A 72,089-nucleotide genomic window follows, 5' to 3' on the forward strand; every position below is an offset into this window, starting at 1 on the left:
AAGTCTCACAAAGAAGAATTATGTTTGAAATGGCTCAGGAACAAAGCTCCAGTATTGCTACATACAGAGATTACCAAGCAATGACTATTTGCGCAGTCTGGGGTGATATACAGATGGATTTGCTGGGAGAACCTCCCCTTAAAGGTAAAGGTGAGTGAAAAAAACAAACATGCACAACCAATTATGACACTACTCCACATGGCTGGAATACCCTGAGTGTGATGTTTCCAACCAGCAGTGGGTAGAGGAAGTGGTAGGGGCTGCACATACCGGAGTCTGGTGCTTCCCCATGAATAAGACTGTAGGTATGCCGCAAGGGAATCACCTCGGTTGGTGAAGTTAAATATATGTGAGTACCTTTTTATTTAGGGGTAAATTTATCAAGCTCCGTACAGAGCTTGATGCCCTGTGTTTCCGGGGAGCCTTCAGGCTTGCCGGAACAGAAGTTATGAAGCAGCAGTCTAAAGACTGCTGCTCCATACGCTGTCTGTCTGCTCTGAGGCGGCAGACAGAAATCAACCCGATCGGATACGGTCAGGTTTATTGACACCCCCTGCTAGCAGCCGATTGGCCGCGAATCTGCAGGGGGCGGGATTGCACCAGCAGTTCACAAGGACTGCTGGTGCAATGATAAAGCTGTCGGCATTTATCGATGTGCCGCGGACATGATACGCTACATCTTATCATGTCCGCTCGCACATTAGTAAATTGACTCCCTAGAGTGGAATGTGATCTCGTATTGAACTGTGCATTTACAGATTGCTATTTTTTTATTTGACTTTGAATATTCTACAGTGAAACATTAACATAGTGCAAAGTAATTTAAAAAGAATTAAAAAGAATATTTTTCTAATGGATTGGAACAGCAGTGTAGCTATAATATAACTAACTATCCAATACTACAATTCAGACCATAATATTTTGCCTAGGAATTAGTGCACTCCATTTAGCAGGGCACAACATGAGATATATATTTTTTCACTTGCATTTGCTGTATGTTGAATAAGACTGATGACTGGACCATAAAGTAAAGATTTTTATGCTGCAAGGTGAGTTTATGGATTGCAGACTGAATTGTTTCTGTGTGTGCTTACTTGAGCATGTTAAGTTTGCAGTGGATAACAGGTGGGCATGTCTCTAGACTGACAGATAAATACTCACAATAAGCACTACACACCATGACAGAGAGTTATAGAATTAATATAGTAATCATCTCAACATGAATTAATTAATGCACTTCAGCAAATTGCAGGTGTTTTTATGATCTTATATTTATTTATAATCCATAATGAATGTAAAGGGAATTAAATAAATATCCACGTGTTGTTTATTAAACAAAACATATTTATATTGTCATTTTTAAAAAAAAATTTTTTATTACAATTAAAAAAAATTGAAAAAAATAAACAAGCAATCAATATATAAGCTTTGGTAGAACACATAAAGGGCAACAAATATTAATGTAAATTAACCTAGTGGTTGTCTGACAATTGGACTAATATGGATCAATAATTGCTGAACTAGAACATGCAGACAGGATCATCCCACTTAACGGACCCAATATTTCCTGGAGTCTAACACATTTTGTACCTTTATAACCCTTATCAACGTGTTTGCTAAAGCATTATGTATGAAGCGCTTTAGAAAATTGCATTTAGACGCGTCAATGATTCTGTAAATAGAATGTGAAGTGTCATTTCTTGCAAAAATTTAAAGGTTTTTGAAATAAATAAAATGAATAATTCAGTTCCAGCTGTTTCTGGTACACAGGAGAATATTTCCTGCATGTCAGTGTTAAAGCATGGATAACAGCACACATTATATAAGAAGCAATGTGGGATTTGTGAGAGAGGTAAAAACAAACGTGAAACTGAGAACAATAAGGGTTAAGGTGTGATTTCTAAAAATAGATTAATATTAGCCTGAACAAAAAATTTTTAAGATTCAATCCATGAATGTCCAAAACATAAGACAAATGCATAGTCTCCCTTTTTTCAAGTTGAGTCTGTTTAGTTCAGTCAATTTAATGTCTTTTCAAGCAGACAGAACTTTAGACCAAGACCTGTTTTAAATCCCTCAAGGTTGTAGATAGGCACACCTGGGAGAGAGGTTAAAGAGAGGGCAAACAAAGGGATAGCTAAATGTATAACAGACTAATGAAAGGAATAAAGATTTAAGTACAGACAGGTCAAGACTGGAAGTAAGTGGAGAACCATAACTGCTTAAGGATTCAGTTGACATTAACTAATATTATGTATATATATAGTTTTAGAAGCTCAACACTGACGGTCAGCTTATCACAATTGAATATTAATACAAAATAGTTCAGAAAAGTATTCACTGGTCTTCTTAAACAGCCATTTATTATTTATGAATATTAATATTTATCTGTTTATATATAATCTGGTGCTAACAAATAATGGGCTAGACTACGAGTGGAGCACAAATTAGCACTCCCACTTGCGCGTTAACTTCGCTAGACAAAGGGTTTTTTGAGTGCGTTAGAACTTAGAATATAGTGACCACGTTAACGTATTCCCCCATAGGCTTCACAGGAGCATGAAAGGTGGGAAAAAGAAACATAATCACGGGCAAACCTGTTCGCATTCAACCAAGTGCACTAACCCAACATGAAATATGAATATTTCACATTTCAAAGTCCTCTCACAAAGCAGAATATATTCTATTTATTCCTAAATAAATATTTCTATATAGCTGATGTTTATATATATATATATATATATATATATATTTATATATATACATACAGTATCTCACAAAAGTGAGTACACCCCTCACATTTTTGTAAATATTTTTTTATATCTTTTCATGTGACAACACTGAAAAAAATTACACTTTGCTACAATAAAAAGTAGTGAGTGTACAGCCTGTATAACGGTTTATATTTGCTGTCCCTTCAAAATCACTCAACACACAGCCATTAATGCCTAAACCGTTGGCAACAAAAGTGAGTACACCCCTAAGTGGAAATGTCCAAATTGGGCCCGATTAGCCATTTTCCCTCCCCAGTGTCATGTGACTCTTTAGTTTTACAAGTTCTCAGGTGTGATTGGGAAGCTGGTGTGTTAAATTTGGTGTTATCGCTCTCACACTCTCTCATACTGGTCACTGGAAGGTCAACATGGCACCTCATGGCAAAGAACTCTCTGAGCATCTGAAAAAAAGAATTGTTGCCCTACATAAAGATGGCCTAGGCTATAAGAAGATTGCCAAGACCCTGAAACTGAGCTGCAGCACAGTGGGCAAGACCATACAGCGGTTCACAGGACAGGTTCCATTCAGAACAGGTCTCACCATGGTCGACCAAAGAAGTTGAGTGCACAAGCTCAGCGTCATATACAGAGGTTGTCTTTGGGAAATAGACGTATGAGTGCTGCCAGCATTGGTGCAGAGGTTAAAGGGGTGGGGGGTCAGCCTGTCAGTTCTCAGACCACAAACTGCATCAAATTGGTCTGCATGGCTGTCGTCCCAAAAGGAAGCCTCTTCTAAAGATGATGCACAAGACAAGCAGACTAAGGACATGGATTACAGGAACCATGTCCTATGGCCTGATGAGACCAAGATAAGCTTATTTGGTTCAAATGGTGTCAAGTGTGCGTGGCGGCAACCAGGTGAGGAGTACAAAGACAATTGTGTCTTGCCTACAGTCAAGCATGGTGGTGGGAGTGTCATGGTCTGGGCCTGCATGAATGCTGCCGGCACTGGGGAGATACAGTTCATTGAGGGAAACATGAATGACAACATGTACTGTGACATACTGAAGCAGAGCATGATCCCCTCCCTTTGTTGACTGGGCTGCAGGGCAGTATTCCAACATGATAACGACCCCAAACACACCTCCAAGATGACCACTGCCTTGCTAAAGAAGCTGAGGGTAAAGGTGATGGACTGGCCAAGCATGTCTCCTGACCTAAACCTTATTGAGCATGAGCATCTGTGGGGCATCCTCAAACGGAAGGTGGGGGAGCGCAAGGTCTCTAACCTCCACCAGCTCTGTGATGTCATCATGTAGGAGTGGAAGAGGACTCCAGTGGCAACCTGTGAAGCACTGGTGAACTCCATGCCTAAGAGGGTTAAGGCAGTGCTGGAAAATAATGGTGGCCCAAAAAATATTGACACTTTTGGCCCAATTTGGACATTTCCACTTACGGGGTGTACTCACTTTTGTTGCCAACGGTTTAGACATTAAAGGCTGTGTGTTGAGTTATTTTGAGGGGACAGGAAATTTACACTGTTATACAGTATATTGTCACTACTTTACAATGTAGCAAAGTGTCATTTCTTCAGTGTTGTCACATGAAAAGATATAATAAAATATTTACAAAAAATGTGAGGGGTCTACTCACTTTTGTGAGATACTATATATATATATATATATATATATATATATATATATATATATATATATATAGATAGATAGATAGATAGATAGATAGATAGATAGATAGATAGACAGACAGACAGACAGACAGACAGATAGATAGATAGATAGATAGATAGATAGAGAGAGAGGGGTATAGATATAGATATATATATATCGGAATAACTATTTAAAAATACACAATGGAATGGGAAATAATTACAGTACATACACAGTTAAATGCTTGAGTATGTATGAATATTGCATACATTTGATTGTAAAGGGCTCTTCTGCACTTATATGTGTCTTTATATGTATAAATATGTATTTATGTTTTTATATGTGTATATATGTCTGTAACTACATATATATATATATATATATATATATACACTTATAAATACTGTACATAGACACATATGTACACACATATGTACACGCATGCAAATCTCTCTCTCTCTCTCTATATATATATATATATATCCAAAATATATCCAAAAAAGGGGTAAAAAGAGTCCATAATCCAAAGCCTTAAGTATAAAAAATGTTTTACTTTATTAACGTCATGTTAAAAAGGAGGTAAGGAAATAAATCCAAACATACAGAGCCAGTGCAAAGTCTGACCGGTTTCGGTCGAAAGACCATAATCATAGACATAGTTAAAAACAGCTATTCATACCTTAAAAAGGAAGCAGAACATTTTCATTGGTTAAAACACAAACAAATCAATGGCTAAGTATTTACCAAAAAGTAGGAGAGGACACATAGATTAACTATTCATATGCTAGGGAAATAGAGAGTAGTATAATGGGATGTAGAGTTAACTAGCATAAATTAGTACGGTGGAACAAATAATTAAAGTAACATACAGTATGTACAGCTATGAAATTAAGTAAAAACCATATATCAAAAGTGTCCAATGCATTATACACTATAAGAAATAAAAGACACATGAGAAAAAGAAGGGTTTACATATCAATTCAGCTATGTATACACGTAATAACTCATAATACAGAATATACAGAATATGCTTGAGTGATAAAGCCTTAAAGGCATACACCATCATGTGTTATTTTAAAAATAAGTTAAGCTAGACTATGCTATAAATATTCAATGTACTCATATGCTAACAAGGTGCGATATACACTGGTAGAATCCACTAGCATCTAAATAGGCAAAAATAGTTATATTAATATAGATTGAAGATAATAAATCTAATAACATATTCCAATAGGCACAGTTGCCTATCTTCTAATCCATGTAATGGACATACATAACACCTGTAGTGGCGGTTAGAGGTAACCTTTTTGCTTAAATTGAATATTATATTGAAAAAAACTACAGATAGCTTAGGAGTACCATAGCTAGTGTCAAAAAAATTAATACTAATAAATATCAAAACCACACAACCTATGAGAGGTCCTAAAATCATAAATGTTAGACCATAGACCTAATATATGAATAGCCAGTTCATAATGAGCCATATCCACACTAAATCAAACACAGCCATACTTGTTATAATAAACAGACTGGCTATAATTCAACTATGCCAGTATTTAATGATGTCATTCTCAAAATTGAAACCCACTGGAATCAAACTGTTAAGTTTGAAAATCCAGTAGGTCTCTTGTCTACTTAAGACAGAAAGTCTATCTCCTTTTTTTAGGGATCTGTTCAATGGCTTGCCATTTAAAGATAGTCACGTCTTGGTCATGGACATCTAAAAAATGCAGTGATAGCGCAGAGCATGGTCTGTTTCCTGATATATAAGACAGGTGCTCTCTAACCCGAGTACCCACGTCTCTTGTAGTTCTACCGACATAGGAAGTAGAACACATGGTACACTCAATTAAGTAGAAGACATATGTACTCTTACAGTTGATGCACCCTTTTGTCTCAAATACCTCACCAGTACTCTGATATTTGAAAGTACTGCTTATTCTGATGTGATCACAGGAGGTACATGTCCGTTTACCACATTTGAATGTTCCATTATGGTATAGCCATGAGCTAGATCTCTCATCCCTGAGCATACTCGGACATAGTATATTGCCCAGGGATGCCGCTCGTCTAGCTATGAACATGCATCCTCCTTCTATTCTCTCCCTCAGATTAACATCCCCCATAAGTATGGGTAGATTTTTTGTTCACTATCTTACAAATCTCTTTGTACTGATTGGAATAAGAAGTGATAAACTTGGGTTTAGGCTGGTTAACGGATGATCTATCCATCGTTTTACTCTTATCAACAAGCAGCATTGATCTATCCATCTTGCTCAAATTTTTGTGGGCTTTTGTCACCATCCCACTTGGGTAACCCCTTTCCTTGAACCTGTTTCTCAAGTCTGTGCTTTCTTTCTGAAATGTGTCATCCTCTGTACAGTTTTGCCGCACCCTCATAAACTGACCTTTTGTAATACCCCTAAATACATGTCTGGGGTGGTTACTGCTGGCATGCAGCAAGTTGTTGCCCAAGATCGGCTTCATGTACAGAGATGAGACAACTCTCTTTTGCTGTATTAAACCATTCAGGGTTATATCCAAAAAGGATATTTCGTCTTTGCTCCACTCATGAGTAAACTGAACACCAATTTCATTTACATTCAGCTGCTGTACAAATTCTTTGGCCTTTTCCTGGTCCGCCGCCCAGATCAAAAGCAGGTCATCTATAAAACGGACGTATTTAACAATATGTTCTGTTTGGAAAGTGCCACTACGTCAATAGATGTGGGTCCTCGCCCACCACCCCATAAAGAGGTTGGCATAGGAGGGGGCAAATTTTGCCCCCATAGCGGTCCCACACCTCTGGAGGTAGTAGCGACCCTGGAACAAAAAGAAATTGTGTTCCAAAAGGAATTTCACAGCATATACGATCAACTCCTTCATGCCTGAAGTGAGATCAGTGTAAAGGTCCAAATAGAATTCAACTGCTCTTAAAACATAGACATGCGGTATAGAGGAGTAAAGCGAGACAATGTCGATAGTTAGCCAGCTGTAATCCTCCTTCCATACCACTTTCTCCATAACTTGTAGGGCCTGGGTAGTGTCCCTTATATAACTAGGCAGTCTGGGGACTAGTGGTTGCAGGAAGTGGTCCACCCATTGTGACAATGGTTCTAACATAGAACCAATCCCTGCAACTATAGGTCTGCCCTTCCCTAGCATATGAATAGTTAATCTATGTGTCCTCTCCTACTTTTTGTTAAATACTTAGCCATTGATTCGTTTGTGTTTTAACCAATGAAAATGTTCTGCTTCCTTTTTAAGGTATGAACAGCTGTTTTTAACTATGTCTATGATTACTGTCTTTGACCGATACAGCTCAGACTTTGCACTGGCTCTGTATGTTTGGATTTATTTCCTTACCTCCTTTTTAACTTGACGTTAATAAACTAAAAAAATTTTTATACTTAAGGCATTGGATTATGGACTCTTTTTACCCCTTTTTTGGATACTTTATTATTGCAGATTTGCAGGGGTCCGCTAAACAAAAGGAGTTTCTACAATCACAATCATCCATTGCATGATAATCAGCTTTAGCACTTCCACCAATAGCATACGTAAGTTACTGTGACACCAACCGCAAGTCTCTGCGATATCATCTGGTTTCTTCTTCCGGTCACCTGGTTTCAAGCGCACAGGATGAACGGCGTCTAACAGAGAGCTGCTCTTGGACGTTGCTACAGAGAAGTTGCGCCTTATTAATACCGGGACTGATGGGACCGCTGCATCCAGGCATCGCTTTGTTGGGGTGAGTGAAGAGTACACGCTACAGCTACAGGTTGTTAGCCAAACACTTTCTTGCCTGTTCGACTACTGGTGCTTAAGTCACAGGTTGTTCTGCTGGTGTTTCTTTCTCTCACACTTAGCCTGTGCAAGGTACAGGAATGTGTAGAAGTATATATATGTCAGCTTGGAATAAGTGTATATGGTATCTGTTAGCTTTGTTCATATACGTTAATAAGTCTCACCCACACAGTGGAACAAAAGCCTGATAAGGATATTGGATTTGTGGATTTTTCCTTGTTTAATTACAGTGGAGCCAATTTCTTGCATAACTACTGCTCATTCACTTTTTTATATTCATCCTTTTTTGATGGATATATATATATATATATATACACATACAAATACATATTTAGACCCGTGTATCTATGTATCTCTTTGTTAAAGCCCTTTGCATGCCTTTTTTTCCAAAGAGCAGGGATTAACCTCCTATCATTCGCATGCAACAGTTAGCCCTCAACTCCTAATCTATCTTAATATGAGCAAAGAACTAGATAGCACTTACAGGATTTATGAATTAAAAAAACAACTATTTTTATATTTTAAAACTGATATAGTTCATGTTTACATTCATTCAACAAGCTTAGTTGTTTCTAGTATTTGGGCAGGTGTCTTTTACTTCTAAATGTCTCACGATTGGCCACATACTGTATATTTGATCTGAGGAAGGGTTGGTGTGTAAGAAATGGATAGAGCATTGTTTTTTTTATTTTAATTGTATGATTCAAGATGTCTGAATTGCTGGTTCAAATAGACAATATATACTGTATATATCCCAAAATGTACAAAACTACATAATGCTAAATTAGTTGCATTACCAAAAACACAGATATGTTTTTTATTCTGTGACTCACAAAGAAAGGTCCCATCAGTTCAAGCTTTATGCTCAAAGAGTGAACTATTAAAATGGATTTAAATTAGAATGAATTATTTAGTGACTCTCTTGGCCTCTGTCATAATAATATAGACATGAATATGCTGTTCTTTGAGGCAGATAAATTAAACAGAATAGATATCTGACTTGAGTAGGACAATATGTTTTTACAAGAGTATCTGAAAGTGTTGAGAATTTCTATAGGTCTGGGAATAATTCATTTCACAGCAGAGGATAATAATTAACCAAACTTTAAAAAAAATAATTTAGACACAATATTAAAGGGACACTAAAGTCAAAATTAAACTTAAAGGGATACTAAACCCACATTTTTTTCTTTCATGATTTAGATAGAGCATGCAATTTTAAGCAACTTTCTAATTTACTCTTATGATCAATTTTTCTTCATTCTCTTGCTATCTTTATTTAAAAAGCAGGAATGTTAAGCATAGAAGCCAGCCCATTTTAGGTTCAGCACCCTGGATAGCAATTGCTTATTGGTGGCTACATTTAGCAAACCAATAAACAAGCATAACCAGGTTCTAAACCAAAAATGGGCTGGCTCCTAATCTTAAAATTCCTGTTTTTTAAATAAAGATAGCAAGAGAACAAAGAAAATTGATAATAGGAGTAAATTAGAAAGTTGATTAAAATGTCATGCTCTATCTGCATCATTAAAGACAAAATGTGGGTTTAGTATCCCTTTAAAGTTATAGGACAGAGCATGATGTTTTAAACAACTAAACAATTTATTTGTATTGTCAATTTTACTTACTTATCTTTATATCTCCTCTTAAAGGGTAATCCTAGATGAGTTCAGGAGTGTGCATATGTCTTAGCCATTTGGTAGCAGTGTTTGCACCATTGTTTATAGCAATATTATACAAAGTTCCAAATACTGTTGCCATACACTGTTGGAGACACCTGCCCCGCCCCTGAGTTCCTATCAGCCTACCTAGATTTACTCTTCAACAAAGGATACCAAAAGAACAAAACACATTTGATAGTAGAAGAATTTTGGAAAGTTGTTTAAAATTGCATGTTCTGTCTGAATTATTAAAGTTTCATTTTGATTTTAATGTCCTTTAAATGAACAAAATGAAAAAAAAAAAAACAATTAGGCCAGAATTAATTATGCTGCAAAATTAAAGGAGACCTCTTTTAAAATCATTCAGAATTCAAAGATTTTGACAATCAGTTTAAAAATAACATTGGTTCTTTAAAGTCACAAACAATAAACAGAAACAAAATACATTTTTTGACATGGCCAGGACTAGTTTATCATTGGAAAACGTATGGTTACTAAAATAACAAAAGTATTAGAAAATACAGAATTAAAATAATTGATGTTGAATCATCTGACCCAGAATATGCTTTCAATAATGATTCAACCTTGGAAAGAGCATGATTTATTGCTTATCTTGCAGGATCTAATTCTAGTAGAACAATGTTTCCCAAATGATGGGTGAGCTGTGCTCTAGTCAAGATATAATGAATATTTGGCCTATTAAGGGCCCTGAGGACTGGAGTTGGGAAACACTGTTTTAGGCGGCACTATACAAATAAATGATAATAATAATAATAATAATAGACATGGGTCATGATCAATCAGTCAATTAAAAAAAAAAAATAACCTCCAGCCAACCAGTCTTTAAAGTGAATGTCAATTTTCAGCAATGAGTGCCCATTTTTTAAAAATACTTTTAAAAACAGGGGCACTTTCATTGATGAAAATTTACATTGCACCGGATTTGTAGAAATACTTCCCTTTTACTTCTGCAAAGCTGGATCGCTGATCCCAACCTCAGTTCCTCTGTACTGACGTCAGAAATGACAAAACCGGCTTCCTCCAATCATGGCTTGCACCCCAGAGCGTCTATCTCATGATGCCCGGCTGTGATTGGAGGAAGCCAGTTTCCTCATTGCTGTGGTTGTACAGCAGGAAGAAGAAGGTGGGGGATCATCGATCCGGATTTGCAGAAGTAAAAGGTAAGTATTTCTACAAATCCAGTGCAATGTAAACTTTCATCAATGAAAGTGCCCCTGTTTCTAAAAGTATTTTTAAAAAACGGGCACTCATTGCTGAAAATTGACATTCACTATAAAGGGCCATAATACCCAAATGTTTAAACACTTGAAAGTGATGCAGCATAGCTGTAAAAAGCTGACTAGAAAATATCTCCTGAACATCTCTATGTAAAAAAGAAAGATATTTTACCTCAAAAGTTCCTCAGTAGCCACCTCCCATTGTAAAGAATTTCTAAGCAACATTTTAGTGTGTCTGTCCTAGGACAGCTGAAAGGATGAGCCTCGTGAACTCTCATATTATTTCACCAATCAGGTAAAGGAAGCTTACTATGAAATCTCATGAGAGTTAAGTCAAATCTCATGAGATCACAGTAAGAGTTCATGACCTCAGCACTGCTGATGCTGATTGGCTGCTGTTCATTTCTTCATTTTTTTTTTATTTTTACCTGCAGCTGGGCAACATCTGAGTATAACTTTTTACATAGAACTTACTCTGCTGAGCTGAGGAGATTGTGAGGTAAAATATCTTCCTTTTTTACATAGAGATGCTCAGGTGATATTTTCCTGTCAGCTTTTTACAGTTATACTGCATCAGTTTCAAGTGATTTAGCATATGAGTATTATGTCCCTTTAAGAAAAACAGAATTTATGCTTACCTGATAAATTACTTTCTCCAACGGTGTGTCCGGTCCACGGCGTCATCCTTACTTGTGAGATATTCTCTTCCCCAACAGGAAATGGCAAAGAGCCCAGCAAAGCTGGTCATATGATCCCTCCTAGGCTCCGCCTACCCCAGTCATTCGACCGACGTACAGGAGGAAATATGCATAGGAGAAACCATATGATACCGTGGTGACTGTAGTTAGAGAAAATAATTCATCAGACCTGATTAAAAAAACCAGGGTGGGCCGTGGACCGGACACACCGTTGGAGAAAGTAATTTATCAGGTAAGCATAAATTCTGTTTTCTCCAACATAGGTGTGTCCGGTCCACGGCGTCATCCTTACTTGTGGGAACCAATACCAAAGCTTTAGGACACGGATGAAGGGAGGGAGCAAATCAGGTCACCTAAATGGAAGGCACCACGGCTTGCAAAACCTTTCTCCCAAAAATAGCCTCCGAAGAAGCAAAAGTATCAAATTTGTAAAATTTGGCAAAAGTGTGCAGTGAAGACCAAGTCGCTGCCTTACATATCTGGTCAACAGAAGCCTCGTTCTTGAAGGCCCATGTGGAAGCCACAGCCCTAGTGGAATGAGCTGTGATTCTTTCAGGAGGCTGCCGTCCGGCAGTCTCATAAGCCAATCGGATAATGCTTTTAAGCCAAAAAGAAAGAGAGGTAGAAGTTGCTTTTTGACCTCTCCTTTTACCAGAATAAACAACAAACAAAGAAGATGTTTGTCTGAAATCTTTAGTGGCCTCTAAATAGAATTTTAGAGCACGGACTACGTCCAAATTGTGTAACAACCGTTCCTTCTTTGAAACTGGATTCGGACACAAAGAAGGTACAACTATCTCCTGGTTAATATTCTTGTTGGAAACAACTTTCGGAAGAAAACCAGGTTTAGTACGCAAAACCACCTTATCTGCATGGAACACCAGATAGGGTGGAGAACACTGCAGAGCAGATAACTCAGAAACTCTTCTAGCAGAAGAAATTGCAACCAAAAACAAAACTTTCCAAGATAATAACTTAATATCTACGGAATGTAAGGGTTCAAACGGAACCCCTTGAAGAACTGAAATAACTAGATTAAGACTCCAGGGAGGAGTCAAAGGTCTGTAAACAGGCTTGATTCTAACCAGAGCCTGAACAAACGCTTGAACGTCTGGCACAGCTGCCAGCCTTTTGTGAAGTAAAACAGATAACGCAGAGATCTGTCCCTTCAGAGAACTTGCAGATAATCCTTTCTCCAAACCTTCTTGTAGAAAGGATAGAATCTTAGGAATTTTTATCTTGTTCCATGGGAATCCTTTAGATTCACACCAACAGATATATTTTTTCCATATCTTATGGTAAATTTTTCTAGTTACAGGCTTTCTAGCCTGAATCAGAGTATCTATTACAGAATCTGAAAACCCACGCTTTGATAAAATCAAGCGTTCAATCTCCAAGCAGTCAGTTGGAGGGAAACCAGATTCGGATGTTCGAATGGACCTTGAACAAGAAGGTCCTGTCTCAAAGGTAGCTTCCATGGTGGAGCCGATGACATATTCACCAGGTCTGCATACCAAGTCCTGCGTGGCCACGCAGGAGCTATCAAGATCACCAAAGCCCTCTCCTGGTTGATCCTGGCTACCAGCCTGGGAATGAGAGGAAACGGTGGGAATACATAAGCTAGGTTGAAGGTCCAAGGTGCTACTAGTGCATCTACTAGAGTCGCCTTGGGATCCCTGGATCTGGACCCGTAACAAGGAACCTTGAAGTTCTGACGAGAGGCCATCAGATCCATGTCTGGAATGCCCCATAATTGAATTATTTGGGCAAAGATTTCCGGGTGGAGTTCCCACTCCCCCGGATGGAATGTCTGACGACTCAGAAAATCTGCTTCCCAATTTTCCACTCCTGGGATGTGGATTGCAGACAAGTGGCAGTAGTGATCCTCCAACCATTGAATTATCTTGGTCACTTCCTCCATCGCCAGGGAACTCCTTGTTCCCCCCTGATGGTTGATATATGCAACTGTCGTCATGTTGTCTGATTGAAACCTTATGAATTTGGCCTTTGCTAGATGAGGCCAAGCTTTGAGAGCATTGAATATCGCTCTCAGTTCCAGAATGTTTATCGGGAGAAGAGATTCTTCCCGAGACCATAGACCCTGAGCTTTCAGGGGTTCCCAGACCGCGCCCCAGCCCACCAGACTGGCGTCGGTCGTGACAATGACCCACTCTGGTCTGCGGAAGCTCATTCCCTGTGACAGGTTGTCCAGGATCAGCCACCAACGGAGTGAATCCCTGGTCCTTTGATCTACTTGAATTGTCGGAGACAAGTCTGTATAATCCCCATTCCACTGTCTGAGCATGCACAGTTGTAATGGTCTTAGATGAATTCGTGCAAAAGGAACTATGTCCATTGCTGCAACCATCAATCCTATTACTTCCATGCACTGCGCTATGGAAGGACGAAGAACAAAATGAAGAACTTGACAAGAGCTTAGAAGTTTTGATTTTCTGACCTCTGTCAGAAAAATCCTCATTTCTAAGGAGTCTAATATTGTTCCCAAGAAGGGAACTCTTGTTGACGGGGAAAGAGAACTTTTTTCTATGTTCACTTTCCATCCGTGAGATCTGAGAAAGGCGAGGACGATGTCCGTATGAGCCTTTGCTTTTGACAGAGACGACGCTTGAATCAGGATGTCGTCCAAGTACGGTACTACTGCAATGCCCCTTGGTCTTAGAACCGCTAGAAGGGACCCTAGTACCTTTGTGAAAATTCTCGGAGCAGTGGCTAATCCGAATGGAAGTGCCACAAACTGGTAATGCTTGTCCAGAAAAGCGAACCTTAGGAACTGATGATGTTCTTTGTGGATAGGAATATGTAGGTACGCATCCTTTAAATCCACCGTGGTCATAAATTGACCTTCCTGGATGGTAGGAAGGATCGTTCGAATGGTTTCCATTTTGAACGATGGAACCCTGAGAAATTTGTTTAGGATCTTGAGATCTAAAATTGGTCTGAATGTTCCCTCTTTTTTGGGAACTATGAACAGGTTGGAGTAAAACCCCATCCCTTGTTCTCTTATTGGAACTGGATGAATTACTCCCATCTTTAACAGGTCTTCTACACAATGTAAGAATGCCTGTCTTTTTATTTGGTTTGAAGATAATTGAGACCTGTGGAACCTTCCCCTTGGGGGTAGTTCCTTGAATTCCAGGAGATAACCTTGAGAAACTATTTCTAGTGCCCAAGGATCCTGAACATCTCTTGCCCAGGCCTGAGCAAAGAGAGAAAGTCTGCCCCCCACCAGATCCGGTCCCGGATCGGGGGCCATCCCTTCATGCTGTTTTGGTAGCAGTGGCAGGCTTCTTGGCCTGCTTACCCTTGTTCCAGCCTTGCATCGGTCTCCAGGCTGGTTTGGGTTGAGAAGTATTACCCTCTTGCTTAGAGGATGTAGAAGTAGAGGCTGGTCCGTTTCTGCGAAAGGGACGAAAATTAGGCTTATTTCTAGCCTTAAAAGACCTATCCTGAGGAAGGGCGTGGCCCTTTCCTCCGGTGATGTCTGAAATAATCTCTTTCAAATCAGGACCAAACAGTGTTTTGCCCTTGAAAGGGATGTTAAGCAATTTTGTCTTGGAAGACACATCTGCTGACCAAGACTTTAGCCAGAGCGCTCTGCGCGCCACGATAGCAAACCCTGAATTTTTCGCCGCTAATCTCGCTAATTGCAAAGCGGCATCTAGAATAAAAGAGTTAGCCAATTTAAGTGCATGAACTCTGTCCATAACCTCCTCATACGAAGATTCTTTATTGAGCGACTTTTCTAGTTCTTCGAACCAGAAACACGCTGCTGTAGTGACAGGAACAATGCATGAAATTGGTTGTAGAAGGTAACCTTGCTGAACAAACATCTTTTTAAGCAAACCCTCTAATTTTTTTATCCATAGGATCTTTGAAAGCACAACTATCTTCTATGGGAATAGTAGTGCGTTTGTTTAGAGTAGAGACCGCCCCCTCGACCTTAGGGACTGTCTGCCATAAGTCCTTTCTGGGGTCGACTATAGGAAATAATTTCTTAAATATAGGGGGAGGAACAAAAGGTATGCCGGGCCTTTCCCATTCCTTGTTTACTATGTCCGCCACCCGCTTGGGTATAGGAAAAACATCGGGGGGCACCGGAACCTCTAGGAACTTGTCCATCTTACATAATTTCTCTGGAATGAACAAATTGTCACAGTCATCCAGAGTAGATAATACCTCCTTAAGCAGTGCGCGGAGATGTTCTAATTTAAATTTAAATGTTACAACATCAGGTTCAGCTTGTTGAGAAATTTTTCCTGAATCTGAAATTTCTCCCTCAGACAAAACCTCCCTCCTGGCCCCTTCAGATTGGTGTGAGGGTATGTCAGAAACGTTATCATCAGCGTCCTCTTGCTCTTCAGTGTTTAAAACAGAGCAATCGCGCTTTCTTTGATAAGTAGGCATTTTAGATAAAATATTTGCAATAGAATTATCCATAACAGCCGTTAATTGTTGCATAGTAATAAGTATTGGCGCACTAGATGTACTAGGGGCCTCTTGTGTGGGCAAAACTGGTGTAGACACAGAAGGGGGTGATGCAGTACCATGCTTACTCCCCTCATCTGAAGAATCATCTTGGGCACTATTATTATCTGTGGCATCATTGTCCCTACTTTGTTTGGACACTATGTCACAATTATCACATATATTTAAATGGGGAGACACATTGGCTTTCATACATATAGAACATCGTTTATCTGATGGTTCAGACATGTTAAACAGGCTTAAACTTGTCAACAAAGCACAAAAAACGTTTTAAAATAAAACCGTTACTGTCACTTTAAATTTTAAACAGAACACACTTTATTACTGAATATGCGAAAAAGCATGAAGCAATTGTTCAAAGTTCACCAAAATTTCACCACAGTGTCTTAAAGCCATAAAAGTATTGCACACCAAATTTGAAAGCTTTAACCCTTAAAATAACGGAACCGGAGCCGTTTTTACATTTAACCCCTATACAGTCCCAGGAATCTGCTTTGCTGAGACCCAACCAAGCCCAGAGGGGAATACGATACCAAATGACGCCTTCTATAAGCTTTTTCAGTGGTTCTTAGCTCCTCACACATGCATCTGCATGCCTTGCCTTCCAAAAACAACTGCGTATTAGTGGCGCGAAAATGAGGCTCTGCCTATGACTAGAGAAGGCCCCCATCTGAAAAAGGTGTCCATACAGTGCCTGCCGTTTTTTAACAACAATCCCCAAGATTATAATAACTATAAAGAGCTATAATCTGTCAAATATGCTTAGCAAAGTAATCGTTTTAGCCCAGAAAAATGTCTACCAGTTTTTTAAGCCCTTATAAAGCCTTTATTCTTTTACTTAATCTAAGAAAATGGCTTACCGGTCCCCATAGGGAAAATGACAGCCTTCCAGCATTACAAAGTCTTGTTAGAAATGTGGCCAGTCATACCTCAGGCAGAAAAGTCTGCCAACTGCTTCCCCCAACTGAAGTTACTTCATCTCAACAGTCCTGTGTGGAAACAGCAATCGATTTTAGTAACGTTTGCTAAAATCATCTTCCTCTTACAAACAGAAATCTTCTTCTCTTTTCTGTTTCAGAGTAAATAGTACATACCAGCACTATTTTAAAATAACAAACACTTGATTGAAGAATAAAAACTACATTTAAACACCAAAAAACTCTTAGCCATCTCTGTGGAGATGTTGCCTGTGCAACGGCAAAGAGAATGACTGGGGTAGGCGGAGCCTAGGAGGGATCATATGACCAGCTTTGCTGGGCTCTTTGCCATTTCCTGTTGGGGAAGAGAATATCCCACAAGTAAGGATGACACCGTGGACCGGACACACCTATGTTGGAGAAAATACCCAGCAAAGAAGCAGGAATGAAATGTGTAGTCTCAATTAAAGAGAAAAGGACCAAACTAATATTTCTAAAGAACATTTTCAATGTATCTAAATTTTATATAACAGAGGCTCAACTGAGGATACATACAAATATTATTTTCACATTAAACTTTTGATCAAGAAGAGAAGGTAGAACAAATTCATACATTTATATCAGTGAATCTGGTGTATCATAAATGTAGGATTGTTGCTACATATAATGCAGTAGATCAAACAATAATTCTTTGTTATGACTAGTTTAGGAAAGAAATGTAATTAAAAAAAAAATCAGTCTTAAAATTCAACTGTAGATGTTTTCTAAAGGATAGTGGAGAATAAACTTAAAAATTTACTTAAAACTTAGCACCCTAATAGAATATTTAAAGAAAGTGGTAAAGAACATTGACTTCAGGAACAAAATATGTATATGTAACTAAACCACATCCTACTATATAATTTCAAATTAAGTTGCCACAGATGCCACAGAATCGGGAAGCATTAACCAAAAGGTATTTGCATAAAAGTAAGTCATATAGTAATACTTTTATTTCAAAACTTTTAAAGGTGGAAAAAAAAGTAGAAAAAAACAACAATCTACCGAGGCAGCTTATAACGATTATGATGGCAAATAGGTCCCCTTTGTTGATTTGTATCTGCAACTCTCGGTAAGACTGCATGTCCTTAATTGGCATTATACATAGAAGCAGATTTCTTTTGTGCTGTAGGTTTGACAGCCATAAAATGTGTTTCAATATTTTTTTTATAGGGGCATAATTTGCACACTCTTATGCCAACCAGGTTTTAGGTGGTGGGAGCTTTACTACATTTATTTAAAAAATAATGCAATTTGGTCAATTTGAACCACTTAAAGTCAAATTCTTACTTAAAATGAGTCTACTGAATTTAATAATTGTATATTGTAGTTTTCTACACTAAGGAATAAAAGATAAACATGCATTATGTTTATTTATTAAATGTATAAATAGTTTTTGTTTAGATTAGGGATTATTAATATTTTATGTTATTTCTATATGTTGAGTGCATCTAATATTGCCTGTTAATTCTTTGTGCTTTGGATTTACTCTTTTCAAAATATAGATGATTAAGACTATTGGCCCCATTTATAAAACAGCAAGTGTAGTTTCAGAGCCAAGCTAAGATGAGAGCAATGGGCAGGATTGCACATAAACATTCTTGCGTAATGTTCCATTGCTGGTGTTGAATTCTGCCGGACAGGTTCCCTGTCTTTGAACATTGTCTGCCTGCAGTTTCATAAATTCAGGCCTATATTTTCTCAGATCCAGTATATGTTATCTTAGCTATGTCTGATGAAAATTGTTCTGTTACTATAGCTGTGTTTTGGTGATGTTTTGAACTTGTTAAAAGAGACTTAAAAATCTGCAGTCAAACACATAAAACTGTCTTTAGCAATAATGAATCAATTCCTCGATAACCTTTTGGCTTATTATTTCGTTTGGATAAAAATCATCTTACATATAGATGTTCACATATTTAACAAGTATGAACTTAGGAAATCCAAAAGTTCTTGAAATATTTATGGTGTCTTCCAGGAGTGCTCATTCATGGGTATAAGAAAATATTTTAAAATGTGATAATCTTTCAGGAAAAGAAAGGAGGGTAGATTCTTTATTTGTCATAGTTGAACAAATGATCTAATTAGAAACAATTTCCCTCCTATTCTAAAATAGTTTTGGAATCTAGAGAATCATTTTAAGAATGTGCTGTCACTGGCATTTTTTTCTGACATTAGTAAGAAACATGCAGCACTTAACTGCATTTAAAGTGAAAGTAAATCCTAGCGTTTTACAAATGCTAAGATTTACTATTGAAACAAATAAAGGGCACTTTCATTCATGAAGTTTAGGATACTTCATGTAGAAAGCTCCTTTATTTGATTCAATCGATCGCCGCTCTTAGCTCCTACAGCAGAGCATGGCTAAAAAAATGTTTGGCTAAGAGGTCACGTTTTCACCTCTTAGCCAATAGCAGTGTGGTAAATTCGGCTCCCATGGGCGCAAAGCCGGATTTGCAACATGGCTATTGGCTGCTGTAGCAGCTAGAAACGGTGATCGATTGAATCAAATAAAGGAGCTTTCTACATGAAGTATCTTATACTTCATGAATGAAAGTGCCCTTTATTTGTTTCAATAGTAAATCCTATCATTTGTAAAACGCTAGGATTTACTTTCACTTTAATATAGATTAGAGACGTGGTGCACGTTTAGATGATTTAGCTTTATTTGCCTTTTCAGCTCTGTTTGAAAAGATGTAAAATACATGAAAATATTTAAAATGTCCACCTTCTTCTTGGAAGAAGAGGACCTCTTTGCCTTTTTGGATGACCCTCTTTGCCTTTTTGGATTATGTCAGATCAAGAAAAGAAAAGAATACTTTGGATGTTGAGTTATAAAAACTTGGGATTTAGGTTTACTCCAAGGGTTTACATAGAGGTTTTTGAGGGGGCTTTAGTTTTAGTATAGACTTTTTATTTTTTAGTTGTCTAAGGATAGGTTTTTTTAGGTGGGCTTTTTATTTTTTACTTTAGTTTTAGGATAGGGGTACCCTTAAAACACAGAATAGCAGTTGGTATGAAAACAATCACCTAGATTACAAGTTTTGCGGTAACAGGGGTGCGGTGCTAACGAGCAGTTTTCCCTCACCGCTCACTTGCAGACAACGCTGGTATCACGGGTTTCTAGAAACTCGGCGTTAGTCGCAGAAAAGTGAGCGTAGAGCAAAATTTTGCTCCACATCTCACCTCAATACCAGCGCTGCTTACGGTAGCGGTAAGCTGGCAAAACGTGCTTGTGCACGATTTCCCCATAGCAATCAATGGGGGAGAGTCGGCGGAAAAAACCTAACACCTGCAAAAAAGCAGCGTTCAGCTCTTAACGCAGCCCCATTGATTCCTATGGGGAAATACATTTTATCACAAGCAAAAAAAAAATCAGGAAAACGCCAGGCACCAAAAATTGAATATATAAAAAGCTAAACTTTATTATTATTAAACATTAAAATGTACAAAAAAGAGTGTGGGGTAACCCCCAAAACCATACTAACGCGTTTCGGCTAGGAGAGCCGTACTCATAGTCCATAAAACATCAACTTACACACTGCTTATAATACCCAGTGCTCTGTTGCGATTGGTGGGTTAGTTAATTGAAATTTAAAGGTACATATACTGACAATGTTATACATGTATTAAACTCAGATATGCAATGTTCACCCAAATTTAGTAGGTTCATAGCTGTTCCTTAATGCATAAGTATCCAACCCAGAAAGGGAAACTTGTTCATGTTTAAGAAAAAATTATATGGTTCCAATGTAATAAGATAGTTCCCACTATATAAATTTAAAATACCTTTGGATTGCTTAAAGTGTAAAAGGAGCAAGTATAGAAACAACTTGGACTTAGAAAAATCTATGGTAACAAAGTAGATAACTATATATGCGAACCAAAAAATATACAACAATAAAATTGGAACCTACTTAATTTGGGTGAACATTGTATATCTGAGTTTAATACATGTATAAAATTGTCAGTATATGTACCTTTAAATTTCAATTAACTAACCCACCAATCGCAACAGAGCACTGGGTATTTTAAGCAGTGTGTAAGTTGATGTTTTATGGACTAGGAGTACGGCTCTCCTAGCCGAAACGCGTTAGTCTGGTTTTGGGGGTTACCCCACACTATTTTTTGTACATTTTAATGTTTATTAATAATAAAGTTTAGCTTTTTATATATTCAATTTTTGGTGCCTGGCGTTTTCCTGATTTTTTTTGCTTGTGATCATTTGCCGCAAGCCAGCACCCACCTGCATAGCCCACTGGAGCTACCCTGAATGTGAGACAGCCCAGAGGAGCATTGCCCTCAGTTTTTTGCTTTTTTCCCATTGGGACCGCCTACACTTAATACCTGATTGAGCCGATAGAAGCCTTTCTACACTAGAGGATATTGCTCTGAGAGTTTATAGACTGTTGGGAGTTGTGTCTAGTGGAGCCGCATACTTTCTATTTTAAGGCTTGCTGATGCAGTCTATGGATTTCCCCACTCGATACCCAAAAACACAGAGGCAGTAGTGACACGTAGGATCCGTCACTTTCACACGAACCAACTGGAACAGAGGCAGGAGTGACACGCAGGATATGTCACTTTGCCTGGGCTTATTGGAACGACTCTTGACACAGGACACGTGTTTTCCTATGCTTGGAGGATACCCGGCTGGCAAAACGCTCGATCCGTGAACGGTGGACAGGCTGGAGCCTTCAGGCTCACCAGAAACACCAGTTATGAAGCAGCAGTCTAAAGAATGCTGCTCCATAACCTGTCCGCTTGCTCAGAGCAGGCGGACAGACATCGCCGCAATTCAACCCGAACAAGTATGATCGGGTTGATTGACACCCTCTGCTGGCTGACGATTAGCCGTGAATCTGCAGGGGGCGGCGTTGCACCAGCAGCTCACAAGAGATGCTGGTGCAATGCTGAATACAGAGAGCGTATTTCTCTCTGCATTCAGTGAGGTCTGTCGGACCTGATCCGCACTGTTGGATCAGGTCTGACAGACCTTTGTTAAGTAGGCCCCTATATGTTTGCCAAGAAAATATTCCCAACACAGCTAAACCATCACCACTAGTCTGACCAGTTCACAGAAGGCAGGATAGATCCATGGATTCAAGTTATTTATGCCAAGTGATTGCACTTTGCAACAGACTTAGAGATTTGTCAGACTAGGTAAAGGGTTTTCATTTTTTTTTGGTGATCCATTGCTGTAACACACCTGAAGGTTTATGTGTGCTTAGAGTTAATGGCTGTAGTGTTAAAAATAGAGGTTTTTGCTCTTTTGTAATCAATCTCAGATAGCCTAGGTACGCTATATAAGTTCAGATACTGTGAGCTGATTTATCAGATAAGTGGTTGTTATAAGGAATATAGATATTTCCAGTACTAGGGACCACTGTTTATAGAAGACCTTTATGTATACTGAGGTATTGTTTTAGTAATATAGCTGAGAGGTGATAAACCAAAGTGAGAGATAACTAGATTTCTAAGTTAACCGGTAACCCGCTGCTGTTTATGCAGCACTTATTTGTAATGGCAGTTCAGTTCCGATCTTACATCTTCACACACTCACACACAAAACAATATTTACAGAGTATCAAGCATAAGCGGATGTTGAATACAAGGTAACTTAAGTTCCACCTAATACGGCTCTTTTTTATGACAGGCTCAAGTTTTACAGGTAAGTAGCGTAGTACATAGTCCCATATGTAGTAACAGAAAGTTCACAATACCTTTGAGATTATGGAGAGAGTTCGGAGAGGTCCGGGGAAGTAAGCATTACCTGAGCTGAATTCGGCTGTGTTACTGCGGCGGAGGTGTGAGCGTGACTGACTTCCGGTTTCGGGGTTGCTGATCTACACCTAAGTTGCTTATCCACACCTAAGTTCCAACTGTGGGTAAACGACACTGCAGAGGTAGAAGTCTGTAGTTGATTATCAAAGCACTGTATGAATACTTCCTTAAAGAAGTGGTAGTTATTTGTGAGGAGCACAAAATAACGTAGAGACAAAAAGTGACCTGTGAAAACAAAGAGTTAGCTACACCTAAAATGCTTGGAGTGCTTTCCATGTAGCAACTTCAATTATCAGACAGTTAGTTAGTGAACAAAGGCAGCTTAAGTAAGGGCAGGAAGCAGATGGGAGGGATATAACTTAAAGAGATATCACATCTCCCCCCCGTTAAGGGAGTACCCCTGGGGTTCCCAGATGAGGCTTGGAAGGGTAACGTCGATGGAATCAGTTCAGAAGAATAGGGGGGTGGATCTCCGAATGAGACTGCCACGAGTTCTCTTCTGGGCTGTAAACCTTCCACTGAATCAAATACTCAAGCCGTCGTCTCCTGATGCGGGAGTCCAATATTCTTTCTATCTCAAATTCTTCTTGAGTGTCAAGGAGTACAGGGGGTAGAGGTGCTGGATTTGATCTTTGACAATCTGATGTGTAAGGTTTCAACAAGGACACATGAAAAGTATTATTTATCTTGTAGTGAGTTGGTAATTTCAGTCTGACAGCATTTGGATTGATAACCTTATCAATGAAAAAAGGTCCTATGCATTGGTTAGCTAACTTTTTACTAGGAATTTGCAGTTTGAGGTTTTTAGTGGATAGAAGAACTTGGTCACCTATTGTATAGTTGGGTGTTGGTCTATGTCTCTGGTCATAGTAGTGCCTTTGTCTGGCTTTTGCTTCAATGAGATGTGTTTTGAGGTTATCTAATCAGTTTTGTAAAGTATTAAGATAGGATGTAGCACTATGGGAATTAACTGAGGTGTTGGAGATGGTGATAGAAATAGGGTGGTAGCCATAAGTAGCGTAAAAAGGTGTCATTTTAGTAGAGGCAGAGATGGAATTGTTATAAGAGAATTCTGTCATAGGAAGATAGGTAACCCAGTTATCCTGTAAGTGTGTTATGTAACACCTGAGGTATTGTTCTCATGTTTGATTTAATCGTTCAGTTAATCCGTTAGTTTGTGGATGAAATGAAGTTGAGTATCTATTATCTATCTTTAATAACTTACAGAGGGATCTCCAGAAAGTGGAAGTAAATTGGGTACCGTGAAGTGATCTGTTATTATAGTGGTTGGTAAACCATGCAACCGTATAATGGACTTAATGAAAGCCTTTGCTGTTTCCAATGCGCTTGGTAAAGCTTTTAGTGGAGTAAAATGTGTTTCGTTAAATGGTCTATCACAAAAAATATGGTATTATAGTGTTGTGATACTGGCAATTCAACAATAAAATCCATGGAAATGGTAGTCCATGGTTTATCAGGGATTGGCATAGACATCAAGTATCCTATAGGTTTTTTGTGTTCTAGCTTATTCCTAGCACAAATGTCACAACCGGTTACGTATTCAATGATGCTTTGTTCCATCTGGGGCCACCAAAAATATCTCTTGGTCAATTTGTTTTTTTTCTGGATGCCCATATGACCCGATAACAGGCTGTCATGGGTATATGTTAGAATAAGAGTCCTCAGTGAGTGAGGAATGAATAATTTCCCGTTGTGATAGTACAACCCGGTTATGGAATCCTTTTCACAGCTAAGGGGTAAAGCGGTCTCTTTTTGAAGTTCTGATAGGATCTCTGATTCTAAATTTGTGAGTGTCCCCAAGAATTTCTCATTTGGTATCACTGGGGTTGGATTCTTTGGATATTCGTAGTGTTCTTGTTGTCTAGACAAGGCATCAGCTTTCACATTAGCGGTACCTGGTCTATAAGTTATATGGAAATTAAAACGGTCCAAAAAGAGTGCCCAACGAAATTGGACGGGATGAGAGGGTCTTGTTTTTCTTCAGGTATTCTAGATTTTTGTGATCTGTAAATATCAGAAAAGGTTCCTTGGTACCCTCTAAAAGGTGTCTCCAGTGTTCTAAGGCTCGTTTTATTGCTAGTAATTCTTTATCACCAACAGTGTAATTGCTTTCTGCTGCTAAAAAGGTTTTTGAGTAAAATGCAACAGGGAGTATCTGTTTTGTTTGTTTGTCTTGTTGTGATAAAACTACACTGATTCCTGAATTAGAGGCATCTACTTCTAGGATGAATGGTTGGTCATAGTTTGGTAAGGTTAATATTAGTGCAGTGGTGAACAGATGTTTTAATGCAGTAAAAGCAATCTGGGATTCCTCAGTTCAAGTGAACCTATGTTTATTACTGGTTAATTGTGTGAGTGGTTTCACTATAGAGGAAAAAGCTTTGATAAACTTCCTATAGAAGTTTGCAAATCCCAGAAATCTCTGGAGAGCACGAATAGTTGTGGGTTTGGGCCAATCTATGATTGTTTTAATTTTTTGAGGGTCTTCCATTCATCGCCCTTCTTTATACGAATTAAATTATATGCCCCTTTTAGATCTAGTTTTGAAAATATAGTGGCACCGGTGAGACGTTCTAATAATTCAGGAATTAAGGGTAGGGGTAATGATTCTTTATGGTTATCATGTTTAATGCTCTATAATCAATTATCGGCCGTAAGGTACCATCTTTGTTTTTGTTAAAGAACATGCCAGCAGCTGCTGGTGATGTTGAATGTGATATAAACCCCTTTCTTAAATTTTCATCCAGGTAGGAACGTAGATCTTGGAGCTCCTTTTGGTTCATTGGGTATATTTCCCCGTGTGGTATTTGTGAACCAGGAATACTGTCTATTGGGCAATCGAATACCCTATGGGGCGGAAGATTCTCAGCTTCCTTTAGATTGAAAACGTCAGCCAGATCCTGATAAACTTCTGGTACCCCGTTTTCCAAACAAGCTATGGTACAATGGGGGTAGCATGTTTTGGTACAATATTTTGAGTCTAGAGTTAAGGTATGTAAAGTCCAATCAATTACAGGGTTGTGAGTCTCCAACCATGAATAGCCTAATATGACTGAATGCTGAGCTATTGATATTATGTCAAATGATATTTACTCAGTGTGTCCAACAGAAGTGGTTGTTAAGAGAGGTATGGTATGGTGTGTAATTGGGCCTTTCTGGATGAAGGTACCATCGACTAATTTGACAAAGACAGGGTTTAATTTGCACACCGTGGGAATTTTATTTGAAACGAAAAAATCAGTGTCAATATATATACCAGTTGTCCCAGAGTCAATTAAAGCATTAGTCAGTAAGTTGTGTTGATCCCACTGTAAAGAAAGAGGTATAGTTAGTTGTTTTGTATTTATGTTGCTTTGTAAGTGTTCATGTGTAACTATCTTACCCTTTTTCTGTTTGGCTAGTAACGGACAAACGCTTGCAGTGTGATCCTTATTTGCGCAATATAAGCATAGATTTGCCATTCTCCTTCTTATTTTCTCTTCAGAGGTGAGTGGACCTCGGATAGTTCCAATCTCCATTGTGACTGAAGTTGAAGGATGCTTGTCTTGGGATGGGGGTGTAGGGTACGAGCATTTAGGGGTACTTTCGTAGGCCATTTTCTCTGCCTTTCGCTCTCTGAATCTTCGATCCAGTGTGATACATAATTTTGTAAGAGCTGTTAAGGTCTCAGGCATCTCAAGACGTGAAAGTTCATCTTTGAGGTTCTCAGATAATCCCAGCCTAAACTGATTTCTGAGACTGACATCATTCCACTGGAAATCAGATGCCCACATCTGAAAGTCCGTGATGTATTCCTCGACCGTTCTCTTCCCTGGTTTGAGGGCGCGTAACCTGGACTCTGGGTTTATCTGAGTGTCGCTGTCTTCATAGAGATTAGACATGGCAGAGAAAAAATTCTGTAAAGAATCCAATAATGGATCATTGGTCTCAAATAACCTATTGGCCCATGTTCTAGGTTTGCCTAATAGGTAGGAAATTGTGGTGCATACTTTTATTCTCTCACTGTGGTATGTCCTGGGTTTGAGAGAGAAAAGCAATATGCATGCGTTTTCGAAATCTCTGAAAGCGGCACGCTTGCCTGAGAAGGGTGTAGGAGGTAGAATCTGAAGCTCAGGGATCTCCTGTACTTTAGGGTTTAAACATTGCTTTATAAGAGCTCTGAGGGAAGTATTCTCTGCTTGGACCTCTGTTAGTCTATGAGCTAAGTAATCCAATTTCTGATGGATGTTAGTAAACTCATTTTTAATCTCATTTGGATCCATTTTATCAGTGTATCACAAGCAGAGTATTGGGCCTGATAATTCTGTAACACACTTGAAGGTTTATGTGTGCTTAGAGTTAATGGTTGTAGTGTTAAAAATAGAGGTATTGTTGCTCTTTTGTAATCAGTCTCAGATAGCCTTGGTACACTATATAAGTTCAGATACTGTGAGCTGATTTATCAGATAAGTGGTTGTTATAAGGAATATAGATATCTCCAGTACTAGTGACCACTGTTTATAGAAGACATTTATGTATACTGAGGTATTGTTTTAGTAATATAGCTGAGAGGTGATAAACCAAAGTGAGAGATAACTAGATTTCTAAGTTAACCGGTAACCCACTGCTGTTTATGCAGCACTTATTTGTAATGGCAGTTCAGTTCCGATCTTACATCTTCACACACTCACACACAAAACAATATTTACAGAGTATCAAGCATAAGCGGATGTTGAATATGAGGTAACTTAAGTTCCACCTAATACGGCTCTTATTTATGACAGGCTCAAGTTTTACAGGTAAGTAGCGTAGTACATAGTCCTATATGTAGTAACAGAAAGTTCACAATACCTTTGAGATTATGGAGAGAGTTCGGAGAGGTCCGGGGAAGTAAGCGTTACCTGAGCTGAATTCGGCTGTGTTACTGCGGCGGAGGTGTGAGCGTGACTGACTTCCGGTTTCGGGGTTGCGATCCGACGAACAGCTGATCCACTCCTAAGTTCCAACTGTGGGTAAATGACACTGCAGAGGTAGAAGTCTATAGTTGATTATCAAAGCACTGTAGGAATACTTCCTTAAAGAAGTGGTAGTTATTTGTGAGGAGCACAAAATAACATAGAGACAAAAAGTGACCTGTGAAAACAAAGAGTTAGCTACACCTAAAATGCTTGGAGCGCTTTCCAGGTAGCAACTTCAATTATCAGACAGTTAGTTAGTGAACAAAGGCAGTTTAAGTAAGGGCAGGAAGCAGATGGGAGGGATATAACTTAAAGGGATATCACAATTGCTTACTGGAGCCACATTCTCATTTCATCGCTATAGTTGACATAATGCTTTTGCAACACAACTGCATCTAAATGTGCAAAGAAACAGAGCTCTGTTTGCTTGCATATGTTTTATGCTCTTAAAGAAGAGAGTAGTATCTGTTGAAACGCGTTGAGTGTTTTTTCTATCAATGAAGCTACATTTTAAGTTACTTTGCTTTTATTAAATCAAATGTTGAAGTTGTGATTCTTCAATAACAATCAGATGTTTTACCTTACAGCTCTATCTGCCACTTGCAAGTTGAACGTCTAAGAGGCTGTAAGATATACCCTGGAAGTTGTCAGTGCCGCCATTTCTACAAATTGCTAATATGTCTTTATTGGATAAATCTAGTGCATTTCTACAACATAAAGTAAAAAGTTTAAACATTATTGTTTGCATCATTGGCTTTAATGGATATTTTCTCTGAGGGTGATAATGTGAGCACTAATGTTCCATTAAAAGCATGTTTTACACATTTAAACTGGAATTTCAATGACAATAATTTTGAAAAAATCTAAAACACAACAGAATGTTATCATTTCTGCATTCTTTTTTTCAAGAAACATGACAGCAAAATCGGTTGTCACATCTTTAAGTTAAAATAGCTTAATAATAATAAAAAAAGAAATACTTAACTTTCTGTTACAAAAACACATCCTTGGTTTATGTGAGAAATAATATTTTAATTCTTGGTTCAGGTGTCATTTTTGAATACAGAACATTTTTCGAGCCTATTTCTGTACATTCACTGATAATGGGGTACTTACTCATGCAACTAGAATTTTGAGGATCAGAATCAAAGAATAGAACATTGGTGTAATTGTTATTTATTTAGTTCAATGTAAACTGAATGTATAATTGACATAAATATAATAATATACAAGCAAAAGAAATACACTGCGATCCTCCAAAGTAAGCATACGTGGTTTAATATCCATATGTAGATTAAAACATCTTGATAGGCAACAGAGAAGATAAAATCAAAAAAATAGGCAGAACATTTTCAGGAACTGGTCTGTCCTACATGTTTCGGTCAATTCCTTAATCATGAACATGACCTGTTACCCCTCCTTCCTGCCTCTTAAACCTGAAGGTGATTTCCTATTTGTTCCTTAGTCTATTGTGATTAACCCCTCGTTGGTCAGCTACTTGTTGTTTTTATGTTTGCTCTACCCCATTAATTAGTTTGAATAAGACATTTTTTGAATTGCTGTTATATGTAAATAATACTCATATTACCATATATGTATATTATCTCCGCTAGTTCAAAGCCTGCATGTGTAATTGAAAGTACATAAAGGCTAATGACATTTAGCCCATTGTTAAGTATATGTTTGTCCAACATCAACTAATATATGGTTATAACTCAATTATCCTCTTTAACTAGCAAAATATACATGTCTAACATCAAATATCCTGAGATTTCATATTTCCGCACTATATATATATGTATATTTATTATGAGTAGGCAATCACTGCTGTACTGATCAATAAGGGGACCCTATGATTTCAAAAGAGAAAAAGGGAAAACTACTATCTCTTCCAGAAATTTATCACATCCCCCTCTATATTAAAGCCCTGTGGCCTTCTTGTCTTCTTGTTAAATATAATAAGGCAACAATACAACTTATGCATATTATTTTTTGTAATATACAATCTTGCAACATATTGAGACAATTTTCACCCAACCAGTTTTCTTTAACCCCTTTTAGGGCAAATCACTTTCAGAGTTAATCACATCACCTAATTCCTCACAAAGGGCCAGATTACAAGGGGAGTGTTATTTAACTAGTTAACTGTACTAGAAGTAAGCTTTTTGCGCTCGTTGGTTAGCGCTCGTATTACAAGTTATAAGTAAAGAGTTTTTGCTCACACGCTAACCCGACAAGTGTAAAAATATAACCTATTTCCCCAAAGAAGTAAATGGAGTAATACAGCGTGTAAAAAAACTTAACACCCTACTTGTGTGCAAGCACAATCATATTTTTTCAAGTGCGCTAACCTAACATGAACATATGAATATTTCACATTCCAATGTTCTTCACATAGAAGAATATGTTCTATTTATTCATAAATATATATTTCTACATATATCTGATGGTATTTTGGTACAATATAAATCTATACACACACATATAAAGAGGGATATGGCTGCACCTCACTGACAAGGCCCACAATAGGCCGAAGCGTACATATGGGTTTTGCTGTTTCTCTAGTTCAGAGAAGGATTGCCTGGTATTTGTGTCTGGACTGTTCTGTGAAGTCAGGATCAGACTGATATGCTTCAGAAAAGTTCTTCTTTGTGAAAGGCACATGTTGAGCAAAAAGAGGCTGCTTCTTGAGTGGTAACTAGCCATAGAACAAGCTATTATGCTATTGTTCATTTCCAGGTTGAGCGCTTCTCTCTTTTTATTTATGCAAGTTATGACATTTTGGGAAGTCTCCCTGAGTGTGATGCGGGAATCCAGATGTGGACCAGTTGCTCAGTGTGCCTAGAGGGATATGGCTTCACCTTACTAATGAGGCCCACAATAGGCCAATATGTACGTCTGGGGTTTTGCTGTTTCTCTCGTTCAGAGAATGATTGCCTGGTATTTCAAGGCTGGACTGTACTGTGAAGTCAGGATCAGACTGATATGCTTCAGAAAAGTTCTTCTTTGTGAAAGACACATGTTGAGCAAAAGAGGCTGTTTCTTGGGTGGTAACTAGCCATAGAACAAGCTATTGTGCTATTGTTCATTTCCAGGTTGAGCGCTTCTCTCTTTTTATTTATGCAAGTTATGACATTTTGAGAAGTCTCCCTGAGTGTGATGCAGGAATCCAGACGTGGACCCGTTGCTCAGTGTGCCTAGAGGGATAAGGCTGCACCTCACTGACGAGGCCCACAATAGGCTGAAACGTACATATGGGTTTTGCTGTTTCTCTAGTTCAGAGAAGGATTGCCTGGTATTTGTGTCTGGACTGTTCTGTGAAGTCAGGATCAGACTGATATGCTTCAGGAAAGTCCTTCTTTGTGAAAGGCACATGTTGTGCAAAAAGAGGCTGCTTCTTGGGTGGTAACTAGCCATAGAACAAGCTATTATGCTATTGTTCGTTTCCAACTTTAAGCGCTCCACTTTTAATCTAGCCTACAAGGTTTAATTATGCACAGTAAAAAAAAAAGAAACATCTTTGCAATGCACTTTCATTATTTGTGCAATTAATGCAATTTTAATATGGAAGTTGTAGTTTTCTACTTCCTCCGAGAGGATTGATATGTACAGTAGGTCATTTATATTCTCCAAATTTGACCACAGAAAAGAAAGTTATCTATACTATAACATTGTTTTCAAAAGGAATGTCACTGGACTGTAAAACAAATGTTGATAACAACATTATAAATGCTTTTAAAACATGTATGTTATTTGCATATTTTTTTCAATGCAATAATTTATTTCTGAAGCATATATAACCATTTAAAGGGACACTGAACTAAAAAAAATTTTCTTTCGTGATTCAGATAGAGCATGCAATTTTAAGCAACTTTCTAATTTACTGCTATTATCAATTTTTCTTTGTTCTCTTGATAACTTAATTTGAACAAGAAGGCATCTAAGCTAAGGAGCCAGTCAATTTTGGTTCAGTACCCTGGACAGCACTTGTTTATTGGTGGGTGAATTTATCCACCAATCAGCAAGAACAACCCAGGTTGTTTGGCAAAAATGGGCCGGCTTCTAAACTTATATTCTTGCTTTTCAAATAAAGAGAATGAAGAAAATTTGATAACAGGAGTGAATTAGAAAGTTGTTTAACCCCTTAATGACGACAGCACGTTTCCATTTTCTGTCCGTTTGGGACCAAGACTATTTTCACATTTTTGCAGTGTTTGTGTTTAGCTGTAATTTTCCTCTTACTCATTTACTGTACCCACACATATTATATACCGTTTTTCTTGCCATTAAATGGACTTTCTAAAGATACCATTATTTTCATCATATCTTATAATTTACTATAATTTTTTTTATAAAATATGAGGAAAAAATGGAAAAAAACACACTTTTTTAACTTGACCCCCAAAATCTGTTACACATCTACAACCACCAAACAAAAAACATGCTAAATAGTTTCTAAATTTTGTCCTGAGTTTAGAAATACCCAATGTTTACATGTTCTATGCTTTTTTTGCAAGTTATAGGGCCATAAATACAAATAGCACTTTGCTATTTCCAAACCACTTTTTTTCAAAATTAGCGCTAGTTACATTGGAACACTAATATCTTTCAGGAATCCCTGAATATCCATTGACATATATATATATTTTTTTAGAAGACATCCCAAAGTATTGATCTAGGCCAATTTTGGTATATTTCATGCCACCATTTCACCGCCAAATGCGATCAAATACAAAAAATCGTTCACTTTTTCACAAATTTTTTCACAAACTTTCGGTTTCTCACTGAAATTATTTACAAACAGCTTGTGCAATTATGGCATAAATGGTTGTAAATTCTTCTCTGGGATCCCCTTTGTTCAGAAGTAGCAGACATATATGGCTTTGGCGTTGCTTTTTGGTAATTAGAAGGCCGCTAAATGCCACTGTGCACCACATGTGTATTATGCCCAGCAGTGAAGGGGTTAATTAGGGAGCATGTAGGGAGCTTTTTGGGGTAATTTTAGTTTTAGTGTAGGGTAGTAGACAACCCCAAGTATTGATCTAGGCCCATTTTGGTATATTTCATGCCACCATTTCACTTCCAAATGTGATCAAATTAAAAAAAAAACATTACATTTTTCACAATTTTAGGTTTCTCACTGAAATTATTTACAAACAGCTTGTGCAATTATGGCACAAATGGTTGTAAATGCTTCTCTGGGATCCCCTTTGTTCAGAAATAGCAGACATATATGACTTTGGCGTTGCTTTCTGGTAAGTAGAAGGCCGCTAAATGCTGCTGCGCATCACACGTGTATTATGGCTAGCAGTGAAGGGGTTAATTAGGTAGTTTGTAGGGAGCTTGCAGGGTTAATTTTAGCTTTAGTGTAGAGATCAGCCTCCCACCTGACACATCAGACCCCCTGATCCCTCCCAAACAGCTCCCTTCCCTCCCCCACCGCACAATTGTCCCCGCCATCTTAAGTACTGGCAGAAAGTCTGCCAGTACTAAAATAAAAGTTTTTTTTTTTTTTTTTTTTGTTAGCATATTTACATATGCTGCGGTGTAGCATCCCCCCTTAGCCCCCAACCTCCCTGATCCCCCAAAACAGCTCTCTAACCCTCCCCATCTGCCTTATTGGGGGGTACCCAGTTTGCAGAAAAAAGGGATTTTTTTGTTTGTTTGTTTTTTTCTGTAGTGTAGCTCCCCCCCCCAGACAAACCCACACCACCTCACTGATCGTTTTTATTTTTACTTCTAATCCCTTTTTCAACATTTTTTATTATAGCTTTTTCTGTAGTGTAGCGGTTCCCACCCGCTCCCTCCCCGTGCACGCGCCCGCCCCCACCCTCCCGTGCACGCGCATGCCCGTGCGCACCCCCCGGCCATCCCCGCCCATTATCCCGCCCCCCTACACATGACCAGGGCCACCCGCCTCCCAAGTCTGCTCCCACCCACCAACGAGGAAAGCCACCGATCTCCGGTGCAGAGAGGGCCACAGAGTCGCTCTCTCTGCATTGGATGGCTGCCAAAGGTTATTGCAGGATGCCTCCATATCGAGGCATCACTGCAATAACCGGAAAGCAGCTGATAGCGAGCAGGATCGCTTCCAGCTGCTTTCCACACCGAAGACGTGCAGGGTACGTCCTCAGGCGTTAACTGCCTTTTTTTTGAGGACGTACCCTGCACGTCCTCTTTTCGTTAAGGGGTTAAAATTGCATGCGCTACCTGAATCATGAAAGAAAAAATTTGGGTTCAGTGTCCCTTTAAATTTAAAAGGCCATAAAACACTTTCACCTAGATTATGAGTTTGCGCTAAACAAGGTGTGAAATGAACGTAACAAAAGTTGCATTATTTCCCCCTCCATAGCGCTGTCATTACGAGTTTCTGAAAAGCCTCCTTGTTAAAGTTCCATCCCGCAAAAAATCCAAGGGCTGCTTTGACGTGCTCGTGCACGCTTTCCCCATAGACATCAATGGGGAGAGAGTGTTTGAAAAAAACAAACACCTGAAGTGCGGAATGGAGATCCCGTAAAGCAACCCCATTGATGTCTATGGGGAAAAGAAAATTACATTTAAACACCCTAACTTAAACCCCAAGTCTAAACACCCCTAATCTGCTGCCCGACATTGCCGCCACTATAATAAAGTTATTAACCCCTATTCCGCCTCTCCCCGGCATTGCCTCCACTATAATAAAGTAATTACCCCTAATCTGATGCCCCCGACATCGCCACCACTAATAAAGCTATTAACCCCTATTCTGCTGCTCCCAGACATGGCCGCCACTAACTAAAGTTATTAACCCCTAAACCTCCGGCCTCCCACATCTCCACCACTGAATTAAACTATTAACCCCTAAACCTAACACCCCCTAACTTAAAATTACAGTATAACTCTATTTAAATAAATAAAAACTTACCAGTGAAATAAATATAAACCTAACATTAAACTATAAATTAGCCTAACATAACTATTCTAATAAAATAAAAAAAACTACCAATTAAAATATCTAAATTAAATTTAAGAAAACCTAACACTACGAAAAAAAACCAAATCCTACGAAAAATTTAAAAAATCTAAGTTTACCAAAAATAATTAACACTAAAATCCCGAAAAATAAAAAACACTAAGATTACAAAAAAATAAACAAAATTATCAAAAAAAACCAATTACACCTAATCTAATAGCCCTATAAAAATAAAAAAGCCCCCCCCCCCCCCCCCCCCAAATAACCCCCCCTAGCCTACAATAAACCTTAAAAGGGCCTTTTGTAGGGCATTGCCCTAAAGAAATCAGCTCTTTTACCTGTAAAAAAATACAAAGTCCCCCCAACAGTAAAACCCACCATCCGACCCACCCCCCAAAATAAAAAACCTAAAGGGGCATTTGTATGGGCATTGCCCTTAAAAGGGCATTTAACTCTTTTGCATTGCCCAATGCCCTAATCTAAAAAAAAAAACCAGCCAAAAAAACTTTTTAAAAAAACTAACACTAACCCCAGAAGATCAGACAGTATACACAAATTTTCATATAGCTGCATGTAATAGACACTACTATAAAGACAAATATGCACAGATACTGATCTATAAATCCAGTATAAAACCTTTTAAAAACATACTTAGAAGCTCCCAGTTTAGACTAGGCACCCAGTGAATGTAGCTGGGAAAACAAGAACAGCAGACACTCCCCCCTTCCCTGCATATGAAAAGACAGATTATACAAATAGGAGCCCGACTGAATATCAGCTCAATGTTATTAAAAAATAAGCAAAGCTATACATTGTTATAAAAACACTCCCAGATGGGCTATATAAATGGATTATCTACAAAACATGTATGCAAAGAAACATCTAGTGTACAATGTCCCTGTAAATTGTTTACAAATAGCTCATTTTGAGTCATTTACCTTTATTTTGGCAATTGAAATAGCTGCATTTGCCTGTGGTATCCGAACCTATACTGAAAATGTCAATACTTAAAGGGATAGCCTGCTCTAGAATTGTTATTGTTTAAATAATAGATAATCCCTTTATTACCCATTCCCCAGTTATGCATAACCAATACAGTTATATTAAAATACTTTTTACCTCTTTGTTTACCTTGCATCTAAGCCTCTGCGCACTGCCCTCTTTATTCAGTTCTTTTAACAGAGTTGCATTTTAGCCAATCAGTGCTGACTCATAAGTAACTCCACGGGAGTTAGTACAATGTTGTCTATATGACCATATATAGACTATTTTGCACCCTAGGCAAGACCAGCTACTTGCGCCCCCCCCACCAAATAAAAATTAAATACAAATTAAAGCAACAAAACATGAAACTGCTATATTTCTTTTAATTTTCAAGAATAAGTGCCATAAGATGCCAACAGCACCAATATTAAAGGCAAAATATTAATTAACCAAATATAAATTAACTGTATTAACCAAATATAAATTAACTGTAATAACAAAATAAAAATTAACTGTATTTTTCTTACAGTCAGACAGAGAAACAAACAAAAAAAGAGAGAGAGTTGTGACATAAATGTTATTTCCACATTTTTTAAAGAAATATAATAATGTAAATAATCAACATGTATCCTGCATTGCCAGCTTCCTCAGATAACCTGCTTTTAAAAACAATATATTTCAAAAAACAATTTACATTTTAAATATTTACTCTCCTTGATTGATGAAAATTAGATGTGTGTTTACTGGTGATTGTTTGAAGCAACCTATGCTGATGTCGAAAATTTAAGAATAATTATAATTTAAAAGGAACAAAAATTAAGCTACCTGCAAGGATGCTTATAAAACTGATATTAAAAGCAGATTACTGTGTATTAAACACAATTTTCAGAACCACTGCATTGTCTGCTTTTTTAAAAAAATATATAAAAAACAAAAACTATATGCATCTACCATAACAATTCTAAAAGTTGAAGAAATATTGCTAAACCACATAATTACCTGTCCTAAATACTTACTATGAGTATTGCATTCTATTGGCTGTTCCGATCAGCCAATAGAATGCGAGCTCAATCTGATTGGCTGATTGGATCAGCCAATCCGATTGAACTTGAATCTGATTGGCTGATTCAATCAGCCAATCAGATTTTTCCTACCTTAATTCCGATTGGCTGATAGAATCCTATAAGCCAATCGGAATTCAAGGGACGCCATCTTGGATGACGTCATTTAAAGGAACCTTCATTTGGCGAGTAGGCGTCGTGGCAGAAGGATGGATTCGCTTCGGCTGGAAGAAGATGGATCCGCTCCGGATGGATGAAGATAGAAGATGCCGATTGGATTAAGATGTCTACCGGTCCGGATGACCTCTTCTGCCCGGATAGGATGAAGACTTCTGCTGCTCCGGATGTCTTCTTTTGGTCCATCGGTGCCCGGTTGGGTGAAGACGACTCAAGGTAGGGAGATCTTCAGGGGGGTAGTGTTAGGTTTATTTAAGGGGGGTTTGGGTTAGAGTAGGGGTATGTGGGTGGTGGGTTGTAATGTTGGGGGGTGGTATTGTGTTTTTTTTACAAGCAAAAGAGCTGATTTCTTTGGGGCATGCCCCTCAAAAAGCCCTTTTAAGGGCTGGTAAGGTAATAGAGCTGTTAACTTTTTTAATTTAGATTAGGGTAGGGAATTTTTTTTATTTTGGGGGGCTTTGTTATTTTATTAGGGGGCTTAGAGTAGGTGTAATTAGCTTAAAATTCTTGTAATCTTTTTTTATTTTTTGTAATTTAGTGTTTGTTTGCTTTTGTAATTTAGTTTATTTAATTGTAGGTAATTGTAGGTACTTGTAGTTAATTGATTTAATGTATTTATTGATAGTGTAGTGTTAGGTTTAATTGTAACTTAGGTTAGGATTTATTTTACAGGTAATTTTGTAATTATTTTAACTAGGTAGCTATTAAATAGTAAATAACTATGTAATAGCTATTGTACCTAGTTAAAATAAATACAAAGTTGCCTGTAAAATAAATATAAATCCTAAAATAGCTACAATATAATTATTCGTTATATTGTAGCTATATTAGGGTTTATTTTACAGGTAAGTATTTAGCTTTAAATAGGAAGACTTTAGTTAATAATATTTAATTTATTTCGTTAGATTAAAATTATATTTAATTTAGGGGGGTGTTACGGTTAGGGTTAGACTTAGCTTTAGGGGTTAATACATTTATTAGAGTAGCGGCGAGGTCCAGTCGGCAGATTAGAGGTTAATAAGTGTAGGTAGGTAGCGGCGACATTGGGGGCGGCAGATTAGGGGTTAATAAATATAATATAGGGGTCGGCGATGTTAGGGGCAGCAGATTAGGGGTTCATAGGTATAATGTAGGTAGCGGCGGTGTCCGGAGCGGAAGATTAGGGGTTAATTGTGTAATGCAGGTGTCAGCAATAGCGGGGGCGGCAGATTAGGGGTTAATAAGTGTAAGGTTAGGGGTGTTTAGACTCGGGGTTCATGTTAGGGTATTAGGTGCAGACTTAGAAAGTGTTTCCCCATAGGAAACAATGGGGCTGCGTTAGGAGCTTAATGCTGCTTTTTGGCAGGTGTTAGGGTTTTTTTCAGCCCAAACTACCCCATTGTTTCCTATGGGGGAATCATGCACGAGCATGTTTTTTCCAGCTAGCCGCTACCGTATGCAACACTGGTATTGAGAGTTGAAGTGGCGGTAAATATGCCTTTACGCTCCCTTTTTGGAGCCTAACGCAGCCCTTCAGAGAACTCTCAATACCAGCGTTGTTTAAAAGGTGCGGGGGAAAAAAAAGGAGCGTTAGCTACGCGGGTCGTTACCGACAAACTCTAAATCTAGCCGTTTGTAAATATAGCTAGCAGAAGAAATTACAGCCCTAGTGGGAAGTAGGAGAGATAAGTAATAAAATGATCATTTTCAATTTGAAAAGTATTGGACTTTGGTATACAAACACAGATAAGATAATGATGCATGTGTGTGTATGGAAAGTACTAAAAATATCTGAGATCTGATTTCCTTGTAAGCTCAATTCATTTTAAAGGGTTTTGACATCAAAGAACAAAAGCAAAAATCTCATATAAAAAATTAACTTAAAGGAGCAACTTCTCATATTTTATTCTGCTGGAAACACATTAAGAGGAAGCCAATTTATCAGTACACTGTCCCTTTAACTGGCCTCAGATTTTTTTGATTTGTTTATTAGAGGCACTGGACTTTGATTTTGTTTTTAATCCTCAGTTTTCAAAGCAAGTAAAAGCTGAACACATATTTACAATAATACAATATATTGTATACCAGAGGAAGCATCTGTGGCTTACCTGCCTCTGATCGCTTCTAAGAATTCCCCCTGCATGTTGGCGATCATCTTGCCAATACATCACAATCACTCTACAGACAATGATTAGTTGGCATCCACAATAAAAAGGTACCGGCAGCACAGCAGTATAATTCAAAAAAGTTTTTTTCATATACAAGACAAAAAAAGTACAGACATGGAGCAACGTCTGATGCGTTTTGCGCACCCTAGTGGCGCTTCATCAAAGCCTACAACAGGTACACCTTCTTAAATACTGGTCACAGGTGAACACATATTAACTCTTTAGTGTCACATATACAACATAACAGACAATCAATAGTGAAAAATATATATGTGATGTTAAAATCATAATATATGTCTCAGTCCTATTAACCCAACAATTCATATATAGATATATGGACTAGAAAAAAACTCTCCTCAGACATTTAGATTATAACTTATTCAATAATATAAGTATTCAGTGTACTATATACTGAAAATACATTTAAACATGCTATACGTATTCTGCTATTCATTTAGCATGCTTCAATACCTGTTCTTACTCATTTCTCTACATTTGTCATTAGAAATATGAAGAGGACCATACATCACAAAAAAGCCCCTTATAAAATATATTGTATATTGTGATCTTATCACAAGTTGGGGGCAAACATCAAATAAATTGACATAATACAATCCGCACCGCATCACCAAGAACTTAAGTAGAGACAGGCATAAAAACAAACCAAAGTAGACAAAGAACATGAAAAAAAACAAGAAAACCTAGCCCAGATGCTGACTGGTAACAAAATATATACTGATTGAATCATCAGCATTGTACTAAGCTAACCAACTGTATCTTCTTTTGAACAAACATATTCAATATAGACCATCAATCCTTAATGTTAGACTAAATTCATAATGATGGATGTAATATCATGCTATGATGACTATGTCCAATTAAAACTAATAGCCTAGTTTCTAAATGAAATAGCTTATATCCCATTCTAAATTGAGTCCAATTGGTATTCTGGTCCTCAATTGGTAAATCCAATATAACTCCTTATTTTCTAATATTTTATATTTATTTCCTCCTCTGAATGGAATCCTTGCTATGTCAATGATTTTTACCTTAAAGTCACCCACATTAGTAAAGTGCATGAGATTAAAGTGTCTTGCCACTGTAGAGTCCTTAGAGTCATTTTTCACATCATTGACATGTTCTCTTATCCTTACGTTGAACTCCCTTGTGTTTTTTTCCAACATATTGAATACGACAAAGATTACATTAAAGTAAGTATACCGCAAATGTACTCTTACAGTTAGCATAGAAATCAATATCATACACTGTACCATCAAAACAAGACCTAAAGGTGTTACTTACTTCCATCATACTGCAAGTGAGGCATGTTCTCACACCACATCTGAAGTTGTCTTTTTTTCCTACTTAACCAATGATCTCCTCTGTTTCCCAATTTACTAGTTACCATACTAGGAGCTAGCTGAGAAGTCAAAGTTAATGGTTTCTTGGACACAAACTTACATTTTGCAATTAGATTTTGCAAAATATGATCACCCCCAAGTATTGGCAGATTTCTTTTCAGTATGTTTACAATTTCAAAAAACTGATTAGTATATTCAGTTGTAAACACTATGCTATCATCAAATGAACTTTCATTTTTTTCAACATTTTTCATACCAGAAATTTTACCTACTTCTAATTTAGTTTTTTCCTATTTGTTAGGATCATAGCCTCTAGCAGTTAATCTTTTAGTAAGTTCATCTGCTTGTTGTGAGTATATCAGGTCATCATTGGTATTTCGCCTTAATCTGATATATTGGCCTCTTGGAATAGCACGGATCAAGTGAGGTGTATGAGATGAACTAGCATGGAGGATAATGTTACCCACTGTAGATTTGCGGAACGTTTTTGATACTATCCTCTCATTTCCCATGTCACCATCCAATGTTATATCCAAGAAGTCAATCTTTGTTCTATTAGATACTCCCACAAATGTCAAACACATTTCATTATCATTCAAAAATGCCAGAAAACACTCAAAACTATCTTCACCAAGTGGCTCATCAATGATCATAATAAGATCATCGATAAATCTCTTATAGTAGAGAACCTTGTCTGTATAATCCTTATACTCACTATTATACAAATACTTCATTTCCCAAAAACCCACATACAGGTTTGCAAAACAGGGGGCGAATTTTGCCCCCATCGCTGTTCCACAGCATTGAAGATAAAACTTGTTATCAAATGTTAAATAATTATGAGTGAGTACAAATTCCAAAATTGAACAAATATACATCTTTACATTGTCCTCATATGCAGTGAACTTGTCCAGAAAATATCTGACAGCTCTAATTCCTAACGTATGTGGTATTGAACTATAGAGAGAGGCTATGTCTACTACTACCCAAGAAAAATTGTTCTTCCACTTGTGTTCTTTTAGACTTTCAAGGAGATGTGATGAATCCCTTAAATAACTGAATAACCCTTTCACTATCGGCTGAAGGATAGAATCCAATCACTCAGATAGGGGTTCAAGAAGAGAACCGATCCCAAAACAATGGGCCTACCCGGTGGTCGAACAGGATCCTTATGTACCTTCGGCAAATAGTGAAATAAAGGTACAATAGGGAACTCAGGAATAAGAAATGCCACATCTTCCTGTTTGAATACTCATAAAAATATACCATCATTAATCAGAGACAGTAATTGTTTCTTAAAAGCCAAAGTTGGATTTCCACTAAGCAACTTATAGGTAGTGGAATCACTCAATTGCCGCAATGCCTCCTCAAAATAGTCCTTCTTATTTAGGATGACTATGTTGCCTCCCTTATCAGAATTCCTGATAACTATTTCGGGATTACATTTGAGTGATTCCAATGCCACTTTCTCTGTCTTTTTCAAATTACTTTTGGTATATTTCTTGGTCATAGAGGGGTTCAATATGTCTTTTTCAACTGTTTTTTGAAACATATTAATTGCTGGTCCTCTAAATTGTATAGGGTAATAATCTGAGCCACTTTTTCTGGGACCTTGTGGGAGAGAACATTCAATCAGATTGTCATGATTCTCCTGTAAATCTGTTATGGTGCTTAATACACAAGCATCTTGAAATGAAACTTCTGTTTTATTCAAAACATGTGCACTACCAACATCAATCTTATCACTATTATCAAAAGTATCTCGTTGCATAGAAAAGAACCTTTTTAAAGTGAGTTTTCAAACAAATATGTTAATATCTAGCAGAGTATTAAATGGAGAAAAATCCTTGGTGGGAGCAAATCCCAAACCTCTGCTTAACAGATTAGTTTGATCCTCACTAAGTACATAAGTTGATAAATTAATAACATTGAGCTCTGGTATGGTAAGAAAAAGAGGAGATAGAGGAGAGAGAAGAAGAGGGGGAGGGAGAAGAAGATTTAGCTGATTCCTGATCTGAAGTATCCACTTCAGTTGAGGTGAATATTACCTTCTTAGACTTATTTTTCAAAATGGGTTTTGGTATTTTATTTTCATCTGTCTTGGTTTTGTTCTTATTACATTTTTTCCTTTTCCAGTATTGGCTTTCCACCCTTTTCTCTGGTATGATGGCCATTGGCAGACTTTATTATTTTCAAAATCCAGTCTATCACAATGGAATTTTTCTCCTTTGCGTTCTGCCAGGATAGCATCCAATTTATCCACATGTTCTTTCATCTGTTTTTTTTGTTCTATAAACTTTTCATGTTGTTCAAATTTCATTAATTCTTTTTCAATGTCCAACATTTTCTCTTTGAGATTGGCCCTTTTATGAAGTTTACATTTTATTCGAATATTAAGTAACTTCAATGAGCATTCCGTAAGGGGGTCATTCCATTCCTGGATGATATCAGGATTTTCTACCTCAAAGGTGGGGAATTTATTCAATCTTAATCCCCGTGGGATTGTGCTCAGTTCCACATAGTGCTCAAAGGCCTCAATATCCCAAGTTAACCTCAGATCAGCAACCCGTAACTTTTCCAAAGCTTTAAATTGTGATTCCATACATAGGCTAAATCACTCGTGTCTCTCAGCTGAAAATACTCGTTTGAAAAGTTCTTTCCTTGCCTCAGCATTATACAAATAACTGGATAGGACTGTGTTATCCAAATCCATGTTAGTACTTAGTCCTATTGCATATATCAATGCATATACTGCTATATATACCTGCCACAATAGACTGAGTGCTGCGTGTCTTTGTGTATACAAATATCATGAATATGGACACACACTGATATAGCAAAATGTCCGTTAATGACAATCCTTAATGACCACTTTAAATACACCTCTTGTTGTCGTATTTATTTCAACACAGTTCTCCTTAGAGATAAGTAAATTGTGCCTGGGGTATGCATGTACAAAATGTCTCTCATCTAATTTTCAAGTGCCATTCAAAACACGCAAATATAATTTAGAAGAGAAAAAGCTTTTACCTCTAATATGTTGTTTAGGTCAACGATCAATCCTCTTATATCGGTTTCAGATTGCAAGATGACATGCCAGCAACAGTGAGTGAGACAGGCCCCAAAAGGACGATTCCAAACACAAAGAGCAGTAGAAACAGTGGCCGCTCCTAACTCACCTGTAGGCATCCGATGTGTGTCTCAAATGGATGACGTAATCAATCGTCACCGTTATGCAGCTTCAAGACGAAATATAAAAATTCAGTCTTAGTGGCAGGGTGCAATGCCGGGGTGCAGTGAACCAACTGCAAAAAACATCCACAATAAAAAGGTACCGGCAGCACAGCAGTATAATTAAAAAAAGATTTATTCAAATACAGGACAAAAAAGTACAGACATGGAGCAACGTCTGATGCGTTTTGCGCACCCTAGTGGCGCTTCATCAAAGCCTACAACAGGTACACCCCTGACCTTCTTAAATACTGGTCACAGGTGAACACATATTAACTCTTTAGTGTCACATATACAACATAACAGACAATCAACAGTGAAATATATATATATATATATATATATATATATATGTGATGTTAAAATCATATGTCTCAGTCCTATTAACCCAACAATTCATATATACATAAATGGACTAGAAAAAAACTCTCCTCAGACATTTAGATTATAAATAATTTAATAATATAAGTATTCAGAGTACTATATACTGAAAATGCCTTTAAACATGCTATACGTATTCTGCTATTCATTTAGCATGCTTCAATACCTGTTCTTACTCATTTCTCTAAATTTGTCATTAGAAATATGAAGAGGACCATACATCACAAAAAATCCATTATAAAATATATTGTTTATTGTGATCTTATCACAAGTTGGGGGCAAACATCAAATAAATTGACATAATACAATCCGCACCGCATCACCAAGAACTTAAGTAGAGACAGGCATGAAACAAACCAAAGTAGACAAAGAACATTAAACAAAACAAGAAAACCTAGCCCAGATGCTGACTGGTAACAAAATATATACTGATTGAATCATCAGCATTGTACTAAGCTAACCGACTGTATCTTCTTTTTAACAAATATATTCAATATAGACCATCAATTCTTAATGTTAGACTAAATTCATAATGAATTTACACATGGAGCAACGTCTGACGTGTTTCGCACCCCCTAGTGGCGCTTCATCAAAGACTACAACAGGTACACCCCTGAACCTATGCTGATGTCGAAAATTTAAGCATAATTATAATTTAAAAGGAACAAAATGAAGCTACCTGCAAGGATGCTTATAAAACTGATATTAAAAGCAGATTATTGTGTATTAAACACAATTTTCAGAACCACTGCATTGTCTGCTATTTTGAAAACATATATATAAAAAACAAAAACTATATGCATCTAATGTAACAATTCTAAAAGTTGAAGAAATATTGCTAAACCACATAATTATCTGTCCTAAATACTTACTATGAGTTGATTAAATACAAGTATTTTGCCTTAGATTTTTCTAATTCCCAGTTCTAGTAGTTTAGTAGTTTTGATGTGTCATAATGTCATTAATACAGACATTTAAAATAATCTCTCTTTTTTCTTATAAAATATTTTTGATCACTTTTGGTGTTTTCGAATGTCACCATTTTGCTAATAGATGTTTTTTGTTTTTATTATTATTATTTTTTACTAACCACTAATGTTTGTCAAGGCAGGGGGTAAAATAACTGTAACTATTTAATATTTAATTGTAATGTACATAGAGTTAAGTACTTGTATGTTTAATTTATTGCAAAACTACTGAAATGTACATATAAACTTTACATGAAATACTGTATATAATTCTATAGGTATAAACTTTGTATATGATGTTTTAACTGACTTTGAACAGCGCAATTGTAAGCAATTACATTTTTTATTCCAATGTCATCATTTTAGACAACTAAGTATGTGTTGCACGTGGATTTTTGTAAAGAAGGTGTCTCACCAGCATAGTGAGATAAACAACTCCAGCATACATATTGAGATAAACAACTCCAGATCATGTAGCACGCACTGGTCATGAATAATTTCTTCTTACCTGCTTCTCAGCTCCGTACAGGGAGGGTCTAACTGCAGACTCTGCGGGAGGAGGAATTCCCATAGGACGTAATTTACATTGTTGCACGGCACGTTGGCACCCCATTGGCTGAAAGCACTGCAGTTTCATCGCAGTCCGGATGGAAGAATTGCGCACAGGCCACAGCTTCATGCTGTGTATTCAAATCCAATGTGGACGGTGCACTGGCGAACATCCACGCAATATACCGGTGGTGTCTGGGGAACCTGAGTCGGGGCCGAATGCGCCCTAGGTGGCTGCCTAGATTGCCTAGCGGGAGCACTGGCCCTGTATATGGAACGCATGAACTAGCACTTTCTAACTGTGAAAAACTTTCAAAATGCATTAAGTTAAGAGGCGGCCTTCAAGGGCTTAGAAATTAGCATATGAGCCTACCTAAATTTAGTTTTCAACACAGAATACAAAGAAAACAAAGCAAATTTGAAATGAAAGTAAATAGGGAAGTTGCTTAAAGTTGCATGCCCTATCTGAATCATGAATGTTTAATTTTTAGCCTTAAAGTATTGGCTAAGAAAAGCTATGTAAATATAGCTAGCAGAAGAAATTACAGCCCTAGTGGGAAGTAGGAGAGATAAGTAATAAAATGATCATTTTCAATTTGAAAAGTATTGGACTTTGGTATACAAACACAGATACGATAACGATGCATGTGTGTGTATGGAAAGTACTAAAAATATCTAAGATCTGATTTCATTGTAAGCTCAATTAATTTTAAAGGGTTTTGACATCAAAGAACAAAAGCAAATATCTCATATAAAAAATTTACTTAAAGGAGCAACTTCTTATATTTTATTCTGCTGGAAACACATTAAGAGGAAACCAATTTATCAGTACACTGTCCCTTTAACTGGCCTCAGATTTTTTTGATTTGTTTATTAGAGGCACTGGACTTTGATTTTGTTTTTAATCCTCAGTTTTCAAAGCAAGTAAAAGCTGAACACATATTTACAATAATACAATATATTGTATACCAAAGGAAGCATCTGTGACTTACCTGCCCCTGATCGCTTCTAAGAACTGCCCCTGCATGTTGGCGATCATCTTGCCAATACATCACAATCACTCTACAGACAATGATTGGTTGGCAGACTGGCTTGTCTGTGAGGTCACCTTACTGTGCTTAAATTCAGATTTAAAAGACTGCTACTTCTTTAGACTGTTTCACCATTGTTTGTGTAAGTCACAATAAGCAGTGGGGAGGATAGGCTTACTCACCTCACAAGCATATTCCAAGTTCAAAGCTTGTGCGTAAGAGAAATAAGAGACTGAGGTCCTCATGAAAAAGTTAAGGGTTGCAAAAAATGTGCACCCAACACAACATAAATACTTTAAAATAAACTGTTAAACTCATGTTTACACTATCTGATAAAAATAATTAATATAAATATTAATCATTTTTTCTATAAGGGTTAAAAGATTTATGGTAAATGACAAGGTATTAAAATGGAAAGGACAATAATGTATACATATATATAAAATAAATCAAAAAATGGATGGGTACTTGTAATCAGCTCTGAACACAACCAATTAATCAGTCAGTTTATAGTGGTGGGCAGTAGGAAAAATATATATATCTTAGTCAATTTATTTAGTACAAACAGTCTTATGGTGCCTGTAATAGCCTTAATCACAATTGCTGCTGTAATAATAGAAAGTATTGCAAACGTATTCACACATCAGCCTGCCCTGTTCAGGGCCCTACCTTCCAACTGCGGGGTATACCATGTATGTGCCTTGGTTCAAGAGCGGAGCTGACCATGCTCCCTGAAGTCCAGATAACCACCAGACCCCTGAGAGCTCCGCTGCTCCACTTCCAGGCTTCTGACCTTGATTGGATGCCGTTATGGTAGTCCTGAGTGTAATGTGATTACTCAATATTGCAGCAATTTCAATGAGCCATGTCCATTTCTGTGTGCTGATTGTTCTGACCGTATATCCACTCCCTCTATAAGCCAACTTACCTGACCACTATTGCACCTGTCTCCAACCAATTGCAGACAAATTGAGCCCAAAAAAGCAAATAAGGACATTGCCAGGTGCATGAGGATAAGTTAAACCAAAATCAAAAATTAACCGGCAAGTTGGTAAAATAAAGCTTCGTTTTTTAATGCTAATAGGACTCTTGCCGGTTAATTTTTGATTTTGGTTTATATATATATAGTATCTCACAAAAGTGAGTACACCCCTCACCTCATCTTTTCATGTGTCAACTCTGAAGAAATGACACTTTACTACAATGCAAAGTAGTGAGTGTACAGCCTGTATAACAGTGCAAATTTGCTGTTACCTCAAAATAACGCAACACACAGCCATTAAAGGGACATTAAAGGGACGCTGAACCCAAATTTTTTCTTTCATGATTCAGATAGAACATGCAATTTTAAGCAACTTTATAATTTACTCCTATTATCATTTTTTCTTTGTTCCCTTGCTATCTTTATTTGAAAAAGTAGGCCTCTAAGCTTTTTTTTATTCAGAACTCTAGACAGCACTTTTTTATTGATGGATGAATGTATCCACCAATCGGCAAGGACAACCCAGGTTGTTCACCAAAAATGGGCCGGCATCTAAAATTACATTCTTGCATTTTAAATTAAGATACGAAGAGAATGAAGAAAATTTGATAGTAGGAGTAAATTAGAAAGTTGCTTAAAATGGCATGCTCTAGCTGAATCACAAAAGAAAAAAATTGGGTTCAGTGTCCCTTTAAACCCAGAATTAAATTTCATGATTCAAACAGAGAATACAATTTTAAACAACATTCAAATTATCTTCTATGATCTAATTTGCATCATTCTTTAGATATCCTTTGTTAAAGAAATATCAATGCATATGGGTTAGCCAATTACATAAGGCATCTATGTGCAGCTACCAATTAGCAGCACCTGAGCCTATCTAGATATGCTTTTCATGAATAAATATCAAAAGATAAAAAGCAAATGAGATAATAAAAGTAAATTTGAAATTTTTTTACATTGTATTATCCATCTAAATCTTTCAAGAAAATATTCTTGTTTATTGTCCTTTTAATGTCTAAACCGTTGGCAACAAAAGTGAGTACACCCCTAAGTGGAAATGTTTAAATTGGGCCCAAAGTGTCAATATTTTGTGTGGCCACCATTATTTTCCAGCACTACCTTAACGCTCTTGGGCATGGAGTTCACCAGAGCTTCACAGGTTGCCATTGGAGTCCTCTTCCACTCCTCCATGATGACATCACGGAGCTGTGGGATGTTAGAGACCTTGCGCTCCCCTTCCTTCCGTTTGAGGATGCTTCACAGATGCTCAATAGGGTTTAGGTCTGGAGACATGCTTGGCCAGTCCATCACCTTTACCCTCAGCTTCTTTAGTAAGGCAATAGTAGCCTTAGAGGTGTGTTTGGGGTCGTCATCATGTTGGAATACTGCCCTGAGGTTCAGTCTCTGAAGGGAGGGGATCATGCTCTGCTTCAGTATGTCACAGTACATTTTGGCATTCATGGTTCTCTCAATGAACTGTAGATCCCTGGTACCGGCAGCATTCATGCAGCCCTAGACCATGACACTCCCACCACCATGCTTGACAGTAGACAAGACACACTTGTCTTTGTACTCCTCACCTGGGTTGCTGCCACACACGGTTGACACCATCTGAATATTTTGGACATGGTAATCCATATCCTTAGACTGCTTGTCTTCAGCAAACTGTTTGCAGGCTTTCTTGTGCAACATCTTTAGAAGAGGCTTACTTCTGGGATAACAGCCATGCAGACCAATTTGATGCAGTGTGTGGCATATGGTCTGAGCACTGATAGGCTGATCCCCTACCCCTTCAACCTCTTCAGCAATGTTGGCAGCACTCATACATCTATTTCCCAAAGACAACCACTGGATATTACGCTGAGCACGTGCACTCAACTTCTTTGGTCGACCATGGCGAGGCCTGTTCTCAGTGGAACCTGTCCTGTGAAACTGCTGTATGGTCTTACCCACTGTTCTGCAGCTCAGTTTCAGGGTCTTGGGAATCTTCTTATAGCCTAGGACATCTTTATGTAGAGCAACAATTCTTTTTTTCAGATCCTCAGAGAGTTCTTTGCCATGAGGTGCCATGTTGAACTTCCAGTGACCAGTATGAGAGAGTGTGAGAGCAATAACACCAAATTGAACACACCTGCTCCCCATTCACACATGAGACCTTGTAACACTAACAAGTCACATGACACTGGGGAGGGAAAATGGCTAATTGGGCCCAATTTGGACATTTCCACTTAGGGGAGTACTCGCTTTTGTTGCCAACAGTTTAGACATTAATGACTGTGTGTTGAGTTATTTTGAGGGGACAGCAAATTTACACTGTTATACAGGCTGTACACTCACAACTTTACATTGAAGCAAAGTGTCATTTCTTCAGTGTTGTCACATGAAAAGATATAATAAAATATTTTAATAAATGTGAGGGGTGTACTCACTTTTGTGAGATACTGTATATACAGGGAGTGCAGAATTATTAGGCAAATGAGTATTTTGACCACATCATCCTCTTTATGCATGTTGTCTTACTCCAAGCTGTATAGGCTCGAAAGCCTACTACCAATTAAGCATATTAGGTGATGTGCATCTCTGTAATGAGAAGGGGTGTGGTCTAATGACATCAACACCCTATATCAGGTGTGCATAATTATTAGGCAACTTCCTTTCCTTTGGCAAAATGGGTCAAAAGAAGGACTTGACAGGCTCAGAAAAGTCAAAAATAGTGAGATATCTTGCAGAGGGATGCAGCACTCTTAAAATTGCAAAGCTTCTGAAGCGTGATCATCGAACAATCAAGCGTTTCATTCAAAATAGTCAACAGGGTCGCAAGAAGCGTGTGGAAAAACCAAGGCGCAAAATAACTGCCCATGAACTGAGAAAAGTCAAGCGTGCAGCTGCCAAGATGCCACTTGCCACCAGTTTGGCCATATTTCAGAGCTGCAACATCACTGGAGTGCCCAAAAGCACAAGGTGTGCAATACTCAGAAACATGGCCAAGGTAAGAAAGGCTGAAAGACGACCACCACTGAACAAGACACACAAGCTGAAACGTCAAGACTGGGCCAAGAAATATCTCAAGACTGATTTTTCTAAGGTTTTATGGACTGATAAAATGAGAGTGAGTCTTGATGGGCCAGATGGATGGGCCCGTGGCTGGATTGGTAAAGGGCAGAGAGCTCCAGTCCGACTCAGACGCCAGCAAGGTGGAGGTGGAGTACTGGTTTGGGCTGGTATCATCAAAGATGAGCTTGTGGGGCCTTTTCGGGTTGAGGAAGGAGTCAAGCTCAACTCCCAGTCCTACTGCCAGTTTCTGGAAGACACCTTCTTCAAGCAGTGGTACAGGAAGAAGTCTGCATCCTTCAAGAAAAACATGATTTTCATGCAGGACAATGCTCCATCACACGCGTCCAAGTACTCCACAGCGTGGCTGGCAAGAAATGGTATAAAAGAAGAAAATCTAATGACATGGCCTCCTTGTTCACCTGATCTGAACCCCATTGAGAACCTGTGGTCCATCATGAAATGTGAGATTTACAAGGAGGGAAAACAGTACACCTCTCTGAACAGTGTCTGGGAGGCTGTGGTTGCTGATGCACGCAATGTTGATGGTGAACAGATCAAAACACTGACAGAATCCATGGATGGCAGGCTTTTGAGTGTCCTTGCAAAGAAAGGTGGCTATAATGGTCACTGATTTGTTCTTGTTTTGTTTTTGAATGTCAGAAATGTATATTTGTGAATGTTGAGATGTTATATTGGTTTCACTGGTAAAAAATAAATAATTGAAATGGGTATATATTTGTTTTTTGTTAAGTTGCCTAATAATTATGCACAGTAATAGTCACCTGCACACACAGATATCCCCCTAAAATAGCTATAACTAAAAACAAACTAAAAACTACTTCCAAAACTATTCAGCTTTGATATTAATGAGTTTTTTGGGTTCATTGAGAACATGGTTGTTGTTCAATAATAAAATTAATCCTCAAAAATCCAACTTGCCTAATAATTCTGCACTCCCTGTATATATATATATATATATATATATATATATATATATATATATATATATATATATATATTTTAACATATATCAGATATATTTAGGAATATATATTTACATATAAAATGAACATTTCTTCTATGTGAAGAACATTAGAATTTAAAAAATGAATAACACTCGTCAGGTTGAGCGCACTTGATCTAACTCAGTGTCGTGTTACAATAAGAGTTATACACTGTCCAGAAAACACTCCTCTGTTGTGGCTATAATATGCACCACGCCCGTGCTTAACCCTTTTAACAAAGCACAACACTACCTGCTATATTGCTACTGCATGAGTGTGTTATCCATATACAAATTAAAGGATTACTTTCTGTTATAATTTTTAAGCTAAACAACTAACATATTAAAGTTAATAAACATTAATTAAAACCTACTGACCTATATTTTCTCCAAAACGAAGTTTCATAACGTTCTAAAAGTTATATCTTTTATTCGCCGATGATGACACGTTATCCTGCCCACTATTTTCAGCACTGCATGTTCAAAATACTTAAACCAATAACTTTGTGTTTAAAGCGCCATTTTGAAACCTAGGTATTGTAAACGGATTGGTACAGAGCAAAGAATACCTATGGAGTGGGTTTGGAAAACAATTAAATTTGCAGACAAGATTTCTGATATACGGTAGAGATATGTTAATGAAATGCTATTGATAAAAAGTGTATTTGGGGTAGTTAGTTAGTAACATGCATAGAAAATATTTACTTACAGTGGTCCTTTAATGAAACAAGATGTGGGCGGAAAGGTGCATTTGTGCAATAAAAGGTTGACAGTATGAAACCTGTATAAGTTGTTGTACCGCAAATGGTCACAAAGTATATATAAGCAACACTTGTAGTCAAATACTTGTAGAGAAAAATAGTAACTGTAGCAGGTTTCAGAATAAAGATATTCTTCACTTTCCCAGTTATGTTCATATAAAACTTAGCTTTTATTAGCAAAAACTTTTGTAAAAGTATATAATTGTACAGACCTGGAGAAGAATTCTTATTGTCTTTGACAAACAAATACTAAATACCTCTGACTCCTGAAGGGGCATCACTAGACGCGTTTCGCCGTACCTTTCTCAATAGTGACTAACTTGTAAATAAGACCGCCAACTCTTTAAACTTCCTTCTCTTCTTGCCGCTTCCAATCAGAAAGCAGTCTGATCCTATCTACAATTCTGACCTATCATTTTATGTTCTCACATAGTACTCATCTGTTGCTAGGTAGAATATGAATGTCTTACCCGCTATGGGCTATACTCTGATGCTCGCTGCCAATCATTAATTATATCAGGAAATATCATCAGCTGTTGCTAGGTAGAATATTCTATCAGATTTTATTGAGCCCTATAGACTATTTCTAAATATTGCAACAGTGTAATGATCGTGTGTATGAATGAACTAAAAATCTAAAAACTACGTTCCAGCAGTATAAAACAAATCGTATTTGGAACTACATGAGTTTCAATACACACTATACATTCGCTGTTGCAATATTGGATCCTATACTAAAAAAAAGAAAAAAAGTTAAGAAAAAGAGTTTTAAATAAAAAACGGAATAAATAAAACCACAAAATCTGCCCTACTGGGGACCAATGAACTATAGGTAAGGCTAAGAGGAGCAATGTGCTTCACGCAAGATAAGAATATGTTGCTCATAAGAGAAATACATTGCTTGTGTAAAAAATACATTACTAGTGAGGAGCTGGTTACCAATCAGCGATTTTAAGATGTGCAAAAGAGACAACATTTTTACAGATAAGGGATTCAAGACTAAGACTAAGGACCAGGTTGTCAGATTTGACTATTTAGTGAAATATTTCCTCCATACTGATAACCCTAGTCCATCAGAATAATAATAATTTTTTATCCCAAAAATAGGTCAACATCCCACCTAGCATTTATGCCATTGGGCTCCTTTGTTTGCAAGAAAAATATCCATTTGGTCTCCCTGAATAATACATTTCTAAATCTATTACCTCCCCATGGTAACATATTTATATAGTCTATTGCTTGTATTTGAAATGCTCCTGTAGGATTTGGATGTGTTGCAAAATGTTTTCCTACTCTTGTTTTTGGTTGGTCTGCCTGTATATCGTTAAGATGCTCCCTAGACCTATCTTTTAACATGCGGCTCGAACAGCCCACGTATTGTTTTTCACATAATGAGCATGTGATAAGATAAACTATATATCTGGAAGTGCAATCTAAACGATATCTGATTTTATATTGCTTTTGTGTATTTGTAGACATGAATGTTTCTCCTCTCTTTACATAAGCACAAGTGAGACAAGGATTGTGTCCACACTTGAAGCAGCCTTTTTTACTTAGCCAATTTTCTTTAGTCTTCATGTTTTTAGTCCCTTTGTAGACATACTCAATTAATTTATCACCTATTGTTGGTGATCTTCTGGCTATATATCTACAGCCTTGCTGCACTATTTTATTCAGAGTATTGTCTGTTTGTAGTATATTTAGATTATTCTTTATTATGTTTGTGATTTTGCTAAACTGTTTACTGTATGTTGTGATAAAGTTAATGCCTTTTTGTTTCTTAAATGTATTTCTAGGGTAAGATTTTTTTCCTTTTTTGGGATTGAGTAACTTTTTTCTATTTATCTGTCTTATTTCAGACTGAATTTGTCGCAACTTGTTCTTTTCATAACCTCTATCCACTAATCTTAACAATAGCTCATCTGAATGTTTATCATATGCTTCTATTGTAGAACAATTTCTTCTAATGCGTATAAATTGGCTTTTTGGAATTCCTGCCTTAATGTGATTAGGGTGTCATGAATCTGCACGTAGGATATTATTACCAGTTATCTCTTTCCTATATAATTCTGTATCTATCCTTTTAGTTGTTATCCCACCTGATAGGCTTATATCAAGATATTTAATTGTTTCTTTATTATACTCCCAGGTAAAATTTAGATTTTAATCATTATTGTTCAAATAAGTAATGAAGTCTTGAGCTATTTCTCTCTCACCCTTCCATATAACCAACAAATCATCAATGTATCTGGTGTACATAACGATATTTTCTAAAAATGGATTCTGAGTAGAGAAAATATATCTTGATTCAAACCACCCTAAGAACATGTTTGCATACGAGGGGGCAAATTTTGCCCCCATCGCTGTTCCACATTGTTGCAGGTAATATATTCCATCAAACTGAAAGAAATTGTTAGTTAGTAAGAAGTTAAGAACTTCTATAATATAATCAATCAATCCCTCTGGGTATGTGCAATACATACCCAAAACATATCTCACTGCCTTTAAGCCCAACACATGTGGAATACATGAGTACAAGTAGCTGACGTCTATAGTGAGCCAGCATTGATCCTCCTCCCATTTTTCCTCTTTAATCTTTGTTAACAAATGTGTTGTGTCTCTTAAATAACCAGGTAACTGAATAACACAGGGCTGTAAAAGATTATCAACCCATTCACCTAGATGTTCTATTAAGGACCCCACCCCCGAGACTATTGGTCTACCAGGGGGTCTGAGTGGGTCATTGGTCCCCAGTAGGGCAGATTTTGTGGTTTTATTTATTCCGTTTTTTATTTAAAACTCTTTTTCTTAACTTTTTTTCTTTTTTAGTATAGGATCCAATATTGCAACAGCGAATGTATAGTGTGTATTGAAACTCATGTAGTTCCAAATACGATTTGTTTTATACTGCTGGAACATAGTTTTTAGATTTTTAGTTCATTCATACACACGATCATTACACTGTTGCAATATTTAGAAATAGTCTATAGGGCTCAATAAAATCTGATAGAATATTCTACCTAGCAACAGCTGATGATATTTCCTGATATAATTAATGGTTGGCAGCGAGCATCAGAGTATAGCCCATAGCGGGTAAGACATTCATATTCTACCTAGCAACAGATGAGTACTATGTAAGAACATAAAATGATAGGTCAGAATTGTAGATAGGATCAGACTGCTTTCTGATTGGAAGCGGCAAGAAGAGAAGGAAGTTTAAGAGTTGGCGGTCTTATTTACAAGTTAGTCACTATTGAGAAAGCTACGGCGAAGCGCGTCTAGTGACGCCCCTTCAGGAGTCGAAGGTATTTAGTATTTGTTTGTCAAAGACAATAAGAATTCTTCTCCAGGTCTGTACAATTATATAATTTTACAAAAGTTTTTGCTAATAAAAGCTAAGTTTTATACAAACATAACTGGGAAAGTGAAGAATCTCTTTATTTTGAAACCTGCTACAGTTACTATTTTTCGCTACAAGTATTTGACTACAAGTGTTGCTTATATATACTTTGTGACCATTTGCGGTACAACAACTTATACAGGTTTCATACTGTCAACCTTTTATTGAGTTAGGTTGAAGTCTATGGGGCGAATGCTTAAAGGGACAGTAAACATCAGAATTTTTGTTGTTTAACCCCTTAATGACCGGACCATTTTTCAATTTTCTTACCCTTAATGACAATGGCTATTTTTACATTTCTGCTGTGTTTGTGTTTAGCTGTAATTTTCCTCTTACTCATTTACTGTACCCACACATATTATATACCGTTTTTCTCGCCATTAAATGGACTTTCTAAAGATACCATTATTTTCATCATGTCTTATAATTTACTACAAAAAAAATAATAAAATATGAGGAAAAAATGGAAAAAAAACACACTTTTTCTAACTTTGACCCCCAAAATCTGTTACACATCTACAATCACCAAAAAACACCCATGCTAAATAGTTTCTAAATTTTGTCCTGAGTTTAGAAATACCCAATGTTTACATGTTCTTAGCTTTTTTTGCAAGTTATAGGGCCATAAATACAAGTAGCACTTCGCTATTTCCAAACCACTTTTTTTTCAAAATTAGCGCTAGTTACATTGGAACCCTGATATCTGTCAGGAATACCTGAATATCCCTTGACATGTATATATTTTTTGTTAGAAGACAACCCAAAGTATTGATCTAGGCACATTTTGGTATATTTTATGCCACCATTTCACCGCCAAATGCGAGCAAATAAAAAAAAAACTTTACATTTTTCACAATTTTAGGTTTCTCACTGAAATTATTTACAAACAGCTTGTGCTATTATGGCACAAATTGTTGTAAAAGCTTCTTTGGGATCCCCTTTGTTCAGAAATAGCAGACTTATATGGCTTTGGCACTGATTTTTGGTAATTAGAAGGCCGCTAAATGCTGCTGCGCACCACACGTAAATTATGCCCAGCAGTGAAGGGGTTAATTAGGTAGGTTGTAGGGAGCTTGCAGGGTTAATTTTAGCTTTAGGGTAGAGATCAGCCTCCCACCTGACACATCCCACCCCCTGATCCCTCCCAAACAGCTCTCTTCCCTCCCCCACCCCACAAATGTCCCTGACATCTTAAGTACTGGCAGAAAGTCTGCCAGTACTAAATAAAAGGAGTTTTTTGTTTTTTTTATAAAAAAAATAAAATATTTTAGCTGTGATGGACTCCTGCCTTAGCCCCAACCTCCATGATCCCCCCCCCCAGCTCTCTAACCCTCTCCCCTATCTAATTGCGGCCATCTTGGGTACTGGCAGCTGTCTGCCAGTACCCAATTTGCCCCAAAAACAAGTGTTTTTTGTTCTTTTGCTTTTTTTTATTTTTTCTGTAGTGTAGCAGCCCCCCACAATACCCCTATCCCCCTCCCCCTCCCAGATCCTTTTATATTATTTTTTAAAAAAATATTTCCCCCCCCTCTTCCCTCCTCATTGGTGTCAGTGTCAGTGCCAGCTAATGCGCGCTCGCACTTCTAGGAACCGGATGCCGGGTAGCGATGGGCCGCTCACCCGCCTCCCTGTTACGCTCCCACCCACCAACGAACCGGCACCATCGCTACAGGTGCAGAGAGGGCCACAGAGTGGCTCTCTCTGCATCGGAGTCTTCTAAATGGTATTGCAGGATGCCTCCATATGGAGGCATCACTGCAATACCCTGAGAGCTGCTGGAAGCGATTGCGATCGCTTCCAGCACTCTCTTAGACAACTGACGTACCAGGTACGTCCATTGTCATTAACTGTTAGTTAATGCATGACGTACCTGGTACGTCAGTTGTCATTAAGGGGTTAAAAAGGTAGATAATACCTTTATTACCAATTCCCCAATTTTGCATAACCAACACAGTTATAATAATATACTTTTATTTATTTATTTTTTTAAAGTTTTTTATTGAGGTTTTTGTAAATCCACATAATACGAGTACAAGGTATTGTCAATCTAAAACAGTGTGGTAACTAGAAAATAATACAATGTCTCACTTCGTGAGTAATCACAACTTACAAGTTAAAGAGACACTGTACCCCAAAATTTAATTTCGTGATTCAGATTGAGTATGAAATTTTATGCAAATTTCAAATTTACTCCTACTATTAAATTTTCTTCATTCTTTTGGTATCTTTATTTGAAATGCAAGAATGTAAGTTTAGATGCCGGCCCATTTTTGGTGAACAACCTGGGTTGTCCTTGCTGATTGGTGGATAAATTCATCCACCAATAAAAATAACTAAAAAAAGCTTAGATGCCTTCTTTTTCAAAAAATGATAGCAAGAGAACGAAGAAAAATTGATAATAGGAGTAAATTAGAAAGTTGCTTAAAATTGCATGCTCTTTCTGAATTACAAATGAACAAATTTGGGTTCAGTGTCCCTTTAAGTATATAAATGGATATTTACCATATATCAGTATAAATATGAAACATGTCGCAATGAAACCTCATTTTCTATATCACTTAATATAGGATGTAATAGTATATGAAGACTTAGGGGGAATCAGTAGGCATGAGCTACTCTAAATTGGGGGAGGGGGGGAGGGCGGGCCTTCTTTATGTTGAAATAGGTAGTTTGGGAGTTAATATTGGGCTTCTATTTAAATGAGCGTAAAAGCTTCCAGTAAGTACAGAATATTAGGTAGGAAGTCAGTATAAGGGCAATATATGATATCATTAAGAATAATTGAGGTAAAAACGATTAAACCAAAGAGAGAGAAGTAGCAGACCACAGCATCAACTGTCCTCTCATGCTCAGTAGGCTAAAATAATCTTGGCAGTATGGGATATACTTGCTTTAGCTAAGCTATGGAGATTTTAGATGACGGAATAAAAATTACATATATGATGTATATTCTGGCAGAGATAGATAAATAAACCTCATAAGAAGTAGGAGGGAGGGATGTTACTGAAAAAAAGTTACAGAAATATGGCTGTCTAGTAATATAGCTAGTTTTGACATCCACCTTCGTGGGAGGTGAATAGATGTTTAATATTTACGACAGAATATAATTTCTGTTAGTAAAAAGGCTACTCAAAACGAAACATAGCAGGGTGGCCCCCAGTACCTCGGCCGCAGGCAAAGGTGCCACTAGTGTCAGGAGTTAGAGAGTAGCTTAATATAACTTTTACTGCCTCTAAATGTAACTAAAGAGATTCTAGTAGTTATGCAAGGGTAGTATGGTTATAGATGCTCTATGTTAAAAAAGTTCAGGGTATACAGGGAGTTCAGAATTATTAGGCAAATGAGTATTTTGACCACATCATCCTCTTTATGCATGTTGTCTTACTCCAAGCTGTATAGGCTCGAAAGCCTACTACCAATTAAGCATATTAGGTGATGTGCATCTCTGTAATGAGAAGGGGTGTGGTCTAATGACATCAACACCCTATATCAGGTGTGCATAATTATTAGGCAACTTCCTTTCCTTTGGCAAAATGGGTCAAAAGAAGGACTTGACAGGCTCAGAAAAGTAAACAATAAACGAAAATGCTAAGAAGTGGGAAAGGCAAAATAGTAAACATAGATATTGGCAGATAAGAGCCATAGGCCCAGCAAGTCTGCCCGACCTTACCTAACAGTATAAACTTATCTAGTTCGTAGGATAGCCTTATGCTTGTCCCATGCATTTTTAAAGTCCCCCACAGTGTTTGTTGCATATTCGGGGGGATCAATAGTTGTGGTGTTACCTAGCAGGTGACGGTAAAGAGGTTCAAGGTTAGACTTCCAGAACCCGAATGAATAAGGCTGCACTTCTCTGTGTTAAATAGTAGCATGTTGTAACATCTAACTAGGGTTGCGCTAATAAGTACTATCTCCTATGGTCAGCTTTGCATAAAGATATATGCCTAAGTAAAGCTGAGTGTCATCTAGCTCATTAAATTCACTCACAGATAATATAGATAAACTTTAGGTGCTATCATATGTAGAGGTCTACATATATGAACATTTAAATAAGTCATATCTAGAAAAGCTCTAATGATGTGGAGCTATAATATATGAGCAGAATAAGAGCAAGTATAGTATGATGTGGTATGAGGCTAGTGAGTAGCTGTACCAAATTACTGCACATATCCTTACTATAATTGGAAGTGCTGGCACATAGAGAGGCAACATTTTTGAGGTAGAGTGTAAGCTAAGGGAAATACAGGAGAGACTTAAATTTAGGATAAGCTTGGTATACCTTAGCAGACTTGTGGGCACGTGGGCATTTTTGGGTCAAAATTATGTAAATGAGCAGGTTATAGGTATAATCTAACCCATACGCCAACCCTCAGGAACAGAGAGGTACATAACACTTATATTCAGTAGTAATAACATCATAGTAACTCAAATCTAATAACTATAACTTGTAAAAGAAAACTGATCAACAGTAATCAGCCTGTCTATACACTAGCTAAGATGTCAGGAATTCTGATTAGGAACACATAATATACATCAATGAAACAGTTAAGATGGAATATTAATAACAAACTTCAATTGTAAGGGACAGTATTAATCTTGCATATAAACTTAAGTCCCTGGGAGCCAGAGGGAAGATCTTTGAGGATGTGTAAGTATCCTCTCTAGCCTACTCCAATTAAGTAGGTGTTAGTGTGAATCTAAGTGAGGGGTATAGGTTACAGATATATATAATCAGTGTATATAAGCTGATTCAACATTCACATACACACATCTGACCAAAATTGCTGTTAATGGGAAATATGGCATTTAAGTCCTTATTATGATGAGGATGCTCTGCAACGTGTGAATATGAGTCTTAACCAACTCCAATCCTTGGTTCAGTCAATAAGCGATATATAGCATAGGGAGTGTTCTGCGTCAGAGTATCTTTGCCCAGGATGCTAACCAGTACATAATTACTATGCACGCTACAGTGCCTAATGTCCTGAAACACAAGTAGAGGTCTAGTAAAGGGTTCCAAAAACAATAAGGAGCAATGACTTGTGGCCAGAACAGGGGTGTAGAAAATGTCCGGGAAGTACAAGGCTGATCTTACACTTAGTGCGGCTCTGTTAGGTCTCATATAAATGTCAGTATCCTGTACTTCTGTCATATTAACACCCCTTATGGCTGCTCATTCTGACACCCTATAAATACTGACCTGTGTCTTCCTGTCATTGCTTGTTATTTTGAATTCCTCAGTCTTCTATTGCTCTGATGTGCTGTGAAATCTGACAGGCCTTCTACTGAGACACTTCTGACATCATCAGCTGCAGCCGGGTGTGGCTTCTCTCCTTCAGCTCTGTGAACACACTTCCTGCTCACTCCTGCTCTGCAAACTTTGAGAGTAATCCCTGCTCTCTCATTTTTTCCTAAATTCTACTTGCTGTGATAACGGACCTGTAAACTCAGTGATATTCTACTCAAAGGTATTTTTTGTGCATAACTTTGTTTATTCTATTAAGGATTATTTTGCATCACATTAGAGCTCTTACTTTTTCTATTATGCATATTTATTTTTACTATATCAGGGTACTCAGTTTTGTTATGTTATATAAAGGGTTTAAACAATTGCATTGAGAATTACTCATTTGTTTAGCAAATCCTTTATTAAACCTAAGTTGTGGTTTATGGTTTAAAGCTGCTGTTACACACCTTTTTTACTTCAGCCTGAGTTTGTTCAGCAGATGAGTTGTCTGCATCTCCTTTTTCAGTAAATAATCTACTTGGATTATTACATAATAACAAGCCTAAAAAATGCAAGTGGACCCAGCTGAACTCACTCAAGCAGTTTATACATTATCCCAAAGAGTTGATAATATAAGCCAAGGTCTCAGAGAGACTCAATTAGATATACAAAATCTAAGAGCCTTTATTTCTCAGGAAATTGCAGTTAAAATGTCAGCTACTACACCTGAACCACAGGTGTTACACCCTGAAATTTTCACTGGTGATAGATCAAAGTATAGGGAGTTTAAAACGCCTGTCTACTCCTTTTTTCCCTAAAACCAAAAACATATAGTACTGACAAAAAGAAGGTTTTAACTATCATAACTTATTTAAGGGGAGAACCCCGTGCGTGGGCTGATAGTTATTTTGAATCACAAGATCCAATACTAAATAATTTTCAGGTCTTTTTTGATGCATTGTCAGCATTGTATGAGGATCCTTATAGACAGGCAACAGCTGAAAAAGCCCTAAGAAATTTAAAACAAGCTAAAAGACCTGTGGAGGACTTTATTACTGAGTTCAAACGGTATGCCAGGATTCTGAATGGAACGAAGTTTCTTTAAGAAATCAATTTCGCTTGGGCTTAAATGAATCCCTAAAAGATGAACTTGCTAGATTAGACTTACCTGTATCCTTAGATGCCCTATATGATTTAGCAATAAAATTAGATAGGAGATATAGGGAAAGAAGGGTTGAGAAACTTTCTTATGAGTCATCTAGCAAAAGATACAACAGTATTCCTAACCCTGCTCCAGCCACATCTACTGAAACACCTATGGATTTAGGGGTATTACGTGGACCCCTAACTCAAGAGGAGAAGAATAGAAGGAGATTGAATCATCTCTGCATGTATTGTGGTTCTAAAGAACATATTCTGAGAGACTGCCCTAATCTTCTAAAACAGAAGTCAGGTAAAACCATCACTACTAACACTACTGTCTGTACTTCTCTTTCAGATCGGATGTTTATAAAACTACCTCTATCTTTGCAGTGGGATCAAAGACGACTGAATATTGAGGCCATCGTGGATACTGGGGCAACTGGTTGTTATATAGACATAAGTTTAATTGAAAAAAATTAAATACCACATATAGCAAAAGAAAAACTTGTTTCTATACGTGTCATAGATGGTAATACAATTAGTACTGGTCCAGTTACACATGAGACTATACCTCTACTGGTGACTTGCAATCAGACACATATTGAATACATGTCTTTTGACATAATACCCTCACCTCTGTTTCCAGTTGTCATAGGTATGAACTGGTTAGTAAAACATAACCCTATCTTTGATTGGCAAACATTATCTATAAAACTTGATTCTGGTTATTGTAAAAATACCTGTTTACAAAATCATCACATACTACATACATCCTCACTCAAATTACCATCTCACTATTCGGATTTTAGTGATGTTTTTGATGTAAAAGAAAGTCAGGTATTACCTCCGCATAGACAGTATGACTGTCCAAATGAGTTATTACCTGGTAGCACAGTACCTATAGGGAGAATTTATCCTTTATCTAAATCTGAATTAAACCATCTTAAAGAGTATATCGATGATAACTTAAAAAAAGGTTTTATTAGGCCATCTACCTCACCAGCAGGTGCTGGAATGTTTTTTGTACGTAATAAGGATAATTCATTACGTCCAATAATTGATTATCGTCAACTGAATAAATGTACCAAAAAGAATCGTTATCCATTACCTCTCATTCCAGAGATTATAGAACGATTGCAAGGCGCCACCATATATACAAAGCTTGATTTACGTGGTGCATATAACCTGATCAGAATGAAAGAGGGAGATGAATGGCTGACAGCTTTTAGGACCCGTTACGGTCTCTTTGAATATCAAGTCATGCCATTCGGGCTATGTAACGCCCCAGCCACATTTCAAAATTTCATAAATGATATTTTTAGAGATATATTAGACACTTACATCATCATATATTTGGATGATATTCTGATCTTTTCTAAGAACTTGGATGAACACATAAAACATGTTCGTTCAGTTTTATCCCGTTTAAGAGCTCATCATTTGTTTGCCAAATTAGAAAAATGTATTTTTAACTCATCAGAGATTACCTTCCTAGGCTATCAAATTTCACCATCTGGTATTAAGATGGATCAGAATAAGGTGAAAATTATTCAAGATTGGCCACAACCTCGGACTAGGAAACAATTACAACGTTTCCTAGGTTTTGCTAATTACTACCGCAAGTTTATTAATAAATTTGCTGACATTGCAAAACCTTTGACTAATCTCACTAAAGTACAAAACACTTTCAAATGGCATTCAGAAGCTCAAAGCGCTTTTGAATTCCTAAAATCTAGCTTCACTTCTGGCCCTATTTTGCAATACCCAGACCCATTGTTGCAATTTACTTTGGAGGTAGATGCATCAGAATATGCATTAGGAGCTGTATTGTCACTAAAAAAATTCCACTACCCAAGTACTTCATCCTGTGGCATTTTTTTCTAGAGTTCTTTCAGCTGCGGAGATGAATTATTCAGTAGGCGAAAAAGAATTCCTATCTATAAAAGCCTCCTTTGAACAATGGAGGCATTTACTAGAGGGTACTACTGAACCAGTTTTAATCTATTCTGATCATAGAAATTTGCAATATTTGCAAACTTGTAAAACACTGTCTGCCCGTCAGGTGAGGTGGAGTATTTTCTTCTCACGGTTTAACTTTGTTATTTGCTATAGACTGGGAAGAAATAATGGTAAAGCAGATGCCCTATCCAGGTTTCCTGATAAACCCACCTACGCACCACCACATCAACATATCATTCCAGAAGATTGTTTCTTAGGTATTCTACAACTTACACCTACTTCTTTAAAACAGTTACAACGTAGTGACACAGAGAAACCATCTGTTGCATCAAGATTCTAATGGTATTCTTTTATATAACAACCAGATATATATTCCAAAATCTTGTAGACCCACTGCTCTCCAGATGGTACATGATTCCACTTTAGCAGGTCATTTAGGAGTGACTAAGACATTATCTCTACTAAAGAGATCTTTTTGGTGGCCTACTTGTAATAAGGATGTTAAAACTTACGTCTCTACTTGTACCACCTGCGCAACATCAAAATACTCAAGAGGCAAACCTTATGGATTGCTGTTATCTCTCCCTGTGCCCAGTAAACCATGGTCAAACATTTCAATGGACTATATTGTGGATTTACCCAAATCTTCCAATTACACTACCATTTTAGTAGTAGTGGATCAATTTTCCAAGATGGCTCATTTCATTCCTTGCATCTCTTTACCCACAGCAAAACAAACTAGTGATCTTTTGATAAAAGAAGTGATCAAGTTGCATGGTTTACCAACATCTATTGTTTCAAACAGGGGATCACAATTTACTTCCAGATTTTGGAGGGAATTATGTTCTACTCTTCATATTCAACAGAGGCTCAGTACTTCTTACCACCCACAAACAAATGGACAGACGGAGCACACTAACCAGTGGCTCAAACAGTACCTCCGGTGTTTCTGTTCTTCCCAACAGCAAGATTGGTCAACTTATTTACCTCTTGCGGAATTTTCATACAATAACACTATGAATACCTCCACCCAACAAACACCATTCTTTATTAACTATGGCATTCATCCTTCATTTCATGTATTCTCTTATATGACTAGCACCTGTCCAGCGGTGAATGATACTCTCAATTCTATTTCGGAGAAGTTTGCTATTATCAAGGATAATATTGAAGTAGCTCAAAATTCTCATAAACGTTATTATGATTTAAGAAAAAGGCCTTCACCTGTGTATAAGGTTGGACAAAAGGTCTGGTTGTCCACCAAACACTTACACTTATCCGCTCCTTCGAGAAAACTAAGTCTACTGTTTATAGGTCCATACGCTATTACAGCATTAAAGAACCCGAATACAGTTACTTTGGACTTGCCTGCACATTTTAAAATTCATCCCACCTTTCACGTCTCATTGGTGAAACCTGCCACATTACGTTTGGACACATCTTCTCCTGCATCGACTTCGACCATTGTACAACCTGAGGTTGAGTATGAGATTCAAACTGTTCTGGACTCTAGAAGAGTAGGTGGGGTTCTGCAATATCTCATAAGATGGAAGGGGTTTACCCCTGCTGATGACTCTTGGGAGCCTGCCACGAACTTGCATGCTCCTCGGTTGGTGTCACTTTTTCACCGCCGTCACCCGGATCGACCTTCTTCTTCTCAACCGGAGGTTGTTCCTTGAGGGGGGGGTATGTCATATTACCACCCATTATGGCTGCTCATTCTGACACCCTATAAATACTGACCTGTGTCTTCCTGTCATTGCTTGTTATTTTGAATTCCTCAGTCTTCTATTGCTCTGATGTGCTGTGAAATCTGACAGGCCTTCTACTGAGACACTTCTGACATCATCAGCTGCAGCCGGGTGTGGCTTCTCTCCTTCAGCTCTGTGAACACACTTCCTGCTCACTCCTGCTCTGCAAACTTTGAGAGTGATCCATGCTCTCTCATTTTTTCCTAAATTCTACTTGCTGTGATAACGGACCTGTAAACTCAGTGATATTCTACTCAAAGGTATTTTTTGTGCATAACTTTGTTTATTCTATTAAGGATTATTTTGCATCACATTAGAGCTCTTACTTTTTCTATTATGCATATTTATTTTTACTATATCAGGGTACTCAGTTTTGTTATGTTATATAAAGGGTTTAAACAATTGCATTGAGAATTAAGACTTTTACTCATTTGTTTAGCAAATCCTTTATTAAAATAAACACAGTGCTTAAATACTATGACCTAAGTTGTGGTTTATGGTTTAAAACTGCTGTTACACACCTTTTTTACTTCAGCCTGAGTTTGTTCAGCAGCTGAGTTGTCTGCATCTCCTTTTTTCAGTAAATAATCTACTTGGATTATTACAACTTCTGAGGGAGAATTGTAGGTGATGCAGCGTTGAACAGGCTGCGAACCATCCAGGAGCTTAAACTTGTGTTCAGGCTGAGAGCACCGCATCTCCGTAGGATCAGGGCTCTGGTTACCATGTTCAAGCAGGCAATAAGGGCGAGGTCCTTGTGACAGTGAGTCGTCTGCGAGTTCAGGCCGTTGTGGGCGCAATCCGGGGCCGCCTTGCCAAATGCCAAGCTCATCTGAAGCAGCAGTACATCCCTCTGTGTCACATATTGCATTAGGAAGGGAAGCTGACTTACAAGGTATTTCGTCCACTAGGCCAACACTCTACTCGGATTTCAATTGATCCCTGAGGGAGCCGAAATGTCTCTCCATTTTCTCGGCTAACATCTGCAGTAGATCAGTGACAGTAGGATCCATTCTTAGATAGTTTATGCTTATTGTAATCTCCGTGAGTTTGTCTCCTTCTCTGTGCCTGTTTTCAGGGGTTTAGCCTGTGTAACAAAGACTACCTTATACTAGTAAGTAGGCGAAACTGGGAGAGGAGCAATGATTAGACAGATTGCAAACTGCTAAACCCTAGCGTTCAGTGTCCTTGATGAGTGTTAGCTTTACCCGGGCTCCTGTTTTTGCGACCATAACAGCTGCATGGGCCTCAAAATAGCAACCACATTCCCTGCATCGTTACATGCCGTGAGTGCGTTGTGTGTAGGGAGATGTGCCCGATCCTTTCTGAGTGCTTCTGTAGGGGTTCTTATGCTCTGGGCACTATTGGGTCCCTGTTAGAGTGTGCAATGTAAATTTAATATAGTATTATTGTCCCTTTATTCTTAACTGTGCACGGAGCTGCCAGAATAAGCATCCAACTCCATGTTCCTCCCAATAATATACTTTTTACCTCTGTGATTACCTTGTATCTATGCCTCTGCAAACTGCCCCCTTATTTAAGTTATTTTGAAAGACTTGCATTTTTAGCCAATCAGTGCTGACTCCTAGGAGCTTCACGTGCCTGAGCTCAATGTTATCTATATGAAACACATGAACTAATGCCCTCTAGTGGTGAAAAACTGTCAAAATGCTTTCAGATTAGAGGTAGTCTTCAAGGTCTAAGAAATTAGCATATGAACATCTTAGGTTTAGCTTTCAACTAAGAATACCAAGAGAACAAAGCAAAATTGTTAATAAAAGTAAATTGGAAAGATGTTTAAAATTACATGCCCTATTTAAATCATGAAAGCTTTTTTTTACTTTACTGTCCCTTTAAGTGCAGTTGTGATATCCAAAGTCCTGAAGATAGTATGCATCATGTTTCACTCACATTCAAATATTTTACTTTAAACTTGTAAAAAGCATACTTCGAGCTGTGTTTGAATGCAAATAAAATCGTTAAATAGTGAGCCACTTGTAATCTGGCCCACAGTGTTTCCTTCTTGCTTTCTGGGTAATACTTGCTGTTTGAATATTTATTGTTTACCTGTTGCAGTACTTTGCCTGTGACCTGATGTTGCCTGTGCCCACCGTTGCTATGCCTGTCTGGACTACTTACCTGTTGCTGAAGTTTGTCTGTTACTTTATATTGCCTCTGCCTGTGCCCCCCTGTACTTTAACTGTCTGCGATACCTTTTGCTGAACCTTGTCTGTCCCCCCCCCCCCCTGTGCTTTACCTGTCCAGACTACTTTTTTTTTTTAATTCTCTTTTTATTAAACAGGAATAGGGGAAAAGCATAACATAAAGAAAAGAAAAAAACAACAAATAAACAAAAAAAATACAATTGAAAGGCTTCTCTAGTCACAATAAAACCCTAAATGTATTACATAAACAGTAATTCCAAGTTAACGTCCCAATCAACTTAAGACATCTGTAAACTAAATTTGGGGACACAACTCCTATTGAAATAAAAGATTTTAAAAAATACAGCTCCAGCAAGTCCCCTGATAACCTCTTGACTTTCTGATCGACATAAATAAAGACACAATGATGCTTATACAAATTACACATCAGCCTATCCAACCTGTCCAGACTACTTACTTGTTGCCGAATATTGCCGTGACCCTTTATCTCAATACATGGGTTCATTCCTAAGGTAAACTGAAAGCATCTCATTTAAACTAGCTACAATTAAAACTTGTGCAAGCTGATTTAAAGGGACAGGATACCCCAAAATCTCATTTCATGATTTGGATAGAACATACAGTTTCTAACAACTTTCCATTTGACTTTGATTACCAAATTTGCTTCATTACCTTATCCTTTGCTAAAGAACAGCATTGCACTGCTGACAGCTAGATGAACACATCTAGTTAGCCAATCACAAGCGACACATGTGTGCAGGCACCAATCAGCAGCTAACTCTCATTAGTTTAGGATATGTGTGTAGTATATTTCAAAAAGGGATAACAAGAGAACGAAGCACATTTGAAAATAGAAGTGAATTTAAAATTGTCTTAAAATTATATGTTCTATCTGAATCATGCAAGTTTAATGTTGACTTTCCTATCACTTTAACATTCATTATGGTTGGTTGTGCTCAGAATTTACGTTTACATTTCAGATTTCCATTCTGTTTAAAAAATGCACCAACATCAACAATGTAAAAAATATTTTAATACAATCATTCAGTGCACAATAAGTCTTTTCAATGTCCGTTTAGTTTATATTTACCAGATTTAGTCACAAGCAATCCTTTAGATTGTTCTTGTTCCATTCTTCAGTGTATACATTGTGCTGTTGTTTTATTTAAATATGTAATTACATATTTCTTATAATGTTAATAAAGCACCATTTTTTTTATTTATTTTTTCAGTGTAACTGAAGGTATAAGGTAGATTGTGGTTGCCAGTGTGTAAGTTTATGTCTAAAAGATGTATTCCCTGAGAAACATTAGATTTAAAGACTTTGACTTAAGGGGCTAAATGCATTAAATCTTGTTTTGTAAACGAGCTGAGTCTGTAAAAATCATCAAGTCTGCAAGGCCTCTTGCAAAATTCATCCCACTGACAGTTATGCAGTTCACATCAGGTCATTTAGGATCATTCCCTAGATGGCTCACAAAGGAAAGGAGAGCTGCTGAAAAATAAGCTATTTTAACTATATTAAATAGGAATAAAGTACATATATGTCTCCAAACCTGTGATGTTTTTTTCCTCCTCTGCAATATTAACCTGTGACTCTAGTATAAACAACTAGAGGGGGTTTGAATTTAATGCTGGTGACCTAGTACACTAGAACTAGCTAACATATTTACTCATAACCTACACTGCACTGATTACCCCACTAAATTACCCCCTTCTTAATGCCCACCCCAGCAGACCCACCCCTTTGCCAATCATGGCAACCTATAATTCTTCACACCTCACCAGCACACTGTAGGTAAACACATCACTGCCACAACAGTAACCCACCTAAAAGACTACGCCTACTATGGCAAGTGCTGCCACAAACATATCCCATGGAAAACAGTCACCCTATGTAGACCATCTATATATTCCTACACTAATAAAGCATCACCTTAAAAAATCAATACTGTTATTTCCTCTTAGTTTTACCTATGATATTTACTTCCAACCATAAATAATTATACATTCTAAATGACCTAATTTATTATTTTTAAAGTCCATCTTATGTTACCTCTATTCCTAAGACAATATCACAATTGAAGAAGCATCCTACCTAGTTAAATTGATAAAGCATTCAAGTCTGAATATAATTAATTAATTCAAAATAACCAAATGTGTTTTGGGAGCAGATGAGTAATAATGGTATCAATCAATTATCACTGGAATACAGAACCCCAGTAGTATTGCCCGGGTAATAGTTGTATTGGGGATATGTTGGGTGGATGGCTTGGATGGGGGTCCCTAAGAGTGTGGACTGCATTGTTGTGGGGGAAAATGTTGTAGTGGAAAGGTCATAGAGATGGATTGTCTTAGGTGAGCATGGAAATAAGATAAAGGGTAATTATTGTAGGTTGGAATTAATTATGGTGGGTCTAATTAAAATGGGGATTTAATCATGTAATAATTAATCAAATTTGTAGTTAATATACAGGGATTCATAAGGGGAAGTGTTTATTAGGTTGCGTTATTTAAAGTAGTGGCTAATATGCATGGAGATTATTAAGTATGGGTTTATTATAAAGCAGGATATGTCAAATTGGAAGGCGCTAGTACTGATGGGGATCATGATAAGGGAGGGTTTCTTGAGAAAGACGTGCGGCATGGGAGATCAGTATTTACTGGAGTTGGTGCTAACATATATCAAAGTGTTGTATCTTTGTGGATAGGTGTGGTGGTGAGCATGGCAATTGAGAGGGAAGAAAATAGTGTGGAGGTTAGCAAGGTATAAATGCAGTAGGATGCTATGTTTGGAGTTAATGATGCAGAGGAGGCTGCCTGCTAGGGGGCTAAAAATGTAAATGGGTGTTGAATTAAGTTAATAGTGGCGGATATCAATTTCTGTAAGCGTTTTACCCCTAATTACACCTTCAAAAAATGATACTATCAATGTCACATTTACTCCCCTTTGTGCCAGAATCCAATATCTGCTGTCCTTTCTCTGATTAGGAACCTGTCCCTTTAAATTCTCCATGTTGTTTGGATTTAGTGCTCAGACATTTGTGTACTTAGTAGCAGTTACATATCATTTGCATGTTTATCTTTCTGAATTTGGATTCCTTAACCTGGCTAACCTTCCTGGATTCTTCCTTTGCCTCATCCCATTTGTTGTGATGTTTGGATTAAGAACTGGTCACTGTGTTTGACCCTGGCTGGTTCACTGGAATCGCCTTACTCCTATCTGCACTTTGCTGATGGACTGTATTTATGGTATATGACTTGGGCCTGCTACTGGATTTACTTAAATCTATATTCCTTTTAGAGAGCCTAATTTGGATTGATTCCTGATTTTGACCTTCTGGCCTTTTTCTGAGTATTACTCTTGCATAACAGATTTGTCACCAAACAAAACAAGGCAAGTGTTCCATTGACACCTTGAGAGATTTTCTATTGCAGAGAGCTTGATTAATTTCTGTGGAGAAATCCAGGTTCATTGCCATTTTTAGTGAGAGTTGCCCTAAAGGACTAGTGTAATATATCTCTTCATTTGGTGAATTTTAGACACTCAGACTCTTACAGTATTATTTTAGGCCCGTCCTATTTTTATTTTTTTGCTTGTTTTTATATCTATTGCTTTCTTTGCACTTTGCTATCCTAAATAATATTACTACTTAAAACACAATCCAAATTAGACATATGCACATGCAAAATTTAAGTTTTTTTTTTAACTCTTTCATTAGAATATTCAAAATACTTCCTATTTCGAATAGTCCTTGTCCGTACTATTAAGTATTTGTTTAGAGTTAAACAAGAGGAATACCGACCAAT

The sequence above is a fragment of the Bombina bombina genome, chromosome 4, assembly GCF_027579735.1.
Source record: "Bombina bombina isolate aBomBom1 chromosome 4, aBomBom1.pri, whole genome shotgun sequence".
Classification (NCBI taxonomy): Eukaryota; Metazoa; Chordata; class Amphibia; order Anura; family Bombinatoridae; genus Bombina; species Bombina bombina.